Genomic DNA, 71,294 nt, shown 5'->3' on the forward strand with positions numbered 1-71,294 from the left:
CCACCAGTTGGGGGATGGTCGGGATACGGTAGATGACAGTTCCTGTCCTCCAGTCGGGGGATGGTTAGGATACAATAGATGACGGTTCCTGTCCTCCAGTCGGGGGATGGTTGGGATACGGTAGATGACGGTTCCTGTCCTCCAGTTGGGGGATGGTTGGGATATGGTATATGACGGTTCTTGTCCTACAGTTGGGGGATGGTCGGGATATGGTAGACGACGGTTCCTGTCCTCCAGTTGGGGGATGGTCGGGATACGGTAGACGACGGTTCCTGTCCTCCTCCAGTTGGGGGATGGTCGGGATACGGTAGACGACGGTTCCTGTCCTCCTCCAGTTAGGGTTGGTCGGGATACGGTAGATGACGGTTCCTGTCCTCCAGTCGGCTGATGGTCAGGATACAATAGATGACGGTTCCTGTCCTCCAGTCGGGGGATGGTCGGGATACGGTAGATGACAGTTCCTGTCCTCCAGTCGGGGGATGGTCGGGATACGGTAGATGACGGTTCCTGTCCTCCTCCAGTTGGGGGATGGTCGGGATACGGTAGACAACGGTTCCTGTCCTCCTCCAGTTGGGGGATGGTCGGGATACAGTAGACGACGGTTCCTGTCCTCCTCCAGTTGGGGGATGGTCGGGATATGGTAGACGACGGTTCCTGTCCTCCTCCAGTTGGGGGATGGTCGGGATATGGTAGATGACGGTCCCTGTTCTCCAGTTGGGGGATGGTTGGAATATGGTAGATGACAGTTCCGGTCCTCCAGTTGGGGGATGGTCGGGATATGGTAGGCGACGGTTCCTGTCCTCCTCCAGTTGGGGGATGGTCGGGATACGGTAGACGACGGTTCCTGTCCTCCTCCAGTTGGGGTTGGTCGGGATACGGTAGATGACGGTTCCTGTCCTCCTCCAGTTGGGGTTGGTCGGGATACGGTAGATGACGGTTCCTGTCCTCCTCCAGTTGGGGGATGGTCGGGATACGGTAGATGACGGTTCCTGTTCTCCAGTTGGGGAATGGTTGGGATATGGTAGATGACGGTTCCTGTCCTCCAGTTGGGGGATGGTTGGGATACGGTAGATGACGGTTCCTGTCCTCCAGCTGGGGGATGGTCGGGATACGGTAGACGATGGTTCCTGTCCTCCTCCAGTTGGGGTTGGTCGGGATACGGTAGATGACGGTTCCTGTCCTCCTCCAGTTGGGGGATGGTCGGGATATGGTAGATGACGGTCCCTGTTCTCCAGTTGGGGGATGGTTGGAATATGGTAGATGACAGTTTCGGTCCTCCAGTTGGGGGATGGTCGGGATATGGTAGATGACGGTTCCTGTCCTCCAGCTGGGGGATGGTCGGGATACGGTAGACGACGGTTCCTGTCCTCCTCCAGTTGGGGTTGGTCGGGATACGGTAGATGACGGTTCCTGTCCTCCTCCAGTTGGGGTTGGTCGGGATACGGTAGATGACGGTTCCTGTCCTCCTCCAGTTGGGGTTGGTCGGGATACGGTAGATGACGGTTCCTGTCCTCCTCCAGTTGGGGGATGGTCGGGATATGGTACATGACGGTCCCTGTTCTCCAGTTGGGGGATGGTTGGAATATGGTAGATGACAGTTCCGGTCCTCCAGTTGGGGGATGGACGGGATATGGTAGGCGACGGTTCCTGTCCTCCTCCAGTTGGGGGATGGTCGGGATACGGTAGACGACGGTTCCTGTCCTCCTCCAGTTGGGGTTGGTCGGGATACGGTAGATGACGGTTCCTGTCCTCCTCCAGTTGGGGTTGGTCGGGATACGGTAGATGACGGTTCCTGTCCTCCTCCAGTTGGGGGATGGTCGGGATACGGTAGACGACGGTTCCTGTCCTCCTCCAGTTGGGGTTGGTCGGGATACGGTAGATGACGGTTCCTGTCCTCCTCCAGTTGGGGTTGGTCGGGATACGGTAGATGACGGTTCCTGTCCTCCTCCAGTTGGGGGATGGTCGGGATACGGTAGATGACGGTCCCTGTTCTCCAGTTGGGGGATGGTTGGAATATGGTAGATGACAGTTCCGGTCCTCCAGTTGGGGGATGGTCGGGATATGGTAGATGACGGTTCCTGTCCTCCAGCTGGGGGATGGTCGGGATACGGTAGACGACGGTTCCTGTCCTCCTCCAGTTGGGGTTGGTCGGGATACGGTAGATGACGGTTCCTGTCCTCCTCCAGTTGGGGTTGGTCGGGATACGGTAGATGACGGTTCCTGTCCTCCTCCAGTTGGGGGATGGTCGGGATATGGTACATGACGGTCCCTGTTCTCCAGTTGGGGGATGGTTGGAATATGGTAGATGACAGTTCTGGTCCTCCAGTTGGGGGATGGTCGGGATATGGTAGGCGACGGTTCCTGTCCTCCTCCAGTTGGGGGATGGTCGGGATACGGTAGACGACGGTTCCTGTCCTCCTCCAGTTGGGGTTGGTCGGGATACGGTAGATGACGGTTCCTGTCCTCCTCCAGTTGGGGTTGGTCGGGATACGGTAGATGACGGTTCCTGTCCTCCTCCAGTTGGGGGATGGTCGGGATACGGTAGATGACGGTTCCTGTTCTCCAGTTGGGGAATGGTTGGGATATGGTAGATGACGGTTCCTGTCCTCCAGTTGGGGGATGGTTGGGATACGGTAGATGACGGTTCCTGTCCTCCAGCTGGGGGATGGTCGGGATATGGTAGACAATGGTTCCTGTCCTCCTCCAGTTGGGGTTGGTCGGGATACGGTAGATGACGGTTCCTGTCCTCCTCCAGTTGGGGGATGGTCGGGATATGGTAGATGGCGGTCCCTGTTCTCCAGTTGGGGGATGGTTGGAATATGGTAGATGACAGTTCCGGTCCTCCAGTTGGGGGATGGTCGGGATATGGTAGATGACGGTTCCTGTCCTCCAGCTGGGGGATGGTCGGGATACGGTAGACGACGGTTCCTGTCCTCCTCCAGTTGGGGTTGGTCGGGATACGGTAGATGACGGTTCCTGTCCTCCTCCAGTTGGGGTTGGTCGGGATACGGTAGATGACGGTTCCTGTCCTCCTCCAGTTGGGGGATGGTCGGGATATGGTACATGACGGTCCCTGTTCTCCAGTTGGGGGATGGTTGGAATATGGTAGATGACAGTTCCGGTCCTCCAGTTGGGGGATGGACGGGATATGGTAGGCGACGGTTCCTGTCCTCCTCCAGTTGGGGGATGGTCGGGATACGGTAGACGACGGTTCCTGTCCTCCTCCAGTTGGGGTTGGTCGGGATACGGTAGATGACGGTTCCTGTCCTCCTCCAGTTGGGGTTGGTCAGGATACGGTAGATGACGGTTCCTGTCCTCCTCCAGTTGGGGGATGGTCGGGATACGGTAGATGACGGTTCCTGTTCTCCAGTTGGGGAATGGTTGGGATATGGTAGATGACGGTTCCTGTCCTCCAGTTGGGGGATGGTTGGGATACGGTAGATGACGGTTCCTGTCCTCCAGCTGGGGGATGGTCGGGATACGGTAGACGACGGTTCCTGTCCTCCTCCAGTTGGGGTTGGTCGGGATACAGTAGAGGACGGTTCCTGTCCTCCTCCAGTTGGGGGATGTTGGGATACGGTAGAAGACGGCTCCTGTCCTCCTCCAGTTGGGGGATGGTCGGGATACGGTAAACGACGGTTCCTGTCCTCCAGTTGGGGGATGGTCGGGATACGGTAGATGACGGTTCCTGTACAGAGTGTGATGGTTAGGACGATATCATTAATGGCCTGAAGTATAAAGTGTGGTGGTCTGGAATATGTCCTATACAGCCCAGGTTACAGAGTGCAGGGGTCAGAAGTATGTCCTATAAAGCCCAGATTACAGAGTGCAGGGGTCAGAAGTATGTCCTATACAGCCTAGGTTACTGAGTGCAGGGGTCAGAAGTATATCCTATAAACCCCAGGTTAAAGAGTGCAGGGGTCAGAAGTACGTCCTATACAGCCCAGGTTACAGAGTGCAGGGGTCAGAAGTATGTCATATACAGCCCAGGTTACAGAGTGCAGGGGTCAGAAGTATGTCCTACACAGCCCAGGTTATCCGAACTCCTTTTGCATTGGGTTTGGTCTTCTAACATTTATACCAGACTTGAAGGGTCTAGTCTGAATTTTTGGGGTCCCAGTTTGTGTACATTTACCTGTTACCTGGCAATCTGCAGTTGACAGCTGAATGGGCCGGGGGGAGGGGGATCCATCACCGGGTGTCGGGGCGTCTGCAGCCGTTGGCTCCCTATCATCCAGCCTGAGTGGGAAGCTGCCACGTTTTGCATCGGTAGTAATACTGCAACTGGAGGTTCAACTCAGCTGAGAACCCCAATAGTTCAGACACTAGCTCACCCCCCCAAACAGGCCACGTTCTGTACAAACCCAGAGATCATTCCAAGTGGACCATTTATGGGGTTCTAATTGGTGACTGATGGGAGAAGGACCCCCTTATATCAGTGGTCAGTGTAGTGGTCCCTTACATTGGTGACTGATTGGAGAAGGACCCCCTTATATCAGTGGTCAGTGTAGTGGCCCCTTACATTTGGTGACCGATGGGAGAAGGACCCCCTTATATCAGTGGGCAGTGTAGTGGTCCCTTACATTGGTGACCGATGGGAGAAGAACCCCCTTATATCAGTGGCCACTGTAGTGGTCCCTTACATTGGTGACCAATGGGAAAAGGACCCCCTTATATCAATGGTCAGTGTAGTGGTCCCTTACATTGGTGACCGATGGGAGAAGGACCCCCTTATATCAATGGTCAGTGTAGTGGTCCCTTACATTGGTGACCGATGGGAGAAGGACCCCCTTATATCAGTGGTCAGTGTAGTGGTCCATTACATTGGTGACCGAAGGTAGAAGGACCCCCTTATATCATTGGTCAGTGTAGTGGTCCCTTACATTGGTGACAAATGGGAGAAGGACCCCCTTATATCATTGTTGTGGTCCCTTACATTGGTAACAAATGGGGGAAGGACCCCCTTATATCAGTGGTCAGTGTATTGGTCCCTTACATTGGTGACCGATGGGAGAAGGACCCCCTTATATCAGTGGTCAGTGTTGTGGTCCCTTACATTGGTGACCGATGGGAGAAGGACCCCCTTATATCAGTGGTCAGTGGAAGGACATTCTTACATGGTCATCAGTGGGAAGACTGCCCCCCTTACAGATCATTGATGTCAGTTGTTACTGAGAGACAGAAATTGTTCATTGCTGAAGGAACCCCTAGAAGTTTTTGGAGGACCCCTGGCTGAGAAAAGCTGGACTAGGCAGTCATATATATTTCCTGGATTTTAAGTACCGTAGTTTGTTGCCATGCCACGAGCGTGCACACAAATAAAGCACGACATGTCGGGTATCTATTTTCCCACCATAACATTCTCTTTCGTATTTTACAAAAAAAAAAAAATGGGGGTGAATGTGTTTCTTTTTCTATTTTTAAATTCACTAAACTGTATTTTTTCCACAAAAAAAAATGCTGTTGAAAAACCGCCACGCAAGTACCGCGTGACATTTAAAAAATGGTAACGATCGCCATTTCGAGTCTCTGCTGAAAAGAAAGTTTACATGTTTGGGGGATTCAAAGTCATTTCTAGCACGAAAAAAAATGTAAAACTGGTAAACAAAACGCCGTAGGAAATGGCGATTCTTCGAGTGACCGGTGCATATTCTACCGGCCTCAGTGGTTGGACACTGTGGGGGCATGCCTTGTTTTCCCCCATGCTGTGTCAACTCATTATTGTCTTCTGGGGGCGGGATCCAACCTCCCCAGCTGTCGCCCAGCAACCTCCCCATTCGTCACCTAGCAACCAAGTAAACAAAGGCAGAGAGCTGAATAGCCGGTTGGGCCGCACTTCCTGCCTCTCTGTGCGTCGGTTCCAGGTAGGCCCGTCTCTCTCTCTGCCTTCCTTCTCCTCTTGCCTGGACAATGCTTCCTTCAGTCCTGACTGGTTGGAGATCCGTAGATCCAAGGAAATTCTGGGAGGGGGCACAATGCATAAATCTGCTTTATTGGGGGGGAACAGGTTCACATGTATCATGGTAACCTCAGCGCCTAATCATGGCTCCCAGCGGGAACGATGCAACCGTCTATACATAGGGAAGGTGAGCCCAATTATCAGTAATGGCTGGGGCCATGTTAACCCTTTCAGCCAACTCCTGGAGATCCACCACCATCCCCATTCCTCTATATAGACCTTTGTATCACTAGAGGGGTCACCGGCAGGAGGAAGGAGGTCCTGATTCCTCTATATAGATCCTATCACTAGAGGGGTCACCGGCAGGAGGAAGGAGGTCCTGATTCCTCTATATAGATCTATCACTAGAGGGATCACCAGCAGGAGGAAGGAGGTCCCGATTCCTCTATATAGATCCTATCACTAGAGGGGCCACCGGCAGGAGGAAGGAGGTCCCGATTCCTCTATATAGATCTATATATCACTAGTCACCGGCGGGAGGAAGGAAGTCCTGATTCCTCAATATAGATCTTTATATCACTAGAGGGGTCACCGGTGGGAGGAAGGAGGTTCTGATTCCTCTATATAGATCTATCACTAGAGGGGTAACGGGCAGGAGGAAGGAGGTCCCGATTCCTCTATATAGATCCTATCACTAGAGGGGTCACCAGCAGGAGGAAGGAGGTCCCGATTCCTCTATATAGATCCTATCACTAGAGGGGTCACCGTCAGGAGGAAGGAGGTCCCGATTCCTCTATATAGATCTTTATATCACTAGAGGGGTAACGGGCAGGAGGAAGGAGGTCCCGATTCCTCTATATAGATCCTATCACTAGAGGAGTCACCAGCAGGAGGAAGGAGGTCCCGATTCCTCTATATAGATCCTATCACTAGAGGGGTCACCGTCAGGAGGAAGGAGGTCCCGATTCCTCTATATAGATCTTTATATCACTAGAGGGGTCACCGGCGGGAGGAAGGAGGTCCCGATTCCTCTATATAGATCTTTATATCACTGGAGGGGTCTCCGGCAGGAGGAAGGAGGTCCTGATTCCTCTATATAGATCTTTATATCACTAGAGGATCACCAGCAGGAGGAAGGAGGTCCCAATTCCTCTATATAGATCCTATCACTAGAGGGGCCACCGGCAGGAGGAAGGAGGTCCCGATTCCTCTAAATAGATCTATATATCACTAGTCACCGGCGGGAGGAAGGAAGTCCTGATTCCTCAATATAGATCTTTATATCACTAGAGGGGTCACCGGTGGGAGGAAGGAGGTTCTGATTCCTCTATATAGATCTATCACTAGAGGGGTAACGGGCAGGAGGAAGGAGGTCCCGATTCCTCTATATAGATCCTATCACTAGAGGGGTCACCAGCAGGAGGAAGGAGGTCCCGATTCCTCTATATAGATCCTATCACTAGAGGGGTCACCGTCAGGAGGAAGGAGGTCCCGATTCCTCTATATAGATCTTTATATCACTAGAGGGGTCACCGGTGGGAGGAAGGAGGTTCTGATTCCTCTATATAGATCTATCACTAGAGGGGTAACGGGCAGGAGGAAGGAGGTCCCGATTCCTCTATATAGATCCTATCACTAGAGGGGTCACCAGCAGGAGGAAGGAGGTCCCGATTCCTCTATATAGATCCTATCACTAGAGGGGTCACCGTCAGGAGGAAGGAGGTCCCGATTCCTCTATATAGATCTTTATATCACTAGAGGGGTCACCGGCGGGAGGAAGGAGGTCCCGATTCCTCTATATAGATCTTTATATCACTGGAGGGGTCTCCGGCAGGAGGAAGGAGGTCCTGATTCCTCTATATAGATCCTATCACTAGAGGGGTCACCGGCAGGAGGAAGAAGGTCCTGATTCCTCTATATAGATCTATCACTAGAGAGGTCACCGGCAGGAGGAAGTAGTAGGAGTAGTGGCCATTGGTTGGGATGAGTACGGAGTAGAGGCCATTGGTTGGGATGAGTACGGAGTAGTGGCCATTGGTTGGGATGAGTATGGAGTAGTGGCCATTGGTTGGGATGAGTATAGAGTAGTGACCATTGGTTGGGATTAGTATGGAGTAGTGACCATTGGTTGGGATGAGTACAGCGTAGTGACCATTGGTCGGGATGAGTACGGAGTAGTGGCCATTGGTTGGGATGAGTACGGAGTAGTGGCCATTGGTTGGGATTAGTACTGAGTAGTGGCCATTGGTTGGGATGAGTATAGAGTAGTGACCATTGGTTGGGATTAGTATGGAGTAGTGACCATTGGTTGGGATGAGTACAGCGTAGTGACCATTGGTCGGGATGAGTACGGAGTAGTGGCCATTGGTTGGGATTAGTACTGAGTAGTGGCCATTGGTTGGGATGATTGCTCCAGATCACAGGAATACCATGTGTCCTGGCAAAGCCCAAACACAACGTTCATCTTCCAGTCTAGGAGAGGTGGGACGCACCCGGGAGGAATGATTCTGTGTACAAAAACCTCACAGAGCGCCCCCCTCAGCTCCTCCTCCCAATGTCCCTCCAACCAGAGTCAGAGAATCCCATGACATCACACTGACCTCACAGCTCCTCCTCTCAATGTCCCTCCAACCAGAGTCAGAGAATCCTATGACATCACACTGACCTCACAGCTCCTCCTCCCAATGTCCTGCAACCAGAGTCAGAGAATCCTATGACATCACACTGACCTCACATCTCCTCCTCCCAATGTCCCTCCACCCTCTTCTGGTGTCTTTTTTCCCAATACTGCTGTTAGGATGGGGGGGGCGCTTGGCAGCCTCTCTTGGAAGGCAAGACTGATGTTCCTCCATTATATGTAATGATGTCACAATGCCTGAAACAAGCTTTTATCCCATGTAGTGTGGTGGTCCTGTGTGGGCAAATTATACCTCAGCCTGAAGTGGGGCTTTATGACCTGAATAGTGAGGAGGATTCTGGGAATGTCCTTTAATTTTTTTTATTTGTGGTCAGATCTAGAACTTTCTTCCTGAGATGTCTGGAGACCATTTGACATCACAGAAAGAAGAAGATTCTAGAGTGGGAGTATTTAGAAGGACACAAAGACCTCTACAAGGACGTCATGATGGACAATCAGCCGCCCCTCACATCACCAGGTAAGAGGAGACTTTATTGGAAAGGAGAGAGCAGTACGGAGGGTCCACCTAGATCCCCCTTCATCTGATAAACACATAGAAACAATGGATTCAGTCAGTGTGTGTGTTTCCTACAGATGAATCCATTCATGGGAACCCACCAGAGAGATGTCCCCATCCTCTGTATTCCCGGGAATCCACACAGGAAGGTCACACCATCCCTCACCATCATCAGGTAGGTGGATCAAGTCATGGGAACCCACCAGAGAGATGTCCCCGTCCTCTGTATTCCCGGGATTCCACACAGGAAGGTCACACCATCCCTCACCATCATCAGGTAGATGGATCCAGTCATGGGAACCCACCAGAGAAATGTCCCCATCCTCTGTATTCCCGGTTTTCCACAAAGGTCAATATTAAAGAAGAGATCAAAGAAGAGCATGGGGTGATGGAGAAGTCAGAGATTCCAGAAGAAGCCAAAGATCTGTACCAGGACACCATGGTGGAGTCATCCAGCTACAGGAATCCACCAGAGAGATGTCCCCGTCCTCTGTATTCCCGGGATTCCACACAGGAAGGTCACACCATCCCTCACCATTACAAGGTTGGTGGGACGGAGAATCTAGAACATGGACTCATGGAGACGATGTGTGGATTTTCTATGTGATGTCACAATAAATCTTCTATCTTACAGATAATATTTTCTCTCCTTCTCTTGATGTAGATGTTTGATGTCAAAGAAGAGTATAAAGAGGAGGATGAGGAGTATGGAGTGATGGCGGAGTTTTCAAAAGGACACAAGGATATGATAGAGCCACCTAATACCAGGAACCCACCAGAGAGATGTCCCCGCCCTCTGTATTCCCGGGATTCCACCCAGGAAGATCACATCATCCCTCAGCATCATCAGGTAGGTTGATCCAGTCATGGGAACCCACCGGAGAGATGTCCCTGTCCTCTGTATTCCCGGGATTCCACACAGGAAGGTCACACCATCCCTCACCATCATCAGGTAGGTGGGACGGAGCACCATGGAGTGAGATCATGGAGAAGATCTATAGACCTTACAATATTTAATATACAATATTTTCTATCTTTGGTTTAGAGTGGAGATCCAATCGATATAGAATTTGAGGTGAAATCAGAAGAAGAAGAGGCGTATGTGAGGGATGATCAGCAGTCTATGGAGGAGGATGGAATAATGGGGACATTTATAGAGGAGGACACTCCTACAGAGATCAGCACAGGTGGGTCATGAACACTAAATCCATTCCTCCACCCATACTGCTCACTGATTGGTCCAGATGATAAAGTTCTCATTGGATCTCTCTGTCTGACAAGAGCCTGGAGCTCAAGAGGAACCATTCACCTTGTAAGCTCCTCAGAGACCAAGCTGCCTGATGTGGGCGGAGTCCTGGTTTGGGGGAACCAATCAGCTCCTGTCTAGTAATCCTCTTTATCTTTGTATTTTAGTCCATGGTCGGGAGATGAGGAAAACCTCCGAGGATTGTCTCACTTTGTCTCCAGACTGGAAAGTAGAAGATGAGGACATCACACAGTATAGTCCAGGAGAAAACCCAGCTCCCTCCAATGTCCATCCGGCACCACCCAGTGTAGATGGACCATCGGATTCCTCGTATCCTGAGGAACCTCAGACTGTGCGGGACCGGGCCGGCCTTCCAGCAGGGAAGAGCTTCTCCTGTGCTGAGTGCGGGAAGTGTTTCCGTTATCGATCTGATTTTAATGTGCATAGGAGATCTCACAAAGGTGAGAAGACGTATTCCTGTCCTAAGTGCGGGAAATGTTTCAATTCGAAAAGCAATCTTAATGCGCATAAAAGAACTCACATGCAGGAGAAGCCGTATTCCTGGCCTGAGGAACCTCCGACTGTGCTGGACGGGGCCGTCCTTCCAACAGAGAAGAGATTTTCCTGTACTGAGTGCGGGAAGTGTTTTCGTTTGAAAAGCAATCTTATCGTGCATCAACGGTCTCACACGGGTGAGAAGCCATATTCCTGTCATGAGTGCGGGAAATGTTTTTCAAATAAGTCACATCTTAACATACATCAGAGATCTCACACGGGGGAAAAACCATATTCCTGTTCTGAGTGTGGGAAATGTTTTTCAGATAAGGGTCATCTAACCTCACATCAAAGATCTCACACGGGGGAGAAGCCGTTTTCCTGCCCTGAGTGTGGGAAGTGTTTCAGTTTTAAACGCACTCTTAATGTACATAAAAGAACTCACACAGGTGAGAAGCCATATTCCTGTCCGGAGTGCGGGAAATGTTTTTCAGTTAAGTCACATCTTTGTAGTCATCAGAAAGTGCACAAGAAAGAAACGTATTTTTGTTCTGAGTGCGGGAAAAGTTTTGTTAAAAAATCACACCTGGTCACACATCAATGGACTCACACAGGTGAAAATCCGTACTCCTGTTCTAAGTGTGGGAAATGTTTTTCAGCCAAATCCTCTTATACCAGACATCAGAGATGGCACGCAGGAGAGAAGCCGCATTCTTGTACTGAGTGTGGGAAATGTTTTCAACAAAAATCAGAACTTATCATACATCAGAGATCTCACACCGGGGAAAGGCCGTATTCCTGTTCTGAGTGCGGGAAATGTTTTTCAGTAAAGTCCTACCTTTCTCAACATCAGAGATCTCACACGGGGGAGAAACCATATTTCTGTCCTGAGTGCGGGAAATGTTTTCCAAAGAAGCATGATCTTAGAAAACATCAGAGATCTCACACGGGGGAGAAATCGTATACCTGTGCTGAGTTCGGGAAATGTTTTTCAGAGAAGTCCAATATTTCCCAGCATCAGAGATCGCACACGGGGGAGAAGCCGTATTCCTGTCCTGAGTGCGGGAAATGTTTTTCAGAGAAGTCCAGTCTTTGCAGACATCAGAGATCTCACACAGGGGAGAAGCCGTATTCCTGTTCTGAGTGCGGGAAATGTTTTTCAGAGAAGTCTGATCTTCAAAGACATCAGAGGACTCACACAGGAGAGAAGCCGTATTCCTGTCCTGAGTGCGGGAAATGTTTTTCAAGGAATTTTGGTCTTTACAAACATCAGAAATTGCACACGAGGGAGAAGCCACGTTCCTCTCCTGAGTGAGGGATATGTTCCTCACTGAAGTCCTGTCTTCCTGTACATCAGGGGTCCCACACAACCCTGGAGGTGTATTAGTGCCTTGAGTGCGGGAAATATCTTCTAGATGAATGTTGCTGGACATCCCAGCTCTCATGTGGGGCAGAAGCACCCCCTGATATACACTTCAGATATACTCCATGGCTGATCTTCATCATGGAAAAAAACCGTTCATAAGGAGGTCAGAGGTCACCAAAGACGTGGATGAAGTGTGGGACCGGGTTGGCCATTGATGACAGGAGAAGAATAAAAATGACGTCCTCACCTGTCATTGGCTGAGTGCATTTTGTGGTGGGAAATTTCATAGATGCTGAGGTCTGTTTTTGAAAAAAATAGTTAAACGAATGTGACGGCACGTCTCCAGTCATGACAAATTTCTGATCATGGGCCCCATATAGTGTCCAAAAATGTGAGGCGGTGGTAGTAATAGCACATTCTGGCCACTAGATGGGGAAGGAAATAAAATGGTGGTTATAGTTAAAGTGGTAGTAAGTCTCTGCCCCTCCCCCCAAAAAATTCCCTGCAAAATAATTGCATAATGTGCTAGTAGGAATCACACACAACAGGGCATCGGGGTATCGCACACAATGGGGCATCGCACACAAGGAGGCATCGCACACGACAAGGCATCGCACACAATGAGGTATCGCACGCGACGGGGCATCGCACACGACAAGGTATCGCACACCATGGGGCAACTCACACAACGGGGCATCGCACACAATGAGGCATCGCACACGACGGGGCAACTCACAACGGGGCATCGCACACAGCGGGGCATCGCACACAATGGGGCATCGCACACGACGGGGCATCGCACACGACGGGGCACCGCACACAGTGGGGCATCGCACACAACGGGGCATCGCACACAACGAGCCATCGCACACAACGGGGCATTGTATACAACGGGGCACCGCACACAACGGGGCATCTCACATAATGAGGTATCGCACACAACGAGGCATCGCACACAACGGGGCATCGTATACAACGGGGCATCCCACATAATGAGGTATCGCACACAACGAGGTATCGCACACAACAGGGCATCGCACACAACGGGGCATCGCACACAATGAGGTATCGCACACAACAGGGCATTGCACATAATGAGGTATCGCACACAACGGGGCATCGTATACAACGGGGCATCGCACATAATGAGGTATTGCACACAATGAGGCATCACACACATTGAGGCATCGCACACAACGGGGCATCGCACACAATGAGGTATCGCACACAACGGGACATTGCACATAATGAGGTATCGCACACAACAGGGCATTGCACATAAGGAGGTAACGCACACAATGGGGCATCGCACACAACGAGGCATCGCACACAACGAGGCATCGCACACAACGAGGCATCGTATACAACGGGGCATTGCACACAATGAGGCATCGCACACAACGGGACATCCCACACAACAGTATGTTTCCTCAGCACTGTACTGCAGGTAGAGGTTTCAAGTATGCTATTCAGTAGGCACGAAGGGTGGAATCCATAATTGGCCCACAAAAGTGACTGATTCGTAGCTGAATGGACGGAATTATTGTAGGCAGGTTCCTCCAATGGGAGTGGAGATGCCCAATCATCCTGGGAAAAGGCGGAGAAACATCGTAGATATTGCTCTAACGTCTGGTTGGTTCGCTCCGTTTGCCCATTACTCTGAGGGTGGTAGGCCGATGATAGGCAGAGTTCCACTTTCAGGGCATTGCAGAGGGCTCCCCAGAACCTGGAGGTAAATTGCACCCCTCAGTCTCACAAGATATTGCTGGGCAGTCCATGTAGCCTCACAATCTCCTTGATGAAGGCATGTGCTGTCTCAGGCGCAGATGGAGTGCCCATCATTGGCAGGAAGTGGGCCATTTTGGATAGCCGATCTATCACTACTAGGATGGTAGTAAACCCCTCAAGTCCACAATGAAATCCACTGCGATCATTTCCCAGGGGCGATTAGGGATGGGCAGGGGCCTCAGTAACCCCCATGCCTTGGTTTTGTCTACCTTGCTGCGTAGACACACTGCAGGATTTTACGTAGGCTCTGCAGTCCTGACTTACGTTGGGCCACCAAATGGATCGCTGGATCAGTTCCACTGTTTTTCGGGCTCCGAAGTGACCAGCAAGTTGATGGTCGTGGAATGTCTTGAAAACTTGGGATCTTACCTCCTGAGGTACAAAGATCTTACCCTGGTGCCAAAGAAAGCCATCCTGCCTCCTTAACGAGTCCTGTTCGGGTTCAGCAAACCATGCAGAGGCCTGTTCAATCGAAAGCTTCAGACTGGGCTGGATCAACAAAAAATTTTGGGCAGACAGGATGGTATCGTGGGGGGGGGGGGGGGGTTGGGGGAAGGTTCAACTGAATCCGGGAACATACGGGATAGAGCATCTGCCTTCCCATTTTTGGATCCTGGGCGGTAGGTGATGTGAAAGTTGAACCTGGAGAAATATAAGGCCCATCTAGCTTGCCGGGGTCTTAGGCACTTGGCGGATCTTAAATATTCCAGATTCTTATGATCTGTGATGATCATAATCGGGTGACTAGCTCCTTCCAAAAGGTACCTCCATTCTTCGAATGCCATTTTGATCACCAGAAGTTCCCTGTTGCCTATGTCGTAGTGCCTTTCAGCTTGGCTTAGTTTCCTAGAACAAAAGGCTACTGGAGCTGAGCTTTTGGGCCTCGATGTTGCAAGAGCATGGCTCCTTTGGCCACCTCCGTTGGGTCCACCTCCAGGATGAAGGGAAGTGTTGGTTCTGGATGTTGTAACACAGGAGCAGATGTAAATGTCTTTTTTAATTGCTCAAAGGGTATTTGTGCTTCCTGGCCCCAGAGAAAACGTGTATGCTGACAAGTGAGTTGGGTAATGGGGGCAATAATGGTTGAAAAGCCCATGATAAACTTCCGATAGAAGTTGGCAAAGCCCACAAATCTTTGGACCCCTTTCTTTTCAGTAGATGCAGGCCAATCCAAGATGGCGGAGATTTTCTGAGGATCCATGGAGATTCCTTCAGTGGAGATTATGAGCCCAAGAAACTGGATGGACTGCTTCTCGAACTCACACTTTTCCGCCTTAGCGTACAGGCCACGCGTCTTCAGCGTAGTCAGTACCCTCTTAACATGGTCTCGGTGGAGTTCCAATGAGTTGGAGAAAATCAAGATGTCGTCCAGGTAGGCGATCAAAAAGAGATCAAGATATTTCCTGAAGAAGTCATTCACGAAGTGTTGAAATGTCGCAGGGGCGTTGCATAATCCAAATGGCATCACTAGGTACTCGAAATGTCCAAAGCGCGTTCTAAAAGCGGTCTTCCACTCACCTTCCCTAGTGTGAACTAAATTGTAGGCCCCTCGTAAATCTAGTTTTGTCAACACTCGGGCTGTCCGAAACCTCTGAAATAACTTGGGAATGAGAGGGAGTGGGTAACGATTCTTAATGTAAAGAAAACAAAACCTCAGCGCTCAGGACTTCCTATTTACCACACAAATCCCCGTGGGATGCTGCTGTGCACAGGTACAAAAGACCAAAAAAAACTTTTAACAATGAAAACCAGCGCAAACCCACATGGTCAATTACATTACTCAGCTTTAAAAAAACATAACTGTGCTGATAAAGATATATATAATAAATTATATATAAATAAATTGATATATTAAAAATATATAAACATTAGAATCATAAGTCCAGTGACAAAAAAAAATCAAGTGACAAAAAATCAAAAAAATCCCAAACAATATATGTATATAATTACAGTCCCGTGACAAAAATAAAACAAATTAAATTATAATTTTCATTTGGTTCTTCCGTGTTAGAGGATGTTTTTTCACAGAATTATGAGCATATGGATTTAACTAAAGATTTTAGGCACCTTAAGAATTCATTGGACAAACAAATTAGAGCATGGTGGGATGTAGTCACCCTTGAAAAATATATAAAAGAGGGGATCACGCCTAGAAGGTTAAGGTGGGAGGTGGGACCCAATGATGGTTTGATGAGTAAGGAATTGGATGAGGAATGGTTTTCTTTACAATGTGGAAATGAAATTAATGGAACTTATTGTACAGAGAAGGAAAAGGAAACTTAAATTATTGGATGAGAAAATTCAAGAATTAAAAGATAAAATGACACCTTTCAATAATTCCAGTGAGTTTGGAGATAAGGTTAAACAAATTCAGGAATATGTTAAAAAAGTGGATGAAGATACACAGAAAAAGAAAATTAAGAAATACTATCGGGATATGCAGGATTATAAAAATAATAATGTTTATAAATAGCAGGAAGATGTTACAAGTATTAATAGTGAATCTAGGAGCTCCTCACCAGGAACAGGAAATGAGAGGACGACAGGGAAATCACCTACGGTCAAAAACAAAAATAAATCCCCTCAGGATAAAAGAAAATCCCCTATAAAAAATAAGGGACAAAATGGGACACCAAAATATAATGTGCCAGTATATAACAGGTTTGAGCCTTTTAACAATTGGGGCAACCTAGCACCTCAGGAATATGGCTACCCTCCAATGAGGGAGGATTTTCAGAGGGGGGTGTTATTGCAAAGGTTTAGGGAGAAAGGTTATGGAGAAGATAATTTGGCTGTTTCATTAGAACAGGTTAAAAAGATTAGTAGAGATGAACTTCTTAAGAAAAAAGAAAGTAAAAATAAGTTGGGGGATGTGGCTTTTATCACAGGATATTCTAAGCATTACAAATTAGTTGAAAACATATTTAAAAAATATTGGTCTATTTTGATGAGGGATGAAACCCTTGGGAAAGTGTTACCTAGTAAACCCTTGTTTATATATAGGAAACCGACTACTTTAAGGTCTAGACTTGTTAAAAATGTTCCAGATGTACCTAAGAAATTGGTTACTTTTTTGGATAGGGCTGGTTTTTTCAAGTGTGGGAGGTGTTTGGCTTGTAGAACCCTGAAAGGGGATAAAAAGAAGCAAATAAAGGATTTTCAATCCTGTTATAATGGAGGATCCCATAAGATTAATAAATTCATATCATGTGATAGTACGCATGTGACCTATCTGCTGGAGTGCTCCTGCAAGCTCCAGTATATAGGGAGAACAACTAGGAAACTTGCCACCAGATTGGGAGAACATATTAGGAACATAAAGAAGGGATTCAAACATCATAGTTTATCATATCATTTTAGAAGGTATCTGTCAGGGATCCCCTCGATCCCCGCCGCGTTGGTCCCGGCGCAGGCGCAGTATGCCGCCCGGCGCAGGGACTCGAGCACTGGTTCCGGGCCGGCCGCGGCGTTCGAGTTCGCGCATGCGCAGTAGAAGCCGCGGCCGCCCGCTGGGCACCAATGGCAGCGCAGGGCGGGATATTTAAACGACCCTGAGCTGTCATTCAGTGCCTTCTGGCCTTTCCTGCATCCTGAATCCTGTGAACCTGTACCCTGTAAGTTATTGACCCGGATTGTACCTGACCTTGCTGTTTCTCCTATTCTGACCCTTGCTTTGCCTGACCTCTCTCCTGAATGCCCCCTATTGGATTTGACCTGCTGTTGCTGACCTGGCGTGTGACCCGACCATTCTATGCCCGCTGCCTTGTACCTTGCCGCCCTCTCTGTTACCGACCCGGCCCGTCTGACCTTGCTCATCCATCCATCCATCCCGTGCAGCGGGGTCTTCTGACCTCCTCACATCAGACTCTTCCCCGTGGGAGCCCCTTGCGCATACTGCTACCACTGACGGGCGCACCCAGTAGCCACGACCTGGTCTCAGGGAGCTCCAAGTCCATCCCCACCATCAGGGGCTCTGGTGAACAAGCACCCTGGGACTTAGACTCCGTGCGCTGGGGACGCCTATTCAGTGGAGTGCTAGTAGTACCGCTGGGCGGTCCCTTACAGTATCATAACAGAGATCCGGCATCGTTGAAATTTTGTGGGATAGATAGAGTAGAAGCCCCCTGGAGAGGAGGTAATATGGTAATAAATGTGTCCCAAAATGAAACGAAGTGGATTTATCAAATGGGTACATTGTATCCTAATGGGTTGAATGTAGATATTGATATAAATTGTTTCTTGTCGAATTGGTAATATCCAGTTATAGGTCCGTAGTGCGTGTTCATGAATAGGTGTTTTTATTTTATTTTAATTTTAATTTTATTTATTTTTATTTTATTTTAATTTTATTTTTATTTATTTATTTATTTTTTATTTATTTTTACTTTTATTTTTATATTTATTTTTATTTTTATATTTTTTTATTTTATTATATATATATTTTTTTATTTTTATTTTATTTCATTTTATTTTGATTTATATTTATTTTTATTTTTATTTTATTTTATTTTTTATTTTTATTTTTATTTTATTTTTATTTTTATTTTCATTTACATTTATTTTTATTGGTCTTTTCCCTTGTGTTTGGGGTTGAAGACTTAGGATTAAAATTATGTTTTTTAAGTAATGTATTTATTGTAATGGTTTCTGTTGTAAAGGGACCCCACATGGGTATGCAGATGGATGGCGGTGATTGACATGCTTGTATCCAGGTTTTTGTGTCCAGAGTAATCAGTGGGAGGGATCTCCCAAAGCTTTATAAGCAGCTTGGAAGTGGTAATGAGCGTCTTGATAACGCCCTGTGGGTGGGGCGAAACGCGTTGACGCACTTCCGGTTGCCTGGTCCGTCGTCTGACGTCATTTCTGGTGAGTGGAGCGCACGCCGAGCGGTGCGTTCCAAGGGGCCATCTTAGCTTAGTAGATGAGCCTGTAGCTGAGGTCTGCCATCCTGCTGCACACTAAACTGTGGGGTCTCTTACAAAAATCGGTGTACATGAAAAGTGGATTATTTTGGAAGAAAATCACTGTTGTTTTGAAAAAAGGCGGGCTATATCCCGCAAAAGAATGTGAGTGGTCTGGAGAGATTATTTTGAGGAGAAATTACTACGGTATCACGCTATGGTCTTTTCTTCTTCCTGATTTTCCTTGGGGGATTCGGTGAGAGGAGTAAGCAGAAGAGGTACCTAGACATAAGAGGAAACAGCACTTGGAGGTCTCACAAAAAGTAAAGGGGGTCCAGGAGCCCTTAATAATCCTGAAAGGCGTGTGACTCACCAATATCTGGTGAGTGCGGCTAATGTTGATTTCTGCACTGGTGCATGGTGAAGGGATCAGTAACACGGAAGAACCAAATGAAAATTATAATTTAATTTGTTTTATTTTTGTCACGGGACTGTAATTATATATATATATTGTTTGGGATTTTTTTGATTTTTTGTCACTTGATTTTTTTTTGTCACTGGACTTATGATTCTAATGTTTATATATTTTTAATATATCAATTTATTTATATATAATTTATTATATATATCTTTATCAGCACAGTTATGTTTTTTTAAAGCTGAGTAATGTAATTGACCATGTGGGTTTGCGCTGGTTTTCATTGTTAAACGATTCTTAATGGTGATCTTGTTGAGTTCCCTATAATCAATGCAGGGACGTAGAGACTGATCTTTTTTTCTCAACAAAGAAAATACCTGCCCCGGCAGATGAGGAAGAGGGACGGATGAACCCCTTGGCGAGGTTCTCGTCGATATATTGCCAGAGGGCTTCCAGTTCTAGTTTGGACATTGGGAAGATTCGCCCAAATGGTATTTCTGCCCCTGGAAGCAGCTCAGTAGGGCAGTCATATGATCGATGAGCTGGTAAAGTGTCGGCCTTCTTCTGATCGAATACATCGAGGAAATGGTGGTAGGTAGGGGGAATGGATTGACTGGCATCTGAAGTAGGCTCAACTGAGAGGCACACGGGAGAATTGGTGGGTGTGGAGGTGCCACAGTGTTGAAGGCAGTAACTTGATGGGAAGGTGACTTCTTTTTTGAGCCAGTTGATTTGTGGGTTGTGAGCTTGCAACCAGGGTATTCCTAGGATGGCTGGAAACATGTGGGATCTAAGGACATTGAAGCGGATGAATTCCTGATGGCTGGAGTCAGTTGTTGCTAGGACAGGAATGGTTTCTTGGGTAATGGGTCCTGAGCTAGGAGTGGTGCCATCTGCTAGTTGTACATCGAGCTTTTGTGTTTTAGGAAGAAGAGGAATACGTAAGTCCTTGGCAAGGTTGATGTCCAAGAAACAACTACAGGCTCCCGAATCAACGATTGCCCGCAATTTGACTTCCCTTCCAGCCACCTGTAATGACATGGGTAGAACGACATGGGTGGTTAAGTTTCCGGATAGCTGGAGGTATGAAGGATGAGGTTGATGGACTTTCTTGTTCGCACTGGGCAGTTGAGCAAGAAATGGCCCGCAGTAAAGACAAGGGTTGCCTTAACGTCTGCGTAATCTTTCGTCTGGAGTTAAAGCAGGTCGGAGAAGACCAATTTTCATAGGTTCTACTTCAGAAGTGCAGATGGTCAGAGGAATAGGGGCAGAAGCCACTGGTCTTGGAACCCTCGGCAGAACCCACGTGGGGCAAAGGGTCTGGGTACGTTCAGAACGTCTCTCCTGTAGCCTTTGATCCAATTGGGTAGCGAGCTGAATTAGGTTATCCAGGGAGGAGGGAGCTTCCACCCTAGCTAATTCATCCTTAAGGGACTCAGACAGGCCCAGACAGAACTGGTATTTTAGGGTTGCATCGTTCCACCCGGTATCGGCTGACCATTTGCAGAATTCCACCATTGTTGTAGAGCATGAAGGGTGTATTCAGCAGTGGAGATCCACTGGGAGTCATCATAGAGAGCCGCCATGACTTCAAAAAATGTGATCACTGAGTTGAGTGCTGGGTTCTTTTGTTCTAGCAGTCTGTGTGCCCATGACTGAGGTTCATCAGATAGAAGGGAAATGATGAACCCCACTTTAACTGCCTCAAGTGAGAAGGTCTTTGGTTGCAGTGCGAAATACAGCTCACAGGCGTTTTTGAACCACAGCGGGTGTAACAGTAGAAGGCAAACTGGCTGGTGCCACTGCAGGGATAGGACTAGGCGACGGATTTTGGTCTGCAGAAGTTGTAGTGGTAGTAAGCGAGTGAAGACGTCCTTCCAGCTGAAAATATCCCTCCTGCAAATCCTTGACCGCTTGTGTAAGTGCCATCATCTGTTGGCACAGGGCCTCTAATGTGGAAGCGCCTCTCTTGGCCTCAGACATATTGGCTGGTTGATACTATCACGTACCTGGTGATGTAGGCCAATGGAGAGAGGGCTTCCCTTGCGGCTAAGTTCCAAACTCCCCTGGATATGGGACAGCAGGAGTCGGGCCCAAAGTAGCACGGGTCCCCTGTAGGAGTGCTTGTCAGAGGTCCACCCAGGAGCACCGCTGATGCACTGGAAAGGAGTCTGCAGACAGGTGGTGCCTGTGAGGGGTACACAGGTCTTCAGGGGAACAGAGGACCATAGGATAGTCGGTTCAAAGCCAAGGTCAGATGCCGGGTGGAGATCGGAGCAGACATAGTCAGTAGAGTAGCCGGGGTCATACACAGAGGAGCGGGAGAGAATATCCGTTAGCCAAGCCGGGGTCAGGTTAGGAGCCAGGCAGAGAATATTGGTCCAAGAACAAGCCAAGTCGGTAACAGGAAATCACTAGAGGCCAATGAAGAGAGGGCTTATCTTGCAGCTAAGTTCCAGACTCCCCTGAGAGTGGGACAGAAGGAGTCAGGCCCAAAGTGGCACAGGTCACCTGTAGGAGTGTTCGTTGGTGGTCCACCCAGGGTCACAGCTGATGCACTGAGTTGGGATCTGCAGACAGGTGGTGCCTATGCGAGGTATGCATGCCTTCCGGGAAACAGAGGATCACAGGATAGCCAGTTCAAAGCCGAGGTCAGGTACCAGGTGGAAATCAGAGCAGACGTAGTCAGATGGGATAGCCGAGGTCATACAAAGAGGGAATATCCGTTAGCCAATCCGAGGTCAGATCAGGGGTTAAGCAGAGTGGACAGGTCCAGGAGCAAGCCAAGTCGGTATCAGCAAATCAAAGATCACAATAGCACAGGAAAAAGGAACAAGGTACTGGAAAGACAGAGATCAACCAACACCTAAGAGTAGTGCAGGGCTTCCTTATAAAGGCCGTTTGGAGCCAAATTTGAGCCTATGTGAACTTCTGTAGCCATGCAAGTTACTGGCAGGGGTGCCAGGTCACCTAACACCTCTGTCGGTGACAGAGCCCTGACAGTGCCCCCTTATATCAGTGGGGGGAAGGACACTCTTACATGGTCATCAGTGGGAAGACTGCCCCCCTTACAGATCATTGATGTCAGTTGTTACTGAGAGACAGAAATTGTTCATTGCTGAAGGACCCCCTAGAACCCTTTGGAGGAACCCCCAGAACCCTTTGGAGGAATCCCTAGAACCCTTTGGAGGACCCCTGGCTGAGAAAGGCTGGACTAGGCTGTCATATATTTCTGTCCCCCTTGATGGGAGTGGAGGTGACCCCTCTATGAGAACATACAGTCCATACACACCCAGCACAAGGCTGGGGTCACACTACCAGATGGTTCTCGGGGCTGCAGTTCCTCTGAGCTCCACAAGGTGGGGATCTCACTTCTACCCAGACAGGAAGTAACTATGGAAGACAGGAAGTGATGTCAGGACAGACAGGAAATGATGTCAGGTACAGAGAGGACGTTCCATGAGGCACGGAGACATTGGTAGGAGTGGCAGCAGAGAAGGTAATAAGTTCTTATTTTCTGTTTACACCCAGTAACCCCCCGTCATATCTGTCCTCTACCCCCTCCATCACGTCCGTCCTCTTCCCCCTCCATCGCGCCCGTCCTCTTCCCCCACCGTTCAACCCAAGAGATGTGTCTGGATGGTCACTGTATCATTGTGTGTGTCAGGTTCCTATAAGGTGTCAGGGTGTCTCTGTCTATTTTTCCATGGTGGAGTGGGAGTATTTAGAAGGACACAAGGACCTCTACAAGGACGTCATGATGGACAATCAGCCGCCCCTCACATCACCGGGTAAGAGGAGACTTTATTGGAAAGGAGAGAGCAGTACGGAGGATCCACCTAGATCCCCCATCATCTGATAAACACATAGAAACAATGTATTCAGTCAGTGTGTGTGTTTCCTACAGATGGATCCAGTCATGGGAACCCACCAGAGAGATGTCCCTGTACTCTGTATTCCGGGGATTCCACACAGGAAGGTCACACCATCCCTCACCATCATCAGGTATTTGAGGAACAATCACTGGTGGTTATAATGTATACATGGCATGTTTGTTACAATGAATGTTTCAATTTACATTCAGAGTACTCAGAGTGGAATCCTTGGGGATGAAAATATTGATGTTAAAGAAGAGTATAAAGAGGAGGATGAGGAGTATGGAGTGATGGAGGAGTTTTCAGAAGGACACAAGGATATGATGGAGCCACCAAATACCAGGAACCCACCAGAGGGATGTCCCCGTCCTCTGTATTCCTGGAATTCCACACAGGAAGGTCACACCATCCCTCACCATCATCAGGTAGATGAGGAACAATCACTGATAGTATCATTAGGATCTGTACATTATCTGCATTGTTACCATTGATGGCATTTTATTATATATTCAGAGTGGAAACCTGAGAGATTCTACAGTTGAGGTTAAAGAAGAGATAAAAGAGGAGGAGGATGGGGGGATGGAGGAGTCAGAGATTCCAGAAGGACACAAAGATCTGGCCCAGGACACCATGGTGGAGTCATCCAGCTACAGGAACCCACCAGAGAGATGTCCCCGTCTTCTGTATTCCCGGGATTCCACACAGGAAGGTCACACCATCCCTCAACATCATCAGGTAGATGGATCCAGTCATGGGAACCCACCAGAGAGATGTCCCCGTCCTCTGTATTCCCAGGATTCCACACAAGAAGGTCACACCATCCCTCACCATCATCAGGTAGATGGATCCAGTCATGAGAACCCACCAGAGAGATGTCCCCGTCCTCTGTATTCCCGGGATTCCACACAGGAAGGTCACACCATCCCTCACCATCATCAGGTAGATGAGGAACAATCACTGGTAGTTGTGATTTATACACAGCATGTTTGTTACAATGAATGTTTTATTATATCTTTCAGAGTGGAATCCTCGGGGATGATAATATTGATGTTAAAGAAGAGTATAAAGAGGAGGATGAGGAGTATGGAGTGATGGTGGAGTTTTCAGGACACAAGGATATGATGGAGCCACCTAATACCAGGAACCCACCAGAGAGATGTCCCCATCCTCTGTATTCCCGGGATTCCACACAGGAAGGTCACACCGTCCCTCACCATCATCAGGTAGGTGGGACAGAGCACCGCGGAGTGAGATCATGGAGAAGATCTATAGACCTTACAGATGATATTTTTTCTCCTTCTCTTGATGTAGAGTGGAGATCCAATCGATACAGAATTTGAGGTGAAATCAGAAGAAGAGGCGTATGTGAGGGATGATCAGCAGTCTATGGAGGAGGATGGAATAACGGGGACATTTATAGAGGAGGACACTCCTACAGAGATCAACACAGGTGGGTCATGAACACTAAATCCATTCCTCCACCCATACTGCTCACTGATTGGTCCAGATGATAAAGTTCTCATTGGATCTCTCTCTGTCTGACAAGAGCCTGGAGCTCAAGAGGAACCATTCAGCTTGTAAGCTCCTCAGAGACCAAGCTGCCTGATGTGGGCGGAGTCCTGGTTTGGGGAACCAATCAGCTCCTGTCTAGTAATCCTCTTTGTCTTTGTATTTTAGTCCATGGCCGGGAGATGAGGAAAACCTCCGAGGATTGTCTCACTTTGACTCCAGACTGGAAAGTAGAAGATGAGGACATCACACAGTGTAGTCCAGGAGAAAACACGGCTCCCTCCAATCTCCATGCGGCACCACTCAGTGTATATGGACCATCGCATTCCTCGTATCCTGAGGAACCTCAGACTGAGCGGGACAGGGCCGGCCTTCCAACAGGGAAGAGCTTCCGCTGTACTGAGTGCGGGAAATGTTTTTCAAAAAAGTACGATTTTTATAATCATCAGAGATTTCACACGGGAGAGAAGCCGTTTTCTTGTCATGAGTGCGGGAAATGTTTTTCAATTAAGTCCCATCTTTACAGACACCAGAGATCTCACACGGGGGAAAAACCATATTTCTGTTCTGAGTGCGGGAAATGTTTTTCAGGGAAATCTGATCTGAAAAGACACCAGAGGTCTCACACAGGGGAGAAGCCGTATCCCTGTCCTGAGTGCGGGAAATGTTTTTCGGGGAAATCCGATCTCAACAGACACCAGAGGTCTCACACAGGAGAGAAGCCGTATTCCTGTCCTGAGTGCGGAAAATGTTTTGCACAAAAATCAGTACTTGTCATACATCAGAGGTATCACACGGGTGAGAAGCCGTATTCCTGCTCTGAGTGCGGGAAAATTTTTTCCCAGAAGTCCAATCTTATCATACATCAGAAGTCTCATATGACTGAGAAGCCGTATTCCTGTGCTGAGTGCGGGAAATGTTTTTCAAACTTGTCTGATCTATATAATCATCAGAGATTTCACACGGGTGAGAAGCTGTATTCCTGTCCTGAGTGCGGGAAATGTTTTTTAAAAAAATCAAAACTTGTCACACATCAGAGATGTCACACGGGGGAAAAACCATATTTCTGTCTTGAGTGCGGGAAATGTTTTTCAAGGAAATCCAATCTCAACAAACACCAAAGGTCTCACACAGGTGAAAAGCCGTATTCCTGCCCTGAGTGCGGGAAATGTTTTTCAGAAAAGGCCAGTCTTTACAAACATCATAGATTGCATACGGGAGAGAAGCCGTATTCCTGTCCTGAGTGTGGGAAATGCTTTTCACAGAACTCTCATCTTTACACACATCAGAGATCTCACACGGGCGAAAAGCCGTATTCCTGTTCTGAGTGTGGGAAGTGTTTTTCAAAGACGTCCAATCTGTACACTCATCAGAAACTGCACACGGGGGAAAAGCCGTATTCCTGTCTTGAGTGCGGGAAATGTTTTTCGCAGAAGTCCAATCTTTACAAACATCAGAGATTACACACTGGGGAAAAGCCATATTCCTGTCTTGAGTGCGGGAAATGTTTTTCAGTAAAGTCCCATCTGTCGCAACATCAGAGATATCACACAGGGGAGAAACCGTATTCCTGTCCTGAGTGCGGGAAATGTTTTCCACAAAAGTACGATTTTAGCAGACATCTGAGATCTCATGCAGGTGAAAAGTCTAATTTCTGATCTGAGTGTGGGAAATCTTTTTCACAGAAGTCCCATATTTTCAAACATCTCAGCTCCATGCCATGGTGTTCTAGGAGCATGACTGCCCCCCACGGCTTCTGACCATCTCAGCCCCATCACCATGGTGTTCTAAGAGCATGACCGGCCCACACAGTTTCTGACTATCTCAGCCCTATCTTCATGATGTTCTAGGAGCATGACTGGCCCACAAAGCTTCTGACTATCTCGGCCTATTCCCATGGTGTTCTAGGAGCATGACCGGCCCACACGGCTTCCGACCATTTCAGCCCAATCACCATGGTGTTCTAGGAGCATGACTGGCCCACATTGTTGGTGCCCATCTCAGCCCCATCACCATGGTGTTCTAGGAGCATGACTGGCCCACAAAGCGTCCGACCATCTTGGCCCATTCTCATGGTGTTCTAGGAGCATGACCGGCCCACATGGCTTCTGACCATCTCAGCCCCATCGCCATGGTGTTCTAGGAGCATGACTGCCCACACGGCTTCTGACCATTTCAGCCCATTCCCATGGTGTTCTAGAAGCATGACTGGCCCACACGGATTCTGACCATCTGAGCCTCATCGCCATGGTGTTCTAGGAGCATGACCGGCCCACAAAACTTCTGATGATCTCAGCCCATTCCCATGGTGTTCTAGGAGCATGACCGGCCCACACGGCTTCCGACCATCTCAACCCCAGTGCCATGGTGTTCTAGAAGCATGACCAACCCACATGACTTCCAACCATCTGAGCCCTATCACCATGGTGTTCTAGGAGCATAACCGGCCCACAAAGCTTCCAACCATCTCAGCCCCATCGCCATGGTGTTCTAGAAGCATGACCGGCCCACATGACTTCCGACCATCTGAGCCCCATCGCCATGGTGTTCTAGGAGCATGACCAGCCCACACGGCTTCCGACCATCTCAGCTCATTCCCATGGTGTTCTAAGAGCATGACTGGCCCACACGGCTTCCGATCATCTCAGCCCCATGCCATGGTGTTCTAGGAGCATGACCGGCCCACACAACTTCTGACCATCTCAGTCCCATCACCATGGTGTTATAGGAGCATGACCGGCCCACACAACTTCTGACCATTTCAGCCCCGTTGCCATGGTGTTCTAGGAGCATGACCGGCCCACATGGCTTCCGACCATCTCAGCCCCATCGCCATGGTGTTCTAGGAGCATGACTGGCCTACACGACTTCTGACCATCTCAGCCCATTCCCATGGTGTTCTAGGAGCATGACCGGCCCACACGACTTCTGACCATATCAGTCCCATTACCATGGTGTTATAGGAGCATGACCGGCCCACACAGCTTTCGTTGATCTCAGCCCCATGCCATGGTGTTCTAAGAGCATGACAGGCCCACACAACTTCTGACCATCTCAGCCCCGTCACTATGGTGTTATAGGAGCATGACCAACCCACATGACTTCGACCATCTCAGCCCCATCACCATGGTGTTCTATAAGCATGACCGCCCCACACGGCTTCTGATCAACTCAGCCCCATCACCGTGGTGTTCTAGAAGCATGACCGGTCCACACAACTTCTGACCATCTCAGCCCCGTTGCCATGGTGTTCTAGGAGCATGACCGGCCCACATGGCTTCTGACCATCTCAGCCCATTCCTATGGTGCTCTAGGAGCATGACCGGCCCACACGGCTTCCGACCATCTCAGACCATTCCCATGGTGTTCTAGGAGCATGACCAGCCCACACGGCGTCCGACCATCTCAGACCATTCCCATGGTTTTCTAGGAGCATGACCGGCCCACATGGCTTCCGATCATCTCAGCCCCATCACCATGGTTTTATGGGAGCATGACCGGCCCACACGACTTCTGACCATCTCAGCCCCATCACTATGGTATCACTATGGTGTTCTAGGAGCATGACCGGCCCACATGGCTTCCAACCATCTCAGCCCATTCCCATGGTGTTCTAGGAGCATGACCGCCCCACACGGCTTCCGACCGTCTCACCCCCATCGCCATGGAGTTCTAGGAGCATGACCAGTCCACAAAGTTTCCGACCATCTCAGCCCCATCGCCATGGTGTTTTTGGAGCATGACCGGCCTTGGTGACCTCTTAGCACCCATCCCCTAAACCGGATGATTGCTCTCTGAGTTGTTCTCGGGGCAACACCCCTTTGATATCACAGAAAAGGGACTGACAGGACCTGGTAAGGAAGCTCTCGTTTTACCATCAACCAAGGAACACCCAAGAGAGCCACGGCACCGGTTTTGCTCGGACAATTGGACTCAGCTAAAACCAGAACTTTTACCCTCCATTCTAACCAACTTTTATCTCTCTCTTGCATTATTGTTCTCTTTATGTCTTTGTAACATCCCATTCTGTAAATGTTTTATTTGCACCATTTGGACCTTTTCATTAATAAACCCGATTCTGAGAAGTGTAGAAACTCTCTAAAGCTTCCAATGCAAACTAAAGAATCTCTGTCCCTGGAAGAGTGTTCCTGTATGTATAATCCTCTGATATACCTGTCCCTGGAAGAGTGTTCCTGTATATATAATCCTCTGATATCCCTGTCCCTGGAAGAGTGTTCCCGTATGTATAATCCTCTGATCTCCCTGTCCCTGGAAGAGTGTTCCCGTATATATAATCCTCTGATATCCATGTCCCTGGAAAAGTGTTCCTGTATGTATAATCCTCTGATATCCCTGTCCCTGGAAGAGTGTTCCTGTATGTTTAAACCTCTGATCTCCCTGTCCCTGGAAGAGTGTTCTTGTATATAATCCTCTGATATCCCCGTCCCTGGAAGAGTGTTCCTGTATATATAATCCTCTGATATCCCCGTCCCTGGAAGAGTGTTCTTGTATATAATCCTCTGATATCCCCGTCCCTGGAAGAGTGTTCCTGTATATATCATCCTTTGATATCCCTGTCCCTGGAAGAGTGTTCCTGTATATATAATCCTCTGATATCCCTGTCCCTGGAAGAGTGTTCCTGTATATATAATCCTCTGATCTCCCTGTCCCTGGAAGAGTGTTCCTGTATATATAATCCTCTGATTTCCCTGTCCCTGGAAGAGAGTTCCTGTATATAATCCTCTGATCTTCCTGTCCCTGGAAGAGTGTTCCCGTATATATAATACTCTGATGTTCCTGGAAGAGTGTTCCTGTATATATAATCCTCTGATATCCCTGTGTTCCATGGCCGAGCTGCTGCATCCAAGCCTTCCATCACTAAGTGCAATACAAAGCGTCAGATGCAGTGGAAATTTACGGACTAAGACTGGGGGGCCATTAAAGTTCATGTGCATGGAAAGGCAGGTGACCAATACTTGGGGCAATATAGTGTATATACGGGGGGGACGAGGACAATACTTGGGGCAATATAGTGTATATACAGTTGCAAGAAAAAGTATGTGAACCCCTTGGGATTACATGGAGTTTTGCATGAATTGGGCCTAAAATGTGCTCTGAACGTCATCTAAGTCACAACAATAGAAGAACACAGTCTGCTGAACATAATACTACACAAACAGATGTTGCCATGGTTTAATTGCACATAACATGTAAACATTCACAGTGCAGGGAGGAAAAAGTATGTGAACCTTTGGACTTAATAACTGGTTGACCCTCCTTTGGCAGCAATAACCTCAACCAAACGTTTCCTGTAGTTGCAGATCAGACCTGCACAACGATCTGGAGTAATTGTGGACCACTCCTCTTCACAAAACTGTTTCAGTGTAGCAATATTCTTGGGATGTCTGGTGTGAATTGCTCTCTTAAGATCATGCCACAGCATTTCAATCGGGTTGAGGTCAGGACTCTGACTGGGCCACTCCAGAAGGCATATTCTGTGCTGTTGCAGCCCTTGTTTTGTTGAATTACTTGTATGCTTTGGGTAATTGTCCTGTTGCATCACCCATCCTCTGCAGAGCTTCAGTTGGCGGACAGATGGTCGTACTTTTTCCTGCAAAATGTCTTGATAAACTCTGGAATTCATTTTCCAATCAATGACAACAATCTGTCCAGGCCCTGAGGCAGCAAAGCAGCCCCAAACCATGATGCTCCCTCCGTCATGTTTTACAGTGGGGATGAGGTTTTGATGTTGGTGTGCTGTGCCTTTTTTTCTCCACACATAGTGTTGTGTGTTCTTCCCAAACAACTCAATCTTGGTTTCATCTGTCCACAGTATATTTTGCCAGTAGTGCTGTGGAACATCCAGGTGCTCTTTTGCAACTTCAAACGTGCTGCAATATTCTTTTTGGACAGCAATGGCTTCCTCCGTGGTGTCCTCCCATGTACTCCATTCTTGTTTAATGTTTTCCTTATTGTAGATGCGTCAACAAAAATGTTAGCATGTGCCAGAGATTTTTGTAGGTCTTTAGCTGACACTCTGGGATTCTTCTTTACCTCATGCAGCATTCTGCGCTGTGCTCTTGCAGTCATTTTTACAGGATGACCACGCCTACGGAGAGTAGCAACAGTGCTAAACTTTCTCCATTTGTAGACAGTCTCTCTTACCGTGGACACATGAACATCAAGGCTTTTGGAGATACTTTTGTAACCCTTTCCAGCTTCATGCAAGTCAACAATTCTTGATTGTAGGTCTTCTGAGAGCTCTTTTCTGCGAGGCATGGTTCACATCAGACAGTGCTTCTTGAAACCAGTAAACCCAAAACAGGTGTGTGTTTTTTAAGGGCAGAACAGCTGTCAGCAACACATCCAATATCATCACAGTGATTGGAGTCAAGGTTGGCTCACTCCTGGCTCCAATTAGCTCTGGGAGAAGTCATTAAGCTAGGGCCTCACATACTTTTTCCTCCCTGCACTGTGAATGTTTACATGTTATGTGCAATTAAACCATGGCAACATCTAATGTTTGTGTAGTATTATGTTCAGCAGACTGTGTTCTTCTATTGTTGTGACTTAGATGACGTTTAGAGCACATTTTATGCCCAATTCATGCAAAACTCCACTTAATACCAAGGGGTTCACATACTTTTTCTTGCAACTGTATACGGGAAAGGGGGCAGGGACAATACTTGGAGCAATATAGTGTATATACGGGGGGGACAATACTTGGGGCAATGTAGTGTATATATGGGGGGGCAGGGACAATACTTTGAGCAATATAGTGTATATACGGGGGGCAGGGACAATACTTGGGGCAATATAGTGTATATATACGGGAAAGGGGGCAAGGACAATACTTGGAGCAATATAGTGTATATACGGGGGGGACAATACTTTGAGCAATATAATGTATATATGGGGGGCGGGGACAATACCTGGGGCAGTATAGTGTATATACGGAGGGGCGGGGACAATACTTGGAGCAATATGGTGTATATACGGGGGGCGGGAACAATACTTGGGGCAATATAGTGTATATATGGGGGGCGGGGACAATACTTGGAGCAATATATTGCATATACGGGGAGGCGGGGACCATACTTGGGGCAATATAATGTATATACGGGGGGGCAGGACAATACTTGGGGCAGTATCGTATATATATACAGGGGGGGAGAGGACAATACTTGGGGCAATATAGTTTATATACGGGGGGGCAGGGACAATACTTGGGGCAATATAGTGTATATACAGGGGGGGAGGGGACAATACTTGGGGCAATATAGTGTATATACAGGGGGGAGGGAACAATACTTGGGGCAATATAGTGTATATACAGGGGGGCAGGGACAATACTTTGGGCAATATAGTGTATATACGGGGGGGACAATACTTGGGGCAATATAGTGTATATACGGGGGGCGGTTACAATACTTTTGGCAATATAGTGTATATACAAGAGGGCAGGGACCATACTTGGGGCAATATAGTGTATATATGGGGGGCGGGGAAAATACTTGGGGCAATATAGTGTATATACACGGGGGCAGGGACAATACTTGGGGCAATATAGTGTATATATGGGGGGCGGGGACAATACTTGGAGCAATATATTGCATATACGGGGAGGCGGGGACCATACTTGGGGCAATATAATGTATATACAGGGGGGGCGGGGACAATACTTGGGGCAGTATCGTATATATATACAGGGGGGGAGAGGACAATACTTGGGGCAGTATCGTATATATATACAGGGGGGGCAGGGACAATACTTGGGGCAATATAGTGTATATACAGGGGGGGCGGGGACAATACTTGGGGCAGTATCGTATATATATACAGGGGGGGCAGGGACAATACTTGGGGCAATATAGTGTATATACAGGGGGGGAGGGGACAATACTTGGGGCAATATAGTGTATATACGGGGGGCTGGGACAATACTTTGGGAAATACAGTGTATATACGTGGGGGCGGGGACAATACTTGGGTCAATATAGTGAATATACTGGGGGTGGAGACAATACTTGGGGCAATATAGTGTATATACGGGGGGGTGGGGACAATACTTGGGGCATTATAGTGTATATACGGGGGGCCGGGACAATTCTTGGGGCAATATACTGTATATACAGGGAGGGGCAGGGACAATACTTGGAGCAATATAGTGTATATACAGGGGGGGCGGGGACAATACTTGGAGCAAGATAGTGTATATACGGGGGGGCGGGGACAATACTTGGAGCAATATAGTGTATATACAGGTGGGGCGGGGACAATAATTGGGGAAATAGTGTATATACGGGGGGCGGGGACAATACTTGGGGAAATATAGTGTATATACGGGGGGGTGGGGACAATACTTGGGGCAAAATAATGTATATAAAGGGGGCGGGGACAATACTTTGGGTAATCTAGTGTATATACAGGGGGTGGAGACAATACTTGGGGCTATATAGTGTATATACGGGGGGTGGGGACAATACTTGGGGCAATATAATGTATTTACAGGGGAGGGGTGGGGACAATACTTGCAGCAATATAGTGTATACAGGGGGGCGGGGACAAAACTTGGGGCAATATAGTGTATAAATCCGGGGGGGCGGGGACAATACTTGGGGCAATATAGTGTATATACGGGGGGCGGGGACAATACTTGGGGCAATATAGTGTATATATGGGGAGGCGGGGACAATACTTGGAGCAATATAATGTATATACGGGGGACGAGGACAATACTTGGGGCAATGTAGTGTATATACACAGGGGGGCGGGGAAAATACTTGGGGCAATATAGTGTATATATGAGGGGGGGCGGGGGACACAATACTTGGGGCAATATAGTATATATACGGGGGGGGCAGGGACAATACTTGGAGCAATATAGTGTATATACGGGGGGCGGTGACAATACTTGGAGCAATATAGTGTATATACGGGGCGGGGACAATACTTGGGGCAATATAGTGTATATATGGGGAGGTGGGGACAATACTTGGAGCAATATAATGTATATACGGGGGGGGGACGAGGACAATACTTGGGGCAATATAGTGTATATAAACAGGGAAGGGGGGCATGGACTGTACTTGGAGCAATATAGTGTATATATGAGGGGGGGCGGGGGACACAATACTTGGGGCAATATAGTGTATATACGGGGGGCGGTGACAATATTTAGGGCAATATAGTGTATATACGGGGGGGGGGCGGCAACAATACTTCAAGCAATATAGTGTATATACGGGGGGCGGGGACAATACTTGGAGCAATATAGTGTATATACGGGGCGGGGACAATACTTGGGGCAATATAGTGTATATATGGGGAGGTGGGGACAATACTTGGAGCAATATAATGTATATACGGGGGGGACGAGGACAATACTTGGGGCAATATAGTGTATATATACAGGGAAGGGGGGCATGGACTGTACTTGGAGCAATATAGTGTATATATGAGGGGGGGCGGGGGACACAATACTTGGGGCAATATAGTGTATATACGGGGGGCGGTGACAATATTTGGGGCAATATAGTGTATATACGGGGGGGGGCGGCGACAATACTTCGAGCAATATAGTGTATATACGGGGGGGGGGGGGACAATACTTGGAGCAATATAGTGTATATACGGGGTGGGGATGACAATTCTTGGGGCAATATAGTGTATATATGGGGGCGGGGACAATTCTTGTGGCAATATAGTGTATATACGGTGGGCGGGGACAATACTTGGGGCAATATAGTGTATGCACAGGGGGGGGGGACAATTCTTGGGGCAATATAGTGTATATACAGGGGGGGCAGGGACAATACTTGGGGCAATATAGTGTATATAGAGGGGGGCAGGGACAATACTTGCGGCAATATAGTTTATATACGGCGGGCGGGGACATTACTTGGGGCAATATAGTGTATATACAGGGGGGGCAGGGACAATACTTGGGGCAATATACTGTATATATGGGGGACAATAGTTTTGACAATATAGTGTATATACAGGGGGGCAGGGACTATACTTGGGGCAATATAGTGTATATATGGGGGGGGGGCGGGGATAATACTTGGAGCAATATAGTATATATACGGGGGGCGGGGACAATACTTGGGGCAATATAGTGTATATACAGGGGGGCGGGGACAATACTTTGAGCAATATAGTGTATATACGGGGGGGCGGGGACAATACTTGGGGCAATATAGTGTATATACGGGGGGGTGGGGACAATACTTGGAGCAATATAGTGTATATACAGGGGGGCGGGGACAATACTTGGGGCAGTATCGTGTATATACGGGGGGAGAGGACAATGCTTGGGGCAATATAGTGTATATACAGGGGGGTGGAGACAATACTTTGGGAAATACAGTGTATATACGTGGGGGCGGGGACAATACTTGGGGCAATATAGTGTATATATGGGGAGGCGGGGACAATACTTGGAGCAATATAATGTATATACGGGGGACGAGGACAATACTTGGGGCAATGTAGTGTATATACGAGGGGCGGGGACAATACTTGGGACAATATAGTGTATATATGGGGAGGCGGGGACAATACTTGGAGCAATATAATGTATATACGGGGGACGAGGACAATACTTGGGGCAATGTAGTGTATATACACAGGGGGGCGGGGAAAATACTTGGGGCAATATAGTGTATATATGAGGGGGGGCGGGGGACACAATACTTGGGGCAATATAGTGTATATACGGGGGGGGGGCAGGGACAATACTTGGAGCAATATAGTGTATATAAAGGGGGCGGGGACAATACTTTGGGTAATCTAGTGTATATACAGGGGGTGGAGACAATACTTGGGGCTATATAGTGTATATACGGGGGGTGGGGACAATACTTGGGGCAATATAATGTATTTACAGGGGAGGGGTGGGGACAATACTTGCAGCAATATAGTGTATACAGGGGGGCGGGGACAAAACTTGGGGCAATATAGTGTATAAATCCGGGGGGGCGGGGACAATACTTGGGGCAATATAGTGTATATACGGGGGGTGGGGACAATACTTGGGGCAATATAATGTATTTACAGGGGAGGGGTGGGGACAATACTTGCAGCAATATAGTGTATACAGGGGGGCGGGGACAAAACTTGGGGCAATATAGTGTATAAATCCGGGGGGGCGGGGACAATACTTGGGGCAATATAGTGTATATACGGGGGGCGGGGACAAAACTTGGGGTAATATAGTGTATATACGAGTGGCGGGGACAATACTTGGGGCAATATAGTGTATATATGGGGAGGCGGGGACAATACTTGGAGCAATATAATGTATATACGGGGGACGAGGACAATACTTGGGGCAATGTAGTGTATATACACAGGGGGGCGGGGAAAATACTTGGGGCAATATAGTGTATATATGAGGGGGGGCGGGGGACACAATACTTGGGGCAATATAGTGTATATACGGGGGGGGGCAGGGACAATACTTGGAGCAATATAGTGTATATACGGGGGGCAGTGACAATATTTAGGGCAATATAGAGTATATATACAGGGAAGGGGGGCATGGACTGTGCTTGGAGCAATATAGTGTATATATGAGGGGGGGCGGGGGACACAATACTTGGGGCAATATAGTGTATATACGGGGGGGCGGTGACAATATTTAGGGCAATATAGTGTATATACGGGGGGGGGGCGGCAACAATACTTCGAGCAATATAGTGTATATACGGGGGGGGGACAATACTTGGAGCAATATAGTGTATATACGGGGTGGGGATGACAATTCTTGGGGCAATATAGAGTATATATGGGGGCGGGGACAATTCTTGTGGCAATATAGTGTATATACGGTGGGCGGGGACAATACTTGGGGCAATATAGTGTATGCACAGGGGGGGGGGGGAATTCTTGGGGCAATATAGTGTATATACAGGGGGGGCAGGGACAATACTTGCGGCAATATAGTTTATATACGGCGGGCGGGGACATTACTTGGGGCAATATAGTGTATATACAGGGGGGGCAGGGACAATACTTGGGGCAATATAGTTTATATACGGCGGGCGGGGACATTACTTGGGGCAATATAGTGTATATACAGGGGGGGCAGGGACAATACTTGGGGCAATATACTGTATATATGGGGGACAATACTTTTGACAATATAGTGTATATACAGGGGGGCAGGGACTATACTTGGGGCAATATAGTGTATATATGGGGGGGGGCGGGGATAATACTTGGGGCAATATAGTATATATACGGGGGGCGGGGACAATACTTGGGGCAATATAGTGTATATACAGGGGGGCGGGGACAATACTTTGAGCAATATAGTGTATATACGGGGGGGGGCGGGGACAATACTTGGGGCAATATAGTGTATATACGGGGGGGTGGGGACAATACTTGGAGCAATATAGTGTATATACAGGGGGGCGGGGACAATACTTGGGGCAGTATCGTGTATATACGGGGGGAGAGGACAATGCTTGGGGCAATATAGTGTATATACAGGGGGGAGGGGACAGTACTTGGGACAATATAGTGTATATACGGTGGGCGGGGACAATACTTGGGGCAATATAGTGTATTAACGGGGGGCTGGGACAATACTTGGGGCAATATAGTGTATATACGGGGGGTGTGGACAATACTTGGGGGAATATAGTGTATATACAGGGGGTGGAGACAATACTTGGGGCAATATAGTGTATATACGGGGGGGTGGGGACAATACTTGGAGCAATATAGTGTATATACAGGGGGGCGGGGACAATACTTGGGGCAATATAGTGTATATACAGGGGGAGGGGACAGTACTTGGGACAATATAGTGTATATACGGGGGCGGGGACAATACTTGGGGCAATATAGTGTATTAACGGGGGGCTGGGACAATACTTGGGGCAATATAGTGTATATACGGGGGGCGTGGACAATACTTGGGGCAATATAGTGTATATACAGGGGGTGGAGACAATACTTGGGGCAATATAGTGTATATACGGGGGGTGGGGACAATACTTGGGGCAGTATCGTGTATATACGGGGGGAGAGGACAATACTTGAGGCAATATAGTGTATATACGGGGGCGGAGACAATACTTGGGGCAATATAGTGTATTAACGGGGGGCTGGGACAATACTTGGGGCAATATAGTGTATATACGGGGGGCGTGGACAATACTTGGGGGAATATAGTGTATATACAGGGGGTTGAGACAATACTTGGGGCAATATAGTGTATATACGGGGGGTGGGGACAATACTTGGGGCAATATAGTGTATATACGGGGGGGGGGTTGGGACAATACTTGGGCAATATAGTGTATATACAGGGGGTGGAGACAATACTTGGGGCAATATAGTGTATATAAGGGGGGCGGGAACAATACTTGGGGCAATATTGTGTGTATACAGGGGGTGGAGACAATACTTGGGGCAATATAGTATATATACGGGGGGCGGGACAATACTTGGGGCAATATAGTGTATATACGGGGGCTGGTGGACAATTCTTGGGGCAATATAGTGTATATAAAGGGGTGGGGACAATACTTTGGGTAATATAGTGTATATACAGGGGGTGGAGACAATACTTGGGGCAATATAGTATATATAAGGGGGTGGGGACGATACTTGGGGCAATATACTGTATATACAGGGGGGGGGAAGGGACAATACTTGCAGCAATGTAGTGTATATACGGGGGGCGGGGACAATACTTGGAGCAATATAGTGTATATACAGGGGGGCGGGAACAAAACTTGGAGCAATATAGTGTACATACAGGGGGGCAGAGACAATACTTGGGGCAATATAGTGTATATATACGGGGGGCGGGGACAATACTTGGAGCAATATGGTGTATTTATGGGGGGGCGGGGACAATACTTGGGGCAATATAGTGTATATACGGGGGTGGGGCGGGGACAATATTTGGGGCAATATAGTGTATATATGGGGGGGGCGGGGACAATACTTGGGGCAATATAGTGTATATACGGGGGGGCGGGGACAATACTTGGAGCAATATAGAGTATATACGGGGGGACGAGGATAATACTTGGGGCAATATAGTATATATACACAGGGGGGCGGTGTCAGGGCTCCAGGTATGACCAGAGGTATGTGAACTGACGCAGGGAAACGCAGGCTTCAGATATGTTATAAACAATATCATTTATTAACACTAACAATACATAAACGCAGTGCAATACTAAAACATAACACAGTGCAAAAGAACCAAACCAAACCACCCACAGATAACAATACATACAATGCAAGCGTCGTCAGGCAGGCCGGGTCAATAACAATCGGGCAGGTAGGAACAGGAGGACAGGCAGAGAATGGTCGGGGTCACAAGCCAGGGATCAAACAGGAGAAGTCAGCAGAGGTCCGGATCAGGCAGGGTCGGCAACGAATCAGTCGGACAGGGACAGGGATGCAGGTAACAAGATACAGGGGCCCAGGAAAAACACACACCAAGGCACAGACTGCAGGTCTGGCCATCCCTTAAATACACCTGCATAATCAGCTTCAGGTGTTTGGCTTGCTGCAGGGTTGAGTCTTTGATTGCTGGGAGCACCCGCTGGCCAGCCCTGGTACTGCAGCCCACAAGGCAGGTGAGTCCCACCATTACTGGCAAGTCCATTCCTGACAGGCGGGGACAATACTTGGAGCAATATAGTATATATACGGGGGGACGACGATAATACTTGAAGCAATATAGTGTATATACACAGGGGGGCGGGGACAATACTTGGGACAATATAGTGTATATACGGGGGGCGGGGACAATACTTGGGGCAATATAGTGTATATACGGGGGGGGGGGGCAGGGGCAATACTTGGGGCAATATAATTTTTATACGGGGGCGGAGACAATACTTAGAGCAATATAGTGTATATACGGGGGGGGGGCAGGGACAATACTTGGGGCAATATAGTGTATATACGGGGGGGTGGGGACAATACTTGGGGCAATATAGTGTATATACGAGGGGCGGGGACAATACTTGGGGCAATATAATGTATATCTGAAAATCGATCAATCCTGATCCTTTCTTTTCCTGAGACCCTAAAATGTCAAGACACTACAGCCCCCCTTCCCAGCCGGTCTCATTAGTACAGTATTATCACTGATCACTGTAGTAATGTGACTGGAGATATCAGTGGCAGTTAGCTTCCTCCCCAGGATCAGTTAGTATCAGATTACCCTCCGCACTATCACAATCGCATGATAAGTCGCTGATCACCGCCATCACCAGTATTAAAGAAATAATAATAATCCCGGTATATATCCCGCGGTCTGTAGACTCTAGAACTTTCACACAAACCGATCCATAGACACTTTTCACCACATGCAACAGAATACATTTAGGGGTAAATTTATTAAGAGGTTTGTTTTTGTTTTTCATTGGGGTACAGATTTGCATGACCGAGCAATTGCCAGTTAAAGTAGTGCAGTGCTGAATAGCAAAAAAAAATGACCTGGTCATGAAGGGGAAAAAGCTTCTGGAGTTCAAGTGGTTGTATAACAACAGAATGGAGCCGAATTGTCCTTTCAGAACACAGAGCAGGCTTTCTCCGGGTCTTCTACTGACATTCATTCCAGAGAAAGGTCTCCCGTGTCCCGTTCTCTCCTGGACATATCGTAGAATGAACCCGTATTGTTCTCTCAGTGTCATCATCCCGTGTTCTGTCCATTTCCACACTGACACCAACATTTCCTCCACCATCCCGGAGTATTTGTTGTCTCACCATGTTTCCAGTGATGGAGATCCAGAGACTGACTGGAGTCTTCTTCTCAATGTCACCAGACCACCTCTTCCTCTACTATTCGGGTGCTGGGCCTGTCTATGACTACTTGGGACCCCAACCTCTTCTATAGGATGGTGAAGATATCCATCATATTTACTAAGAAGCTGAAGGAAATGTCCATGATGTAGATGAGGGTCACGTATAGTATGAGCGGTGTGACATAAATGTACAGATTTGAGTAGCTGAGATGTGACCTGTTGCAATATGTCATCCTAAATGTAGTTTCAGTCCTTGTCATTAAAGAAATAAGGTATTCAGAGACAGATGGTCATCAATTAGCATCTGAAGGGACAGAGCTTCCTCTGGAAGTGACACCTGGGTGCTAATAAGATTTTGTCACCTATACTTAATCAGACTTTGCCATCTTCCTGAAGCTGAAAAGAGAAAAGCAGACGTTTCGACTTCATGACACCAGGGGGCCCCAAGCTGTCTATGGAGCTCTAAAAGGATATACATACATCAAAGGAAATGTTTCATCCCTCATAAAAGCTAAAATATTAGTTGCAGTGAGATGCAAATACTTCCTTCTGATGGGGCACTCTGTGAGTTACATCAGCATATAAAAACTGTATTTGTGGCTTAGGTAGAAGGCCAGGAAAATGCAGGAAATGGTTATGTGGCGCTGGATTGCGACAGCCAAACAGTGATTGGTACTGTTGCGATTGGACTGATGCGCTGGTGTCGGAAATCCAACCCCCAACTTGGTGATTCAAGCTGGTCTTGGTCCAATTGACTTTGGGCAGGTCAGCAACCAGAACATCCTGTGGGCAGATACAGGAGCAGCCCCTAGGGTCAATTGGCCGAGGACTAATGTCCCGCCTATGTTCATATCCCCATAAATTGAGGACCCGGACCTTGGGACATTGTAATTCGTATGGAGCTGGTTCAATCAACCAAAGGATTGCTGATTCTCTGACTTGCTCCAGTTGCAGGGTAAATCCTGGTAAAGTTTTATTTCTGTTTTTTATTCCCTTTTATTTTATAGTGAACAGCCATTTGTGTGTATTCTTGTATTCTTTGTATTTCTGTAACTGTTTATACTTTGTGCATATTTTATGCTCCGCCCACTTTTGGGACATTAAATCTTAAAATTAATAAGTGACTTCTGTGTACTTAAGCACGGGCTCATATCTCCGGAGAGATTAGATTGGAGAGATTAGATTGGATTAGATTAGATTGGAGAGATTAGATTGGAGAGATTAGATTGGAGAGATTCGACTGGATTGTATTTTAGTGCCTTCATACGCTCGGTCAAGCTCATTGCCAATCTGTATACAATTGCACTGCGTGTTGGCAGATTGCATGCAGATTGTAAAAGGTAACAGATCTGCCAGACAGAGATCTGTGTGTGTGTGGTGTCTCAACAGACACCACACACACACTAAGCCCGGGCTGTGCTTTCACCAGAGCCCCTGATGGTGGGGATGGACTTGAAACAGTCCCGGGCCAGGTCACGACCTCCGAGCAGGCCCACCAGTGGCTGAGGAGACCTTTGGGGACAGGTACCGGGAGAGCCAGATATGAAGAGGATGGCGGCCCCAGCAGGGTAGTAACGGATCGTGGGCCCGTGAGGGTAAGCGGGGTACAGAATCGGTAGGCGAAGAGTAGTCGGGTCACACGCAGCGTCAGCAGGGAAGTCAATCCGTAGAATGGTCAGGGCAATCCGGGTCAAACGCAGGAGCAGGCAGAGTAGTCAGGACAATCCGGGTCAATCACAGGAGCAGGCAGAATAGTCAGGACAATCCGGGTCAATCACAGGAGCAGGCAGCGTAGTCAGGGTCAATCAGGGTCACTAGACAGGTACAGGAACTCGGGATCACAGGAAGACCTTGCGGCAATCTGTGACAGTGCAGGGCATCTTTAAATAGTGCGCCCTGCACTGTCATTGGCCGGCTAGGACGCGCCCCCGGCTGTCATTGGGCGCCTGAGGCGCGCCCCCGGCACCTACTGCACATGCGCGGCGTCCTGTCAGCCGCGGCTCGCCGGGACCTAGTGCCTGTGTCCCGGCGCGATCTGCCGCCAATGCGCATGCGCGGGGGACAGAGCCGCGATCGTGGAGCATGGAGCCGCGATCCCTGACATTGCCCCCCCCCCAATGGGCACCCTCCGGGAGCCCCACTGATCTCTCCACCGCGGGTGAGCACGACAAAATTCCCGGATGAGCCTGGGTGCGTGGACGTTCTGGGCGGGTTCCCATGAGTTCTCCTCAGGGCCATACCCCTTCCATTTTATCAGGAACTGTGTCTGGCCCCCCCTCCTTCGGCAACTGAGGATAGTCTCCACTTCATATTCCTCCTGGTCACCTATGGTGACTGCCTCGGGAGGTCTGGATTCACGGTCCGGGAAGGGATCCGGTCTGGATGGCTTCAGGAGAGATACATGGAACACAGGATGTATCTTGAAGGTCTGCGGAAGCTCGAGTTCGTAGGCCACCTCGTTAACTACTCGTTTTACCGGAAATGGGCCAATGTACTTGGGTCCCAGCTTCCTTGAAGGACACAGCATCTTCAAGTTGGTTGTTGCTAGCCAAACCAGATCCCCTGGTTGAAGCAGTAATTCTCCTCTTCTCTTTCTGTCGAATGCCCTTTTACCGTCCTCTTGGGCTTTAGCGATGGCCTCCTGAATTGTCTTGTTATTGACAGAAAAGAAGTTCAAGATGTCTTGAGATGCCGGTACCGGATTCTCAGGCATCAGATCAGGGAGGAATGTGGGATGATACCCATAATTGGAAAAGAACGGGGATTGACCCGTAGCTGAGTGACTCGAGTTGTTGTATGAGAATTCCGCGGAAGGCAGCAACGACAGCCAGTCATCCTGAAGGTAGGATGTGTAGCACCGTAAGTACTGTTCCAGCGTCTGGTTTGTCCTCTCAGTTTGGCCGTTGGTCTGTGGATGGTAGGCGGATGAAAGCGACAGCTTGATTCCCAGCGATTTACATAAGGCGTTCCAGAACCTGGAGGTGAATTGGACCCCCCGATCTGACACTATATCTTCGGGAACACCATGAAGCCTAACCACTTCCTTGATGAAGATCCGTGCCGTTTCTGGTGCTGATGGGGTCTTCTCCAGGGGCACGAAATGTGCCATCTTTGAGAAGCGGTCAACGATCACCATTATTGCAGTGTAGCCCTGGGATGGTGGAAGTTCGACCACGAAATCCATGGCTATCATTTGCCAGGCCCGCTTGGGTATGGGTAATGGACGTAACAATCCCCATGCCCTGCTCCTGGAGGGCTTGTTCCTTTGACAGGTGGGACAAGTTCGGACGTAATGCTCACAATCCTTGATCATGTCTGGCCACCAGAACGAGCGCCGTAGTAGATCCAGAGTTTTCGTTACCCCGAAGTGGCCCGCCATTGGATGGTCGTGGCAGTGCCCTAGGACCAAGGTTCGCACTTCTTCTGGGACCATGATCCGGTCTTCCTTCCAAAATAGCCCACCATGGCTCTGGAGGGGTGACCCAGACGGAACTGGTAGTCCTACAGAAGCATCGAGAAGCCGGGAGCGAAGTTCCGTTTGTAGAGCGAGGAAACTCCCAGAAGGTAAGATGGTGTCAGGTACCACAGCGTCGTCGGGGTCCTCAAACATGCGGGACAGAGCGTCTGGTTTAGTGTTCTTAGTACCGGGTCGGTACGTTATATGGAATGAGAATCGAGAGAAGAAAAGAGCCCATCTCGCTTGGCGAGGTCTCAGTCGTTTTGCCGTTCTTAAATATTCAAGGTTTTTGTGATCTGTGAATATTAGGATTGGGTGTGTGGCTCCTTCCAGTAAATACCTCCATTCTTCAAGAGCAGTTTTAATGGCCAGGAGCTCCCGATCTCCAATGTCATAGTTGCGTTCCGCTGGTGTCAACTTCCTGGAGAAGAACGCCACAGGGTGCAGTAGTTCCTTGGTACCATTCCTTTGGGACAAAACCGCTCCTACCGCATTTTCGGAGGCGTCCACTTCCAAAACATATGGGAGAGAAGCATCTGGATGGCAGAGAATGGGAGCAGAGGTGAACAATTCTTTGAGCTTTTCGAATGCTGTCTGCGCTTCGGGAGTCCACTTAAAGCGGACCCCTTGTTTCGTCAGTTGCGTGATTGGGGAGACCAGACCGGAGAAGTTCCTAATAAACTTCCTGTAAAAGTTGGAAAAACCGATGAAACGCTGTACCCCCTTTTTGTCGGCGGGTATTGGCCAATCTAAGATCGCCGTGACTTTCTGGGGATCCATCGCGACCCCCGCGGAAGAGAGAACCAGTCCCAAGAACGTGATTTCATGCTGTTCGAAACAGCACTTTTCTGCCTTCGCGTATAGCCCGTGTTGACGCAACCGTTCTAATACCCGTATCACGTGACCCCGATGAACCTCCAGTGAGGGGGAAAAAATTAGGATGTCATCCAAATAAACCACCACGAAAATATCGAGAAAGTCACGAAAAACATCGTTGATAAAAGTGCTGAAAGGTTGCCGGAGCATTACAGAGCCCGAACGGCATCACCAAATACTCGTAGTGACCGAATCTCGTACGGAACGCCGTCTTCCACTCATCCCCCTCCCTGATACGGACAAGGTTATAGGCCCCCCGCAGGTCTAATTTAGTAAATATCGTTGCCGATCTCAATCTCTGGAGGAGCTCGGGGACTAGGGGTAAGGGATAACGATTCTTTACCGTTATTTTATTCAGGTCACGGTAGTCTATGCAGGGCCGTAACGATTTGTCCTTCTTCTCTACGAAGAATAACCCGGCCCCGGCTGGGGATGTGGATGGACGAATAAATCCCTTCCGAAGGTTCTCGTCAATGTATTCCCTCAGTACTCCCGATTCTGTTTCGGACAAGGGAAAGATACGGCCGAATGAGATTTCAGATCCGGGTAGGAGGTCTATGGGGCAGTCGTAGGAACGGTGCGGAGGGAGAACATCAGCTCCTCGCTTACTAAAGACGTCTAAGAAGTCATGGTAGGCCGGAGGAATAACCTGGGATAAATCGGTGTCGCCATCCAAGCACAGGAGGAACCGGGGAACCACGGATCCTGTGACGTGGCAGTGACTCAAACAATAGGGTGAGCGAAATTGAATTGTTCCCTTTTCCCAGTCAATCTGGGGGTTATGGGCCCTCAGCCAAGGGAGCCCCAGAATGACTGGAAAAAGGGGGGATGCGATGGCATCCAAACGGAGGAACTCCTGGTGATGGTCTGCCATTGTGGTGAAAATGGGTGGTGTCTCCTGGTCCACCACCCCTGATTTTATACTGGACCCATCTGCCAAGAAGATGTTGAACCCCCTTTCTTTGGTCTGGAGAGGGATTTTTTGCCGGTGGGCAAAAGTCAGATCGATGAAGCAACTACAGGCTCCTGAGTCAACGATTGCGGTCACCGACAATGTTCCTCCGGGGAGCTGTAAAGACACAGGAATGGCCAGGTAACTCGACTGATCATCCCTTCCTGCAGGTAAAGTAAAAGAAACGGGCGTGGACTTACTCATTTTAGCAGGACAGGAGCGCACCTGATAACCAGCTTCCCCGCAGTACAGACATAGGTTCTGTGATAGTCTCCTCTGACGTTCCTCGACCGATAAGTGGGAACGGGCCAATCCCAGCTGCATGGGTTCCGGGTTGTCCCCTGTTTCCGTGCTTCGCGGATGGTTCCCTGGGGTTGGAGCTGTATCTCTGGATGGAATCCATGCCACCCTTTGACCCTGGCTGCTCCTTTCCAGCCGACGTTCCCTTAGTCTACGGTCAATTTGAATGGCCAACTCAATCAGTTTTTCCAGGGAGTCAGGTAGGCCTACTCGTGCTAGTTCATCTTTGAGAGACTCAGACAGCCCGATGCGGAACTGGTGACATAAGGCCGCATCGTTCCATCTGGTATCTCCCATGCAACGCCTAAAATCGGACGCGTATTCTTCGGCTGTCCGGCGGCCCTGCCGCAGAGAGTATAGAGTAGCCTCTGCAGAAGCAGCCCGCTGAGGGTCGTCATACAAGACGGCCATGGCCCGAAAGAACTCGGTCACGGAGTCAAGATGGGGGTCGTGCTTCTCCATCAGACGGTGAGCCCAATCCTGGGGCTCATCCTGAAGGAGGGAGACTATAAACCCCACCTTGACGGTCTCGGTGGTGAACGTGCGGGGCTGTAAGTCAAAGTACAGGGTGCAAGTGTTCCGGAAGGCTCGGAAGCGGCTCCGGTCATCACGGAATCGTTCCGGCAGAGGAACGCGGGGTTCAGGAGCTAGGGGTGTGGCAACCGCTCCGGATACCGGGTTAGCGGGAGGTTCTGCAGGTGGAGGACTCTGAGCAGGGGGAGTCAGGGGAGCTAATGACTCCATGCGGTCCTCCAGTCGGGCGCAGCGACTGTGGAAGTTCTGGAAAGCCTGGGTCAAGGTTGCCAGGTGCTGACAAATATCCTCTAGGGACGCCGGTCCACTTCCTGGCTCTGTCATGGCCGCAAGGTACTGTTATGATCCACCAGGTGGTGCCTCAGGCTGCCAACTGACGGACCTACTCAGAGCGTGGGGTCTAAGCCCGGGCTGTGCTTTCACCAGAGCCCCTGATGGTGGGGATGGACTTGAAACAGTCCCGGGCCAGGTCACGACCTCCGAGCAGGCCCACCAGTGGCTGAGGAGACCTTTGGGGACAGGTACCGGGAGAGCCAGATATGAAGAGGATGGCGGCCCCAGCAGGGTAGTAACGGATCGTGGGTCCGTGAGGGTAAGCGGGGTACAGAATCGGTAGGCGAAGAGTAGTCGGGTCACACGCAGCGTCAGCAGGGAAGTCAATCCGTAGAATGGTCAGGGCAATCCGGGTCAAACGCAGGAGCAGGCAGAGTAGTCAGGACAATCCGGGTCAATCACAGGAGCAGGTAGAATAGTCAGGACAATCCGGGTCAATCACAGGAGCAGGCAGCGTAGTCAGGGTCACTAGACAGGTACAGGAACTCGGGATCACAGGAAGACCTTGCGGCAATCTGTGACAGTGCAGGGCATCTTTAAATAGTGCGCCCTGCACTGTCATTGGCCGGCTAGGACGCGCCCCCGGCTGTCATTGGGCGCCTGAGGCGCGCCCCCGGCACCTACTGCACATGCGCGGCGTCCTGTCAGCCGCGGCTCGCCGGGACCTAGTGCCTGTGTCCCGGCGCGATCTGCCGCCAATGCGCATGCGCGGGGGACAGAGCCGCGATCGTGGAGCATGGAGCCGCGATCCCTGACACTCCGTAACCACGACCTAGCCTGGCAATGCCCAGAATGATACCGATGAGTCTCTGACCAATCTCATGGTTTGGATGGACTTTCTCCTTCTGGTTATTTCCAGGTGACCATGAATTAGAGTTCCAGTATCTCCCCGGTGTCCTGCAGACAGATAGACATTTCCCGATGCCTCATGTTGTACAGATTCCTCATGTTCCCTGATACCGGCTCATACATTGGACTTGTCCAACCTTCCAACCAGGAGTGAATGGACTTGGCAAAGTCCTCTCCTTATGGTGGAACATGTTACTGACACCTGTATAATTCAGGAGGGGGCATGCTCACTCCCCACTCTGAATTGCCCAGCCAGGCTGCATGTACAGATGAGGATCTGGTATGGATTTTGGAGGGTACTCTGCATTTTCTTCTTTTTTTTGCATAGCGTTCCCTCCTAAAATCCATACCAGACCAGAAGGGTGTAGTATGAATGTTTGGGGTTCCTATGTAGTTTGTTTTATATTTTGTTTACATTCAACTGTCAGCTGGGAAACCTCAATTGACAGCTGGAGGGGTATACATAACCGGGTATCGGGGCAGCTACAGCCACTGGCTCCCTATCAACCACCTTGTGCGGGAAGCTGCCACATTTGTCATCGATAGTAATACTGCAGCTGGAGATTCGAATATTCAATCAGTTCAGACATATCTCAATGGTCAGTGTAGTGGTCCTTTACATTGGTGACCGATGGGAGAAGGACCCCCTTATATCAGTGGTCAGTGTAGTGGTCCCATACATTGGTGACCGATGGGAGAAGGACCCCCTTATATCAGTGGTCAGTGTAGTGGTCCCATACATTGGTGACCGATGGGAGAAGGACCCCCTTATATCAGTGGTCAGTGTAGTGGTCCTTACATTGGTGACCGATGGGAGAAGGACCCCCCTTATATCAGTGGTCAGTGTAGCGGTCCCTTACATTGGTGACCGATGGGAGAAGGACCCCCTTATATCAGTGGTCAGTGTAGCGGTCCCTTACATTGGTGACCGCTAGGAGAAGGACCCCCTTATATCAGTGGTCAGTGTAGCGGTCCCTTACATTGGTGACCAATGGGAGAAGGACCCCCTTATATCAGTGGTCAGTGTAGTAGCCCCTTACATTGGTGACCAATGGAAGAAGGACCACCTTATATCATTGGTCAGTGTAGCGGTCCCTTACATTGGTGACCGATGGGAGAAGGACCCCCTTATATCAGTGGTCAGTGTAGCAGCCCCTTACATTGGTGACCAATGGGAGAAGGACCCCCTTATATCAGTGGTCAGTGGGAGAAGGACATTCTTACATGGTCATCAGTGGGAAGACTGCACCCCTTACAGATCATTGATGTCAGTTGTTACTGAGAGACAGAAATTGTTCATTGCTGACGGAACCCCTAGAACCTTTTGGAGGAACCCTGGCTGAGAAAGGCTGGACTAGGCAGTCATATATTTCTGTGCCCCTTGGTGGGAGTGGAGGTGACCCCTCTATGAGGACATACAGTCCATACACACCCAGCACAAGGCCGGGTCACAATACCAGACGGGGCTGCAGTTCCTCTGAGTTCCACAAGGTGGTGATCTCACTTCTACCCAGACAGGAAGTCTCTATAGAAGAAAGGAAGTGATGTCAGCTACAGACAGGAAGTGATGTCAGGGACAGACAGGAAGTGATGTCAGGGACAGACAGGAAGTGATTTCAGATAAAGTCAGGAAGCTCCATGAGGAAGGAGATATTACTTAAACCGGCAACATGATGGACAATCAGCTGCCCTTCACATCACCGGGTAAGAGGAGACTTTATTGGAAAGGAGAGAGCAGTACGGAGGATCCACCTAGATCCCCCATCATCATCATTATTATGGATTTATATGGCGCAAACAATTTGCTCAGCACTTTACAACATGAAGGCAGACATTCCATTTACAATACAATGTGGTACTAGAGGAAACAGAGGGCCCTGATCCTGAGAGCTTACAATCTAAGAGGAAGGGTTGAGGGATACAAAATGTAATAGCTGTGGGGGGAGGGGGCTGATGGTGGAAATAAATGGCAGTTTACTAGGTAGAAGCAGGATAGGCTTCTTTAAAGAGGTTTTCAGGGATCGTCTAAAGGTGGATAGATTAGGAGACAGCCGGACAGATTGGGGTAGGGAGTTCCATAGGATGCGAGAACCTCGGAGGTGAGCATGGGAGGAGGTGACACGGGAACTAGAGAGCAGAAGGTCCTGGGAGGATCGAAGGGAGCAGTTTGGTTGATATTTTGAGACCAAGTTGGTGATGTATCTGGGGGCAGAGTTGTGGATGGCTTTGTAAGTTGTCAGTATTTTGAATTTTATTCATTGAGCGCGTGGAAGCCAGTGGAAAGATTGGCAGAGAGGGGTGGAGGACACTGAATGGAGGCCAGTGGAAGGATCGGCAGAGAGGTGTGGAGGACACCGAGTGGAAGGATCGGCAGAGAGGGGTGGAGGACACTGAATGGAAGCCAGTGGAGGGATTGGCAGAGCGGGGTGGAGGACAATGAATGGAGGCCAGTGGAGGGATTGGTAGAGAGGGGTGGTGGACACTGAATGGAGGCCAGTACAGTATTGGCAGAGAGGGATGGAGGACACTGAATGGAAGCCAGTGGAGGGATTGGCAAAGAGGGGTGGAGGACACTAAATGGAGGCCAGTGGAGGGATTGGTAGAGAGGGGTGGAGGACAGTGAATGGAGGTCAGTGGAGAGATTTGCAGAGAGGGGTGGAGGACACTGAATGGAGGTCAGTAGAGGGATTGGGAGAGAGGGGTGGAGGGATTGGCAGAGAGGGGTGGAGGACAATGAACGGAAGCCAGTGGAGCGATTGGCAGAGAGGGGTGGAGGACACTGAATGGAGGCCAGTGGAGGGTTTGGCAGAGAGGGGTGGAGGACACTGAATGGAGGCCAGTGGAGGGATTGGAAGAGAGGGGTGGAGGACAATGAATGGCCAGTGGAGGGATTGGCAGAGAGGGGTGGAGGACACTGAGTGAAGGGATTAGTAGAGAGGGGTGGAGGACAGTGAATGGAGGTCAGTAGAGGGATTGGGAGAGAGGGTTGGAGGACAGTGGAGGGATTGGCAGAGAGGGGTGGAGGACAATGAACGGAAGCCAGTGGAGGGATTGGCAGAGAGGGGTGGAGGACAATGAACGGAAGCCAGTGGAGGGATTGGCAAAGAGGGGTGGAGGACACTGAATGGAAGCCAGTGGAGGGATTGGCAAAGAGGGGTGGAGGACATTGAATGGAGGCCAGTAGAGGGATTGGTAGAGAGGGGTGGAGGACAGTGAATGGAGGTCAGTGGAGGAATTTGCAGAGAGGGGTGGAGGACACTGAATGGAGGTCAGTAGAGGGATTGGGAGAGAGGGTTGGAGGACAGTGGAGGGATTGGCAGAGAGGGTTGGAGGACAGTGAATGGAAGCCAGTGGAGGGATTGGCAGAGAGGGGTGGAGGACAGTGAATTGATTTGCAGAGAGGGGTGGAGGACACTGAATGGAGGTCAGTAGAGGGATTGGGAGAGAGGGTTGGAGGACAGTGGAGGGATTGGAAGAGAGGGGTGGAGGACACTGAATGGAGGCCAGTGGAGGGATTGGCAGAGAGGGGTGGAGGACACTGAATGGAGGCCAGTGGAGGGATTGGTAGAGAGGGGTGGTGGACACTGAATGGAGGCCAGTACAGTATTGGCAGAGAGGGATGGAGGACACTGAATGGAAGCCAGTGGAGGTATTGGCAGAGAGGGGTGGAGGACACTGATTGGAGGGATGGGCAGAGAGGGGTGGAGGACACTGAGTGGAGGTCAGTGGAGGGATTGGTAGAGAGGGGTGGTGGACACTGAATGGAGGCCAGTGGAGGGATTGGTAGAGAGGGGTGGTGGACACTGAATGGAGACCAGTACAGTATTGGCAGAGAGGGATGGAGGACACTGAATGGAAGCCAGTGGAGGGATTGGCAGAGAGGGTGGAGGACACTGAATGGAGGCCAGTGGAGGGATTGGAAGAGAGGGGTGGAGGACAATGAATGGCCAGTGGAGGGATTGGCAGAGAGGGGTGGAGGACACTGAGTGAAGGGATTAGTAGAGAGGGGTGGAGGACAGTGAATGGAGGTCAGTAGAGGGATTGGGAGAGAGGGTTGGAGGACAGTGGAGGGATTGGCAGAGAGGGGTGGAGGACAATGAACGGAAGCCAGTGGAGGGATTGGCAAAGAGGGGTGGAGGACACTGAATGGAAGCCAGTGGAGGGATTGGCAAAGAGGGGTGGAGGACACTGAATGGAAGCCAGTGGAGGGATTGGCAAAGAGGGGTGGAGGACATTGAATGGAGGCCAGTAGAGGGATTGGTAGAGAGGGGTGGAGGACAGTGAATGGAGGTCAGTGGAGGAATTTGCAGAGAGGGGTGGAGGACACTGAATGGAGGTCAGTAGAGGGATTGGGAGAGAGGGTTGGAGGACAGTGGAGGGATTGGCAGAGAGGGTTGGAGGACAGTGAATGGAAGCCAGTGGAGGGATTGGCAGAGAGGGGTGGAGGACAGTGAATTGATTTGCAGAGAGGGGTGGAGGACACTGAATGGAGGCCAGTACAGTATTGGCAGAGAGGGATGGAGGACACTGAATGGAAGCCAGTGGAGGTATTGGCAGAGAGGGGTGGAGGACACTGAATGGAGGCCAGTGGAGGGATTGGTAGAGAGGGGTGGTGGACACTGAATGGAGGCCAGTGGAGGGATTGGTAGAGAGGGGTGGAGGACACTGAATGGAGGCCAGTGGAGGGATTGGTAGAGAGGGGTGGTGGACACTGAATGGAGGCCAGTACAGTATTGGCAGAGAGGGATGGAGGACACTGAATGGAAGCCAGTGGAGGTATTGGCAGAGAGGGGTGGAGGACACTGATTGGAGGGATGGGCAGAGAGGGGTGGAGGACACTGAGTGGAGGTCAGTGGAGGGATTGGTAGAGAGGGGTGGTGGACACTGAATGGAGGCCAGTGGAGGGATTGGCAGAGAGGGGTGGAGGACACTGAATGGAGGCCAGTGGAGGGATTGGTAGAGAGGGGTGGTGGACACTGAATGGAGGCCAGTACAGTATTGGCAGAGAGGGATGGAGGACACTGAATGGAAGCCAGTGGAGGTATTGGCAGAGAGGGGTGGAGGACACTGATTGGAGGGATGGGCAGAGAGGGGTGGAGGACACTGAGTGGAGGTCAGTGGAGGGATTGGTAGAGAGGGGTGGTGGACACTGAATGGAGGCCAGTGGAGGGATTGGTAGAGAGGGGTGGTGGACACTGAATGGAGACCAGTACAGTATTGGCAGAGAGGGATGGAGGACACTGAATGGAAGCCAGTGGAGGGATTGGCAGAGAGGGTGGAGGACACTGAATGGAGGCCAGTGGAGGGATTGGTAGAGAGGGGTGGTGGACACTGAATGGAGGCCAGTACAGTATTGGCAGAGAGGGATGGAGGACACTGAATGGAGGCCAGTGGAGGGATTGGTAGAGAGGGGTGGATGACCCTGGCAGCAGTATTCATGATGGACTGGAGGGGGGTGGCCTATGTAAAGGTCAGCAATGAGGAGGGAGTTGCAGTAGTCAAGGCGAGAGATAACCAGGGAGTGAATTAGGAGCTTTGTGGTATCATTGGTTAAAAAGGGGCGTATTCTGGAGATGTTGCGGAGGTTAAGGTGGCATGATTTGGACAGGGATTGGATGTGGGCCTGAAAGGATAGTTCAGAATCCAGGGTTACCCCTATCATCTGATAAACACATAGAAACAATGGATTCAGTCAGTGTGTGTTTCCTACAGATGGATCCAGTCATGGGAACCCACCAGAGAAATGTCCCCGTCCTCTGTTTTCCCAGGATTCCACACAGGAAGGTCACACCATCCCTCACCATCATCAGGTAGATGGATCCAGTCATGGGAACCCACCAGAGAGATGCAATGAGATGAGAGATGCTAAAGTCAAGGTCAAAGAAGAGTTTAAAGAGGAGGATGAGGAGTATGGAGTGATGGAGGAGTTTTCAGAAGGACACAAGGACATGATGGAGCCACCTAATACCAGGACCCCACCAGAGAGATGTCCCCGTCCTCTGTATTCCCCGGATTCCACACAGGAAGGTCACACCATCCCTCACTGTTACAAGGTTGGTGGAATGGAGAATCTAGAACATGGACTCATGGAGATGATGTGTGGATTTTTTATGTCCGCTTCTATTTTACAGATGATATTTTCTCTCCTCTTGATGTAGAGTGGAGATCCAATCGATATAGAATTTGAGGTGAAATCAGAAGAAGAAGAGGCATATGTGAGGGATGATCAGCAGTCTATGGAGGAGGATGGAATAACGGGGACATTTATAGAGGAGGACACTCCTACAGAGATCAGCACAGGTGGGTCATGAACACTAAATCCATTTCTCCACCCATACTGCTCACTGATTGGTCCAGATGATACATTTCTCATTGGATCTCTCTCTGTCTGACAAGAGCCTGGAGCTCAGGAGGATTCATTCAACTTGTAAGTTTTTCAGAGACCAAGCTGCCTGTTTTGGGCGGAGTCCTGGTTTGGGAGAAGCAATCCGTTCCTGTCTAGTAATCCTCTTTGTCTTTGTATTTTAGTCCATGGCCTGGAGATGAGGAAAACCTCCGAGGATTGTCTCACTTTGTCTCCTGACTGGAAAGTAGAAGATGAGGACATCACACAGTATAGTCCAGGAGTAAACCCGGCTCCCTCCAATGTCCATCCGGCACCACCCAGTGTAGATGGACCATCGGATTCCTCGTATCCTGAGGAACCTCAGACTGTGCAGGACAGGTCCGTCCTTCCAACAGATAGGAGGTTTTCCTGTACTGAGTGTGGAAAGTGGTTCCTTTCTAAATTCCATCTTAATGCGCATAAGAGAACTCACACTGGAGAGAAGCCATATTCCTGTACTGAGTGCAGGAAATGTTTTTCACATAAGTCCCATCTTGCCCATCATCAGAGATCTCACATGGTGGAGAAGCCATATTCCTGTCTGGAGTGTGGGAAATTTTTTGCACAGAAGTCCCAACTTTCCAGACATCGGAGATCTCACATGGTGCAGAAGCCACATTCCTGTCCTGAGTGCGGGAAATATTTTTCAGAGAAGTCCCATCTTATCCAACATCGGAGATCTCACACATGGGGAAAATCATATTCCTGTCCTTGGTGTGGGAAATGTTTTTCAGAGAAGTACAGTCTTCACATACATTAGAGCTTGCACGTGTCAGAGAAAACACTTTCTTGTACTGTGTGTGGGAAATGTTTTTTAAAAAATTCTGAACTTGTAAAACATCAAAATTCTCACCCAGGAGAAAACCCAGCTCCCTCCAATGTCCATCCGGCCCCAAACAGTGTAGATGGAGTCGACAATCATAGGAAATCACTTGTTTAATAAAGCCAGAATTTGTCACATCCCTTCAGCACATATACCCCGAAGTTTCCTTTGCCATGACATACATTGACTATTCACTATAAAATAAAAGGGAATAAAAAACAGAAATAAAACTTTTACCCAGATTTATCCTGTGACTCGACTAAGTCAGAACTAGCTCCATCAATCAATCAACCCTGGGAGGTGTTCCTATACCCACCCACAGGATGTGCTGGGTACTGAAATGCCCAAAGTCCATTGGACCAAGAACGGTTTGAATCACCAAGTCGGGGATTGAATTTCCGACACCAGCGCATCAGTCCAATTGCGACAGTACCAATCACTGTTCAGTTGTCGCAATCAGGCGCCAAATAACCATTTTCTGCATTTCTCTGGGATTCTACATAGGCCACAAATAAAGTTTTACATGCAGATGTAGCTTACAGTGTGTCCAATCAGAAGGAAATATTTTCATCTCTCTGCAACTAATATTTTAGCTTTTATGAGAGATGAAATATATTCATTTGATCTGTGTATATACGTCAAAGCTCCCAGACACATCGGGACCACCTCTGGTCTCCCGCTGTGTCATGAAGCTGAACTGTCTCGAGCCTTTTCCTTCCAGATTTCCAGGAGGTGACAAATCTTATTGGCATCCAGGTGTCACCTCCAGTCCAGAGGAAGCTCTGTCCCTTCAGATGCTAATTGGTGACCATCTGTCTCTTACTGAATCCTGAACACATATTATTATAACATGGAATGCTAAATCTACATTGTCATATTTTCTACAGATCACATCTCAGCTACTCATCTTACACGTACGTTACATCTCCCCCCTTCTAGATGACGCATAGCTGAGCCTAAACGGGTCGGCTAACGCGTTTGCCAGGAAGGTTCCCTAGGTTGTGGGGGGGGGGGGAGTTCTCCCAACTAAAGCTTGACACCGCTGACAGCTCAGCTTGTCCCCTTGCAGATATGAGAGGGCTCCTGTACAGCTCTCTGAATGATCCTAAAGGGTTTGAATGCAGGGTTGTCAGATACAGTCTCTGAGAAAGCAGATTCTGAGGGGGTCAGTGTTCCCCTATCATCCTGTGATCCTCCCCTTGCTGTACACAGCAATGAATCCTCAATCATGATACTCATAGCTGTGGGGACAAAGGATAAATCCACAGAAGACTTTATTCCACCAGGGTCATCCTCTGACCTGTGCCACACCCTTCTACCCTGTTCTCCTCAGCAGAACGTCTGTCAGCACAACACCTGAGCTCCTCTGGGCCAACATTAGAGCCTGGAAGTACTCAGTGATGTCAGCTGCAGCTCCTGAGGTGGAAGACACTGATTGGGCTGAATTTGCATCCTGTAGACTTCCCTCTGCAACACCCAGAAATGAGTCTGCACTGACAGCACCCGCGACTGTGGTGACGGGAAAGTTACAGGAGAAAGGATCTCACTAGGGCTTGTCCTCTGACCCACATCACACACTTCTACCCCGTCCTCAGCAGAGTGTCTGTTGGCACACCTGAGTTCCTCTGGGCCAGCATTAAATGTAACAGCCTCTGGAAACTCAGTGCCTTCAGCCACAGCTACTTAGGGAGTAGAGTCAGCTAGGGTCAGATTTAAACCCTCATCCTGTGGTCCTTCCTCTGTGCTCCACAGCCCAGGATCCAAAATGGCATTGCTGGTATCTGTGGGACAGGGGAGCAGACAAAAGAAAACTTCATCCCACAAGGGGATAGAGGCACACAACACTGGTCTATACCAGGACTTACTGAAACACAATGTGCCTTTTGCCTGGGAACTTCAGAAGAACATTGTTTCTTTACATATGGGTACAAAACCAAATTCCTTTTGTCCATACAACCTCATCCTGACATCCACCGCTGGCGGTCCTTCAGCCAGACCCCTGAGATCCTCTGTGCTGCCATCAATTTTTACAGCCTCAGGGGACTCAAAGCTATCTGCCACAGGTGCCGGGTGGAAAACAGTCTGAGGTGACCTTAGGCCCTCTGGGCCAGATTCACAAGGGTCCAACCCAGCTAGATTGGGCCCTTCCACAGACAGTTCCTCTGTTGCAGTGGGCAATGACTGGTCCGGGGCCAACTGGTGAGCACCCCGAGTCATCACTGCAGCAGAGGGAAGGTCTGCCTTGCACACATCATTACATTTGACATCACATAACAATCAGTTGCAGAGTCCTCTGTGACTTCAAACTCTTCTCCAGGCCTTGACTCCAGAAAGCCACTAGAGCCAGGCCCTAGTACACAGTCCTTCACCCCCTGACCCTTTCCAGAATCCCCAATGTTCACAGAGTCTTCAAATAGTACTTTACATGAGTCCAGGGCCTCAGGTGGTGATGTAGGTTCTAGGGGGGCTGGATATGCCTCATAATGGGCTACCAACCTCTCCAGGTCAGTACCCAATAATACATTAGTGGGAATGGCATCTGTTACACCCACTTCTCTCATTCCTCTCCCAGCTTCCCAGTCTAAATAAACACAGGCCATGGGGACAGCTGGGTTGATGCCCCCAACACCCTTTACAGTCATGGTCTTACCAGGAATAAGATCCTCAGGGCTCACCAGTTCTGGGTGCAGAAGTCACCTCCGCTCCGCTGTCCCTTAGGCTGGTAGTAACTTTGCCACTCACAGTGACAGGCTGCAGGTTATCGGAGAGCCCTCTGGCATTCCTGGAAACACACAAAACAGTAGACTCTGGGCAGGTTGTCTTGGTAGGTTGTGGGACAGCCTTCTTTTTCTCAGGGCAGGATACACTAAGATGACCTATCTGGTGGCACAAAAAACATCTCCGGGTAGCCCCAGTTGTTGCAGTGGCTCCTGAAGGTCTGGGTTCCTTGGTCCTCTGGCTGTCCTGAGAAGAGGGTCCGCTTGCTTCTCCTCCTATCCAGCTGGGTGCAGTAGTCCTCCTGTTGACAGTTATTCTGTTAGCCGCATAGAAGTCAGCTATTTCTGCTGCTTGATCCACTGTTTTGGGATCTCAGTTGAGTACAAACTGCTGGACCTCAAAAGGACATGTCTGTAGGAACTGGTCCTTAATCATTAGCTCCTGTAGGGCGTCAAAGGTGCTTACGGACAGTCCATTTAGCCATTGCCGGAAAGCAGTGTGCTGACTGCAGACGAAGTCGGTGTAGCTGTTCTTAGGACCTCAATACAATGTCCTGAAACGCTTGCGGTACACCTCTGGTGTGAGCTGGTACCGTTTAACAATGGCCTGTTTAAGAGCCTCATAGTCCCTTTCTTGGCCCTCTGGAAGACTCACAAGCACATCCAGGGCCTTGCCTTTTAGCCCTGGTATGAGGTACTGTGCCCATTGCCCCTTGGGCAGGAGGTATTGATGACAAGTCCTCTCAAATCCTTGTAAGAAAGTGTCCATATCACCATCTCGGCCCATGGTGGGGAATTTTTGTGTACTTGTTCTTCCCTGGACTCAGTGTTACCAGCAGACCTGTTCTGCTGCAGCTGGAGTTTTGCTAGCTCCAGTTAATATTGCCGTTCTGCTTGCCTGTCCTCTGCTTCCCACTGTGCTGCTGCTCGCCTGTCCTCTCGCTCTGCTTCCCGCTCTGCGGCTGCTCTTCTGCCCTCTGCTTCCCGGTCTTTTCATCTGTCCTCCCGCTCTGCTGCTGCTCGCCTGTCCTCTGCTTCCCAGTCTTTTCGTCTGTCCTCTGCTTCCCGGCGCTGCGTAATGAACTGGAAGCGTAATGTTTCATTGACTGGGCCCAGCAGCTGTAGATCAGCCTGCAGGGACAATGAATGGGATTCCAGTTGGCCCTCCTGGGTGTCACCACAATCCACATCCGATGGCGGGGAAGGCTACTGTTCCTCTAGGATATCGAGAGCCACATTCTGGGACTCTATAGCCAAGGCTTGCTCCTACTTGTCTTTCTCGGCCAGGGCGCGTATCATCTGCTTCGTCTGGTCCCTTGTGGTCGGGATATCTCTGAACTCGCACAGATTCATCAGGTCATCTCGACTTTGCTTCACGTAGCTGATTACTGCCTCAGCCATTTTGCAAAAAAAAAAAGATAGAAAAGAAAAACAAAGAGGGGGGGAGCAAATAGCCAAGTATGTCTTCTACAAAACAAAAATTATGCACTGAGTGAGCGTCTGTAGGTCAGTCACTTCTACCAAGCTTCCAACCTTTAGTACATGGGTTACATGAATAAACCATGCTCTAATGTACTAAGCAGATCCCGCATGCTGCTGCCAATCTGTCACGGATTCACCCCACACGCCACGCCCACAGCGACTAGCTAACCGAAGGCGCGCACGTGCGGCCGTGACTGGGGGTAAGAGGGACTTAACTTTGAATATATAAAACCAGCCATGATATAATTTCACAGCCCGCACTGCCTCTGGCCACCACTAGAGAGAGACTCCAATCTAGCTGGCTGACCCCACACAGGCAGATACGAATCTTATATACAATCTGGTGCATGCTAAGGGTTGGGGAGCAATCTAGCAATTGGCACACCCTTCTAGGATTCTTCCAGCTATCCTACAGCTAGAACCCCGGTGTTAACCACTCTTCCACTGTCCACACCCCCCCACACCAGACACACAACAAATGGTAGCTGGCCACCACCCAACAGTTTGTCAGCAGACTGGTCTGCTGGGACACCCCACACACACAGATCTCCGTCTGGCAGATCTACTACTTTACAATCTGCACGCAATCTGCCCACACACAGTGCAATTGCATACAGATAGGCAATGAACTTAACCAAGCAAATAAAGACACTGCAATACAATCTAATCTCTCCGGAGATATGAGCCCAAGCTTAAATACCCAGAAGTCACTTGATTTAATATCCCATAAGTGGGCAGTGCATAAAATATGTGCAAAGTATAAAGAGTTACAAATAATAAAGAAAATACAAAAAGACACACAAACGGCTGTTCACTATAAAATAAAAGGGAATAAAACAGAAATAAAACTTTTACCAAGATCTATCCTGCGACTGCAAGTCAGAGAAAGTCAGCGATTCGCCAGTCAAATAGAACCGGCTCCATACGAATCACCCCGTCCATATCTCAGGGTCCTCAATTTATTGAAATATGGATGTAGGCTGGACATTAGCCCTTGGCCAATCAACCCTGGGGGGTGTTCCTGTACCCGCCCACAGGACATTCTGGGTACTGAAGTGTCCAAAGTTGATTGGACCAGGAACGGTTTGAATCAACAAGTCAGGGATTGAATTTCCGACACCAGCGCATCAGTACGATCGCGACAGGACCAATCACTGTTCAGCTGTCACAATTAGGTGCCATATAACCATTTTCTGCATTTCTCTGGGTTTCTACAGAGGCCACAAATACAGTTATTGTAAGAAAGTCCAGGGCTCACGGCGACACACGGGACGGCGCATGCGCAGAACGCCGTTGCGTGTTAACCGGCGGGCACTCGGACAAGGTCAACCGCGGGTGCAGCCTCAAATGCGCACTCGCGATTGCGGACGCGCGCCTGGCACCAATGACAGCGCAGGGCACGCTATTTAAACCAGCCATAGGTATGTGCAAATTGCCATATGGCCTCATTACCTGTTCCTGCTCCTCTGTTCTGTGAAGTACCCTTTGTTGCCGACCCTGCTTTGATCCTGATCCTGTTGACTGTCTCCTGCACTGACCCCTGGCTTGTCCTGACCACTCTCCTGTCTGCTCCTTGTTACTGGATCTCCCGTTGCTGAACTTGGCTCGTTACCTGACTACTCTCTGCCTGCTCCTCCTGTACCTACCTGCCTGTTAGTTGCTGACCTGGCCTGTCTGACCATGCTATACCTTCACGGTCATCCATCCATCCTGCACGGATCCAGTCCCTGCTGCCCAGGTCTGCTAGCCTCTTCACGTCAGGCTCTCTTCTTCTACACACCTCTGGTGGTTACCTCTACCACAGTTGGGCGTACTCAGGGGTCGCGACCTGGTCTCAGTCTGCTCCAAGTCCAACCCCACCATCAGGGGCTCTGGTGAACAAGCAGATTGGGACTTAGACTCCGTGCCCTGGGGGACCCCGCACTGCGGGTTGCTAGAGATACCACCAGGCAGTTTATGACAGTTTTACATGCAGATTTAGCCTACAGTGTGTCCAATCAGAAGGAAGGGTTTTCATCTCTCTGCAACTAATATATTAGTTTTTATGAGAGATTAAATATATTCCATTGATCTGCTGATATAAATTAGAGCTCCCAGACAGATCGGAGCCCTCCCCTGGTCTGCTGCTTCCAAAGCCGAAATGACTGGAGCTCCTCTTTTAAACTTCAAGAAGGTGACAAACTCTGACTACATAGGTGACAACGCTTTATTGACATTTAGGTGTCACCTTCAGCCTAGAAGCTGCTCTGTCCTTTCAGATGCTAATTGGTGACCATATGTCTCTGACTGAATATCTTATTAATAAAAACATGGAATGAAGCTAAATCTACAATGACATATTTCTACTGATCACATCTCAACTACCTGAATCTTACATTTATGTCACACCATGTTTCCAGTGATGGAGATCCAGAGACTGACCAGAGTCTTCTTCTCAATGTCACCAGACCACCTCTTCCTCTACTATTGGGATGCTGGGCCTTTCTATGACTACTCGGGACCCCAACCTCTTCTATAGGATGAAGATTTCTGTCATATTTACTAAGAAGCTGAAGGAAATGTCCATGATATAGGTAAGAGTCACGTATAGTATGAGCGGCATCACCCTTCACCCAAGACCTAGCCTGGTCTCTGACCAATCTCACGATTTGGATGGACTTTTCTGGTTATTTCCAGGTGACTGTCAGGGCTCCCAGGTGTGACCAGAGGTGTGTGACTGACGCAGGGAAACGCAGACTTCAGATATGTGATAAACAATATAATTTATTAACACTAACCATACAAACATAAACGCAGTGCAATACTAAAACATAATACAGTGCAAACAAACCAAACCAACCACCCACAGATAACAGTACATACAAGCAAGCGTCGTCAGGCAGGCCGGGTCAATATCAATAGGGCAGGTAGGTACAGGGGGAGCAAGCGGAGATGGGTCGGGGTCACAGGCCAGGTTCAGCAGGTAGCCAGCAGCGTAGTACAGAGGGTCAGGCAGAGGGATGGTCAGGGTCACAAGCCAGGGATCAGAACAGGTAGCAAGCAGCGTGGTACAGAGGGTCAGGCAGAGGGATGGTCAGGAGCGAGCCGGGATCAAAGCAGGAGAAGTCAGCAGCGGTTCAGATCAGGCAGGGTCAGCAAAGGAACAGAAACAGGATGCAGGACAGATACAGGGCCCAGGACAAACACAACACCAAGGCAGAGTCTGCAAGTCTGGCCATCCCTTAAATACACCAGTATCATCAGTTCCAGGTGTTAGCTGGCTGAAAGGTTGAGTCTCTGATTGCTGGGAGCACCCGCTGGCCAGCCCTGGTACTGCAGATCAAAAGGCAGGTGAGTCCCACCATTGCTGGCCAGTCCATTCCTGACAGTACCCCCCCCTCAAGGAGCGGCCTCAGGACGCTCCAAACAGTCCTAGCTGGGCAAAATGTTCCACCGCCCGGGTCTGGTAACTGGCGGGATATCAAAGACTGGCACACCGGGCAGGACTCCGGGCATTGGCACAACGGGCTGGACTCCGGGCAGAGGCACATCGGGCTGGACTCCGGGCAGAGGCACATCGGGCTGGACTCCGGGCAGAGGCACATCGGGCAGAGGCACATCGGGCTAAACTCCGGGCAGAGGCACATCGGGCTGGACTCCGGGCAGAGGCACATCGGGCAGAGGCACACCGGGCAGAGGCACATCGGGCAGGACTCCGGGCAGAGGCACATCGGGCAGGACTCCGGGCAGAGGCACATCGGGCAGGACTCCGGGCAGAGGCACATCGGATTACCAGGCGAAGCAGCAGGCAGCGGGCCACCAGGCGGAGCAGCGGGCACCGGGCCCCCGGGCGGAGCAGCGGGCACCGGGCCCCCGGGCGGGGCGACAGGCACCGGGCCCCCGGGCGGGGCGACAGGCACCGGGCCCCCGGGCGGGGCGACAGGCATCGGGCCCCCGGGCGGGGTGACAGGCATCGGGCCCCCAGGTGGGGTGACAGGCATCGGGCCCCCGGGCGGGGTGACAGGCATCGGGTCCCCGGGCGGGGCGACAGGCATCGGGCCCCCAGGCGGGGCGACAGGCATCGGGCCCCCAGGCGGGGCGACAGGCATCGGGCCCCCAGGCGGGGCGACAGGCATCGGGCCCCCAGGCGGGGCGGCGGGCGCCGGACCCCCAGGCGGAGCGACAGGTCTCGGGCCCTCAGGCGGAGCGGCGGGCGCCGGACCCCCAGGTGGAGCGACAGGTCTCGGGCCCTCAGGCGGAGCGGTGGGCACCGGACCCCCAGGCGGAGCGACAGGTCTCGGGCCCTCAGGAGGAGCGGCGGGCGCCGGACCCCCAGGCGGAGCGACAGGTCTCGGGCCCTCAGGCGGAGCGACAGGTCTCGGGCCCCTAGGCGGGGCGGCGGGCGCCGGACCCCCAGGCGGAGCGGCGGGCGCCGGACCCCCAGGCGGAGCGGCGGGCGCCGGACCCCCAGGCGGAGCGGCGGGCACCGAGTCACCAGGCACGACAGTGGGCTCCGAGTCAACTGGCATGACCGCTGGCACTGGGTCAGACATTGGATCGTCTGGCTGGACAGCGGGCATCGGGTCACCAGACATCAGGTCATTTGGCTCGACAGCGGGCACCGCGTCATCTGGCAAGGCAGTGGGCTCCGAGTCAACTGGTATGACCGCGGGTACTGGGTCAGACATTGGATCGTCTGACTGGACAGCGGGCATCGGGTCACCAGGCATCAGGTCATTTGGCTCGACAGCGGGCACCGCGTCATCTGGCAAGGCAGTGGGCTCCGAGTCAACAGGCACGACAGTGGGCACCGGGTCACCAGGCATTGGATCATCTGGCTCGACAGCGGGCATCGGGTCACCAGGTATGACAGCGGGCCCTGGGTCACCAGGCATCAGGTCATTTGGCTCGCCAGCGGGCACCGCGTCATCTGGCAAGGCAGTGGGCACCGAGTCACCAGGTACGACAGCGGGCTCTGAGTCAATTGGCACGATAGCGGGCACCGGATCAGGTACCGGATCATCTGGATCAACAGCGGGCATCGAGTCAACTGGCCTAATAGGATCGTCAGGCTGGATCAGTTCATCATGCTGGGTAGAGGCATCAGGCTGAATGCCGGCGTCCGGCTGAGTAGAGGCTTCAGGCTGAGTAGAGGCTTCAGGCTGAGTAGAGGCTCCAGGCCGAGTAGAGGCTCCAGGCCGAGTAGAGGCTCCAGGCCGAGTAGAGGCTTCAGGCAGAAGAGAGGCATCAGGCTGCGTACAGGCATCAGGCTGAGTACAGGCATCAGGCTGAGTAGAGGCTTCAGGCTGAACCACGGAAGGCAGGTTCACCGGTTTGGATACTGGCAGGATGGTATTGGTTGGAAAGAATTTTCGCTTTTTTCTGGTTTTAACTACTGGAGCACTGCAAGTAAACGCAGGTCTGCAAACGAATGGAGCAGCTGGAGACAGAGAAGAACTGGAGGATGGAACAGGAGAGGGAGCAGTTGCTACAGAGGGCTTTTTTACAGGGTTAAAGGCAGGATAGGTGCAGCGAGTGGGAACAGGGTACTGACATGCGGTAGATAGCCAAGTATACTGGGCTGTAACTGGGGGAGTTGTTGGGAATACAGGAGTAGAGCTTTGAGGAAATAGATTAGAAGCAGGACTGGGTCTTTGTAAGCTGACTGAGGCTGGGTGCAACAAGTCTGTCCATGTCTGCAGTATGGGTTGAACAAAGCTGAGCTTACACAAAGCCTGTCTGACCAAAGACTGTCTGACCAAAGACTGCACTGCGTTTATACAATCTCTTAGTACCTGTGGTGAACATGTGGAATAACGCTCCAGAAAGTAACCCACATCATCCTCTAATAACCACACCAGGGACTCTACCTGGTCTGCACTAAATGGTGGCAAAAATTCATCCCTGCATTCGGGGGAACCAGATGAAACCAACTCAACACAAACCTTAATCAATGGCTGCACCATAGAGAAATCTGTGCCCTGATCTACTAGAACATGAGCGAGCCGTATACATTCTAGCAGTTCATCCCGGGGATACTCCTTCAGAGTCTGATAAGCATATTTTCTGTCATCAAGCACTAGCAGAGATAAATACTCAACCTCATCCAGATCCATCCTTCCCAGCAACAAGCCAAGATGGCTTCCCTGTGCAGCCACTTCTGGTCAGGATTGGCCTTGGTGTAATGTCAGGGCTCCCAGGTGTGACCAGAGGTGTGTGACTGACGCAGGGAAACGCAGACTTCAGATATGTGATAAACAATATAATTTATTAACACTAACCATACAAACATAAACGCAGTGCAATACTAAAACATAATACAGTGCAAACAAACCAAACCAACCACCCACAGATAACAGTACATACAAGCAAGCGTCGTCAGGCAGGCCGGGTCAATATCAATAGGGCAGGTAGGTACAGGGGGAGCAAGCGGAGATGGGTCGGGGTCACAGGCCAGGTTCAGCAGATAGCCAGCAGCGTAGTACAGAGGGTCAGGCAGAGGGATGGTCAGGGTCACAAGCCAGGGATTAGAACAGGTAGCAAGCAGCGTGGTACAGAGGGTCAGGCAGAGGGATGGTCAGGAGCGAGCCAGGATCAGAGCAGGAGAAGTCAGCAGCGGTTCAGATCAGGCAGGGTCAGCAAAGGAACAGAAACAGGATGCAGGACAGATACAGGGCCCAGGACAAACACAACACCAAGGCAGAGTCTGCAAGTCTGGCCATCCCTTAAATACACCAGTATCATCAGTTCCAGGTGTTAGCTGGCTGAAAGGTTGAGTCTCTGATTGCTGGGAGCACCTGCTGGCCAGCCCTGGTACTGCAGATCAAAAGGCAGGTGAGTCCCACCATTGCTGGCCAGTCCATTCCTGACAGTGACCATGAATTAGAGTTCCAGTATCTCCCCGGTGTCCTGCAGACAGATAGACATTTCCCGATGCCTCATGTTGTACAGATTCCTCATGTTCCCCGATACCGGCTCATACATTGGACTTGTCCAACGTTCCAACCAGGAGTGAATGGACTTGGCAAGGTCCTCTCCTTATGGTGGAACATGTTACAGACACCTGTATGGTTCAGGAAGGGGCATGCTCACTTCCCACCTCCCTTCCTCTCTTTGGCAGCCAAGCTGCAAGTGCCAATAAGATGCTAGTATGAAGTTCGGGGGGTGGGGGTATTTTTTTTTATGTTATTTTTACATTCATCTGTAAATCCCCAGATGGCAGCTGAATGAGCCTGGAGGGGAAATTTCACCTGATATTTGGACACTTGTGGCAACCGACTTCCTATCCACCAGACAAAGAAGGAAACCCTTACATTGGTGACCAATAAGAGAAGAACCCCCTTATATCAGTGGTCAGTGTAGTGGTCCCTTACATTGGTGACCGATGGGAGAAGGACCCTGTGATGGAGGGTAAGCGGTCAGAACACACAAGGCAGGCGGCAAACACTTAAAGCTTTATTAAAACAGACAACAGTCACTCAATGGGGAGAGAGTGTCCAAAATAATTGTATTCCAGCCCCAAGGCAAAGTTAAAGTCTCTACAGCAGTTTATAATCCAAACGGGGGTGGTGTGAGTCTCTGTAGTAGTTGTAATCCAACAGGAAGGTGGAGTGGGAGTACAAGAACAGTTCAGGGAAAACAGGAGAGCATAAACTCACGGGTCCGACAGGGATGTCCTGGTTCACAGTGGACGGCAGCAGCGGCGACTCTGCTCAGCACACAGCAACAGCGGATAGTTCTAGTACACAGCCGAGGGCAGTTGAGACAAAGAGAGCCCAGGCACAGCAGAGAGCAATTCAGGCAGGCAAGGTAATCAGGGCCCACAGCAGAAGGTAGCTCTGGCAGGCAGGAGGTCCAGGCACACAGCAGAGGGCAGTTCACAGGGTAGCGATCCAGGGACTCACCAGCCAGCAGTGTACAAAGCAAAGTACAGTTCCAAGCATCTCCTAGTTAAGGCTCAGGCAGGAGTATCCCTGTCCATCATGACTCCAGCTCTCCCAACAACGAGTCCACATGGCCCTGCAATTGTCCCCACCACCAACTTCCTGCTAAGAAGTGGCCTGGACTGGTTTTCCCCAGCCACACAGAGCCATGCTGCCTTTGTTCTATATGGAGATACATCCCATTTCCCTTCCCCCCTGTGAGGCCCAGGAACTTCAGACAACACACAAAAAAAGAATATTTCTGCTATCTGTCACAACTCCTCCCCCTTTTACATAACATGTACCTGCACGAGGCCTTAACAGGCTTTGTGCATGGTACATGCAGCATTTTCCCAGCAGAACCATATAAGTGTCCATATAACGGCTTGTTATTTGGTGGTCAAGGGTGTACTGAGGCTTATTCCAGCAGGGCATCCTGTGGGCGTATGGAGATTGCTGGCCTACAGGCACATTTGAATGCCAGGGAGGATAGCTGGGGCTACTGACATTACCTCTCCACCAGAGGGAAGCCGTGGGGTTTTTCCTACACCCCCTGGGACAATTGGCCTGTGGGTGCCTACTCTGTTTGCAAGTGTGACATCGGGGCTGGTGGGTCCTTCTGGTACCCCTCCACCTGTTTGGAGGACAGTGGGAGGCTCCCCAAAACCTTGGGTCTTCAGGAGGGGTTACATGTGGCCGTACATAGCTAACAGGATAAGCCCTCGACAACTGGGGGTCTGGCCTCAACTCTGTTCTAGCCTTTTGATTCCCCCCCAGATAGTGGTTCAGGGTCCCCCTCTCCAAAAATTGGCAATCGCGGTCCCCAAGATCGTTCCCCAGCAGAATGTCGGCCGGCAGGCCTGGCATTACCCCAACCGGGGAAGGTTTTTCCCCAAACCCGCAATCTAGCTGAACCATAGCCCCTGGGGTATGTTCCCTGGCAACCCCCGCTAGCTCAATAGAAAAGTCAGGGTCCTTTTTGCTCACTGCAGGATCTAATACGCAGGAGTCACCAAGGGTCAGGAACGTACCTGTGTCGCAGAACCCCGTAGCCTTTCTGCCATCTATGGAAACCTCCTGCAGATACTGCTGCCTTTTCTCAGGGTAGCTTGGGGTAAGCGGGTGAACTCCGTAGACTCCTAGAGGGGTGTCAATTTCTGTCAGGAGGCATCCATTCATTTGGGGAAGGAGAGAGGCTCCGCTCTCCTGGCACCAGTGGCACATTGTGGTCAGGGCGAGGGGTTTGGGTTTGTGGGGGGTGGATGTTCTTGGAGCATCTAGCCATAAGATGCCCGGGTTGTCCACATGCATAGCACCGGCGTTCCATCGTGACCCTGGGCGGCACGACCATAGACATGGGGGCGGTATGGCTTTGCAGGGGACAGGCACCACCCAGGGTCCCTGCGGGTTCCGTCATCAGTTTTTTCCAGTGGGGCTTAATTGTGAGCACTTTGTCTGCTAGCGCAGCGGCCTTCTCTAGGGTGGCTGGACTTCGCTCCTTCACCCACTCCCTGACGTCCGAGGGGCATTTGTCATAAAATTGTTCCTTCAGGAAAGTCTGGATAATACATTCCACTGAGAGGGCCTGTTCGCCCTCCAGCCAGCGACGACAGACCTGTGTCACCGCATAGTACTCCAACACGGTCTGTTTGACCCGCGCATAATCTCGACTGTCTGAGTAATCCAGTGTGCGGTAGGCTGTGGCTGCACCCCCTTCTAGCAGACCCACGAGGTGCCATAGCCAATCCGTGTGCGGCACCTCCATGAGTTGGCACAAATGCTCAAAGTCCTGAAAAAACCCCTCCACATCCCCGGCGGCTTTTTTAAAGGGCTTAAAGTCTTTTCGGCTGACCCGGGGAGGGGGGAAGCCCACGGCCCTGGGGCTGGAAGGACAACTTAGATCATGACGGCTCCCTTGGCTCTCTCTCTTGTGCGCCCTCCGGATAGCCTCTCGCTTGTCCTCTACTGTGGTGTCTGACCCCAGGAGGGCCATCTCCTCCTCCACCCGAGTAAGCCAGGAGCTTTTGGATCCTGGGTCATGGCGTGCTGGGGAGGCTTAGGTTGGTCTGCTCACCTCCCTTGTTGGGGTGTCTTGGGGGTCAGCTTCTTCATTGGCTGCGACCAGATCCTCTTTGACTAGGCCCTTCCAGGTAAGGGACAGCTCCTCATCCCTCTCCTGCAGGCACGACATAGTCCACTTCCTGTATTCGCTGGGCTGGGCCTGTTTCTCCATCAGCTGACTTTTGCTGTCCACCATCTCCTCAGTGTCCTGATCCCACCGCTGCCAACCAGTGTGACGGAGGGTAAGCGGGTCAGAACACACAAGGCAGTTCTACAGATTCCTCATGTCCCCCGATACCGGTTCATACATTGGACTTGTCCAACCTTCCAACCAGGAGTGAATCGACTTGGCAAGGTCCTCTCCTTATGGTGGAACATGTTACGGACACCTGTATGGTTCAGGAAAGGGCATGCTCACTTCTCACCTCCCTTCCTCTCCTTGGCAGCCAAGCTGCAAGTGCCAATGAGATGCTAGTATGAAGTTCGGGGGGTGGGGGTATTTTTTTTTATGTTATTTTTACATTCATCGGTAAATCCCCAGATGGCAGCTGAATGAGCCTGGAGGGGAAATTTCACCTGATATTTGGACACTTGTGGCAACCGACTTTCTATCCACCAGCCAAAGAAGGAAACCCTTACATTGGTGACCAATAAGAGAAGGACCCCCTTATATCAGTGGTCAGTGTAGTGGTCCCTTACATTGGTGACCTATGGGAGAAGGACCCTGTGATGGAGGGTAAGCAGTCAGAACACACAAGGCAGGCGGCAAACACTTGGGAGTACAGGAACAGTTCAGGGAAAACAGGAGAGCATAAACTCACGGGTCCGACAGGGATGTCCTGGTTCACAGCGGATGGCAGCAGCGGCGACCCTGCTCAGCACACAGCAACAGTGGTGTCACGATATAAGGTCAGGTTCAGAGACCAGTTGCTACAGCAGTTGTAAGGCTTACCTGAAACCAGCAGGATTGGTACACCAGCGGCCCACCCTGGGAATAACGCAGGCTCATCTGAGGTGCGGGGTCTAAGCATCCACCAGTCTTCCCCAGAGCTCCTAATGGTGGAGATGGATTTGGCTGCATGTGAATGCCAGGTCGCAGATCTCAGGATCACCCCACCAGGGAATGAGTAGGCTGGAAACCAAAAGCAGATCAAACAAATCGGGGATCAAACAGAAGCGGAGTCAGTCACAAGCCAAGGGTCGGTCACCAATGGTAGTAGATAGGATGAGGCAGAATCGTAGTCAGTAGCAAGCCAAAGGTTGGTAACGTAGATGAAACCAGCAGCAGGAACAGTAAGCGGGATATTGGCTGGTAAGGCACAATAATCTGGCAAGGAGGAAGTGCATGGACATGGCTTTTATAAGGAAGTTCATGGGAGAAGCAAGGAGTTCAAGGTTCAAGAGAAATCAAGGCACAAGGCAGGATTATCCAAGAATTGTCAAGGGAGCTTTCCAGTATTCCAGATAGCTCAGTGAGAAGAGACATTGCCTCCCACTGCAGAAGGACCAGGTTCGATCCCAGGCTCTGACAAGCGGATAGTTCTAGTACACAGCCGAGGGGCAGTTGAGACAAAGAGAGCCCGGGCACAGCAGAGGGCAATTCAGGCAGGCAAGGTAATCAGGGCCCACAGCAGAAGGTAGCTCTGGCAGGCAGGAGGTCCGGGCACACAGCAGAGGGCAGTTCCCAGGGTAGCGATCCAGGGACTCACCAGCCAGAAGTGTACAAAGCAAAGTACAGTTCCAAGCATCTCCTAGTTAAGGCTCAGGCAGGAGTAGCCCTGTCCATCATGACTCCAGCTCTCCCAACAATGAGTCCACATGGCCCTGCAATTGTCCCCACCACCAACTTCCTGCTAAGAAGTGGCCTGGACTGGTTTTCCCCAGCCACACAGAGCCATGCTGCCTTTGTTCTATATGGAGATACATCCCATTTCCCTTCCCCCCTGTGAGGCCCAGGAACTTCAGACAACACACAAAAAAAGAATATTTCTGCTGTCTGTCACAGACCCCTTATATCAGTGGTCAGTGTAGTGGTCCCTTACATTGGTGACCGATGGGAGAAGGACCCCCTTATATCAGTGGTCAGTGTAGCGGTCCCTTATATTGGTGACCGATGGGAGAAGGAAAGTATATGATCCAAACGCA

The 71,294-nt window shown here is 50.0% G+C and overlaps 3 protein-coding genes across 8 annotated transcripts; all 3 read left to right on the forward strand.

Annotated features, from left to right (window-relative positions):
* The first annotated feature begins 5,715 nt into the window (after positions 1–5,715).
* Positions 5,716–12,453, forward strand: LOC149456000 (uncharacterized). Of its 4 annotated transcripts, XM_089685568.1 has the most exons (7): positions 5,716–5,864; positions 8,912–9,054; positions 9,171–9,268; positions 9,443–9,637; positions 9,758–9,943; positions 10,139–10,280; positions 10,507–12,453. In XM_089685568.1, the coding sequence occupies exons 2-7, from the start codon at positions 9,021–9,023 to the stop codon at positions 12,147–12,149; spliced, it is 2,298 nt and encodes a 765-aa protein (XP_089541694.1). In that variant the 5' UTR covers positions 5,716–5,864; positions 8,912–9,020; the 3' UTR covers positions 12,150–12,453. The 4 variants fall into 4 exon arrangements, with proteins under 4 accessions (XP_089541694.1, XP_089541691.1, XP_089541695.1 ...); XM_089685565.1 differs by having other exon boundaries at positions 9,171–9,637; XM_089685569.1 differs by lacking the exon at positions 9,443–9,637.
* A 7,325-nt stretch (positions 12,454–19,778) lies between these two features.
* Positions 19,779–28,785, forward strand: LOC149456001 (uncharacterized). 2 transcript variants are annotated; one of them, XM_089685549.1, is made up of 8 exons: positions 19,779–22,806; positions 22,975–23,098; positions 23,215–23,312; positions 23,392–23,607; positions 23,696–24,121; positions 24,202–24,405; positions 24,494–24,632; positions 24,860–28,785. In XM_089685549.1, the coding sequence occupies exons 2-8, from the start codon at positions 23,014–23,016 to the stop codon at positions 26,347–26,349; spliced, it is 2,658 nt and encodes an 885-aa protein (XP_089541675.1). In that variant the 5' UTR covers positions 19,779–22,806; positions 22,975–23,013; the 3' UTR covers positions 26,350–28,785. The 2 variants fall into 2 exon arrangements, with proteins under 2 accessions (XP_089541675.1, XP_089541676.1); XM_089685550.1 differs by lacking the exon at positions 22,975–23,098 and having other exon boundaries at positions 19,788–22,806.
* Positions 28,786–49,390: 20,605 nt separating this feature from the next.
* On the forward strand, positions 49,391–55,234 carry LOC149456002 (uncharacterized). 2 transcript variants are annotated; one of them, XM_089685616.1, is made up of 4 exons: positions 49,391–49,484; positions 53,549–53,833; positions 53,939–54,080; positions 54,309–55,234. In XM_089685616.1, the coding sequence occupies exons 2-4, from the start codon at positions 53,636–53,638 to the stop codon at positions 54,923–54,925; spliced, it is 957 nt and encodes a 318-aa protein (XP_089541742.1). In that variant the 5' UTR covers positions 49,391–49,484; positions 53,549–53,635; the 3' UTR covers positions 54,926–55,234. The 2 variants fall into 2 exon arrangements, with proteins under 2 accessions (XP_089541742.1, XP_089541740.1); XM_089685614.1 differs by having other exon boundaries at positions 49,393–49,484; positions 53,493–53,833.
* Positions 55,235–71,294: the final 16,060 nt, after the last annotated feature.

This window comes from Staurois parvus, unplaced genomic scaffold, assembly GCF_062004578.1.
Source record: "Staurois parvus isolate SC_StPar_1 unplaced genomic scaffold, SC_StPar_1.0 ptg000380l, whole genome shotgun sequence".
Lineage (NCBI taxonomy): Eukaryota > Metazoa > Chordata > Amphibia > Anura > Ranidae > Staurois > Staurois parvus.

Coding starts and splice junctions, on each gene's coding strand:
- LOC149456001 (XM_089685549.1), top strand. CDS start 23,014: ATGGTGGAGTGGGAGTATTTAGAAGGACACAAGGACCTCTACAAGGAC. Junction 24,122..24,201: donor CCATCCCTCACCATCATCAG/GTAGATGAGGAA, acceptor TATATCTTTCAG/AGTGGAATCCTCGGGGATGA. Junction 24,406..24,493: donor CCGTCCCTCACCATCATCAG/GTAGGTGGGACA, acceptor CTCTTGATGTAG/AGTGGAGATCCAATCGATAC.
- LOC149456000 (XM_089685565.1), top strand. CDS start 9,021: ATGATGGACAATCAGCCGCCCCTCACATCACCAG. Junction 9,055..9,170: donor GCCGCCCCTCACATCACCAG/GTAAGAGGAGAC, acceptor TGTTTCCTACAG/ATGAATCCATTCATGGGAAC. Junction 9,638..9,757: donor CCATCCCTCACCATTACAAG/GTTGGTGGGACG, acceptor CTCTTGATGTAG/ATGTTTGATGTCAAAGAAGA.
- LOC149456002 (XM_089685614.1), top strand. CDS start 49,451: ATGATGGACAATCAGCTGCCCTTCACATCACCGG. Junction 53,834..53,938: donor CCATCCCTCACTGTTACAAG/GTTGGTGGAATG, acceptor CTCTTGATGTAG/AGTGGAGATCCAATCGATAT. Junction 54,081..54,308: donor TCCTACAGAGATCAGCACAG/GTGGGTCATGAA, acceptor TTTGTATTTTAG/TCCATGGCCTGGAGATGAGG.